The sequence below is a fragment of the Drosophila gunungcola genome, unplaced genomic scaffold (assembly GCF_025200985.1).
Source record: "Drosophila gunungcola strain Sukarami unplaced genomic scaffold, Dgunungcola_SK_2 000121F, whole genome shotgun sequence".
Taxonomy (NCBI): domain Eukaryota; kingdom Metazoa; phylum Arthropoda; class Insecta; order Diptera; family Drosophilidae; genus Drosophila; species Drosophila gunungcola.
Genome location: NW_026453282.1, coordinates 135,188 through 207,276, shown reverse-complemented (window position 1 = coordinate 207,276; position 72,089 = coordinate 135,188). Strand labels below are relative to the sequence as shown.

Genomic DNA, 72,089 nt, shown 5'->3' with positions numbered 1-72,089 from the left:
CAATTCCGTCATCCTACAGACCAATTAGTTTTTTTTTTATCGTGTCTGTCTAAATTGTTGGAAAAATGCACTCTGGGTGCACAAAATGTCATCCCGGCACATCATTTTGTCTTCCGTCGAAGCCATGGAACAATCGAAAAAGTAAACAGAATAACATCAGAAATTCGCACAACTTACGAGCATCGGGAATACTGCAGCGCAAAATTCCTCGATGTATCTCAAGCTTTCGATCGAATCTGGCTCGATGGCCTCATGTAAATATATATATATATATATATGTATAATACACTTGCCTACAAACACTCATAAGCTATTTGAGTCGCATGTCTGCAACAGAGTCTTCGCAGTAAGGTGCAATGAAGGCACTTGGACCTACTATCTTCGTTCTATATACAGCGGAATTTCCTATGAACGAACAGCTGACAAAATCTACGTTCGCTGACGACATTGCAATCCTAAGTCGTTCTAGGTGCCCAAACCGAGCAACAATCACCAATCACAGCATCGTAGTAGAGAGATCTATCTGAACAAAAATGTGATCACATTACGTTTGCTCTGAACATGCAAGAAAATAGATAGTGGGGGGCATGTCTTTGAATAGTACGCAGATTCACCAAGGCAACGAAGTAACGTATCTCGGCGTTCACCTAGACAGACGACTAACCTGGAGAAGCACATCGAATGCAAGGAACTACACCTAAATCTAAAAGCCTGCAGATGCCACTGGATCTCAAACGCAATTCCACTCTCAAGCCTATCTGGACATATGGTTTCCAGCTATGGGGGAACGCGAGCAGCCATGGTATTTTCCCAAACAAAACATCCACTGGGACCTCGGCATTGTTGCAGTAAAAGATTAATTAGAAAAACTAGAAAAAAGAGACCTAACATAAAAAAGTCTCTGTCCACCCAAATCATCTCGCAACATGCTTTTCGGGTTTCCAGCAGAACCCGCCTACAACGCAACGACCTCCCAACCTAACTAACTCAGTCATACGACTGTTAGTTAGGTTATTACCATAAGATTTGAAACACTTATTGTTAGTATCCGAAAAGAACAGATTCAATAAATAAATAGCAAAGCAATTAAAGAAAAATAATAATAATAATGATCCTGTTTGCGCACTTGGCGCTTGTATTTTAAATCACTAGTTGTAGGGCGAGAGCGGGAGCCAATAAAGCTTTCGTCCGTTCGCTCTTGCGAATTCGCCCCGTCTCTCGCCACCGTAGCATACGTTAGGTTTTAAGAGAATTTATTGAAATATTCAACTTTTGCATTCGTGTAAAAATCGGTAGATAGTGAGCATTCTAACCATGAAAAAAAATATGCATGTACTAACAACCAAAATTCTGCAATAAACATAATCTATTCGAATTATATGTGAATCGCTTTGGCCCATAAACAAGCAAATAAAATACTCGTCGTCGACCCAATTAGTGCGAACTTAATTCCCCCAATTTTCGTCGTAGTGAGCACCAATTTAGGGTATAAATAAAGTTGTGGAAAGTGTAGTTCTCAAAAATTAGCGTCAATAATTTTCGCCGCAGCTTGTCTAAACATTTCAGAAATCTCCCGCGCTTTTCAAATTTTCCCGCGGCATCAGGTTTATATATTCGTTGCCCTTAGTTATAGGTCAGTATTATCATTCTCCGGTAGCATTTGCCTAGGAAGAGCCGCTAGCCGCGTACACATACACACGTACATCGACACCGCTGCCGCTATTTTGAGTTATCTTTGGTCGTTTTCGTTCTCGATCGCTGCAGCAGTGCAGCGTTGTTTCGGTACGCTTCCATGGGCCACATGTCTTCCAACAATGTCAGAATTCCAGATACTCCGCACTATTTCATTCCGCACCAATGCGTTCTACGGCCACAAAGTACTTCAACCAAGCTGAGAGTAGTTTTCGATGCATCGTGACGTACATCGACGCAGGTAGCGTTGAATGACATATTGATGGTAGGCCCAACTATTCAAGAGGAGCTTCGGTTTAGAATGCATAAGTTTGCCCTGGCGACTGACGTAATCCGAAACTTTCAGCTCATAGTATGGAGACGAGATCCTTCTGAGTTTCTGAAAATCTTTAAATACCGTTACATTTGGAACTTCGCCAGCACCCTTTTTGGCGATTCTGTGTTTAATGCGTGTAGGAAAGATGGCGCCAGCAACCCATCCAAAAGCCGTAAAGGTTTTTCAGAATGATTTTATGTTGAAGATTTTTTGACTGGTGCTGGATGCGTTGAGGACCTGCAAGTCCTTCGAGACGAAGTTTCTCAGGTTTTGCAAGAGGCAGGTTTCGAATTGGCAAAGTGTTTCAAACTGCTCTGAATAATCCCCATCTGATAGCGCTGAGATGCCACTACGGCAGACTTAGACAAAACTAAAGCTCTTGGCGTGGTTGGTTACCGGGTAAAAATTATGACTCTTTCCTGAATCTTCGCGCAACAAAGCGAAATATTTTGTCGGTGACTGCTCGACTTTTCGACACACTTGGCCTCTTGTATTGTTGCAGGAACTGTGGCTTCGAAAATTAGATTGGGACGAGCCGCTATCGATGCAGCTCCTTACATGGTGGGAGACGTTTAAAGCGACGCTTTTGCAGTTGTCGGAAATTAAGGTATCGCGATTCGTCCACACAGATCCACAAGTCCCGATTCAATTACATGGTTTCGCTAAACTTCCATGCGAGCGTATGAAGAGTGCATCTACGATCGTACTCAAACTGCTGAACGTTTGAAGGTGTCTTTATTGACCGCCAAATCCAAAGTAGCTCCGCTCAAGACGAAAACTTTTCCACGCCTTTAGCTGTGTTCAGCTCACCTTTTAGCAGATACCTATAATCGTTTCAGGCCATTGCTAAATTGTGCCATTAAGAATGTTTTAATTTAGACAGACTCCGAGATCACATTACACTGGATCAAAACCCTTCCCCCGTCGTTGTCGGTTCTTGTTTCGAAACGGGTAGCAGAAATTCATGAGTGGTCGGAGAAAGCAATTTGGAGACAAGTTCCCACGAAAGTCAACCCAGCAGACGTAGTGTCCCGAGGATGTGACGTAGAGGAGCTTACAACGTACATTTGATTCGGTGGGCCTTCGTTCTTGCTCGACTCTGAAAATAGTTCAGGTACGATATAAGTAAAATTCGGAAAAATAAACCGTTAGCAACGAATATTCAAAAGCTAAACTTTTAATCAGGAGAATTAATTAGATTGGTGTTCCTCGACATTGCTACGAGTTGGGGGTCGGTTATTGAGTGCTTGTATCCCGTATGAAGCCAAATTCCCGTTGTTGCTGTCTAAAAGCTCACAGCTCGTCAGATCCTATGAGATCATGCTAAAAAGTGCAGCTGAAGAGAGCGTACGTGTTTTGCGTGAGCTCCTGTGAATGTTTTTAAGCCAAATGAAAAAAATATATGCATGTATATATACAAATATATAACATGCTAAAACAGTATAAATAGTTATTCAACTCAAAAAAATTTATGATTAATTAAAACAAGTGCATAATTATTGTATAATAGTGGCACGCTAAAAAAAAAGCTCAATGAGCGACAAACCAAATAAACAGCATCGGTCCGAAAGGCGGGTACTTCTCCTATATATCAACTCGATTGCGAAGTGCAAAAAACGTCTAACTCGGACCTACTGACGGTCGATAGCCAAAGAGCACGGTCTCGCTCCCCCTCTCTACTTACTTTTACACCTTCTTCTACGGCGTGGAGTTCTCAGTGTAAAACCCCCCACCATCAGACTCGACCACTGGCGCACCAACAATATGCAGTGGTAAAACTTCTGCAATTGCACCAAAAGAAATAGCAACAAATATAGCAACAGCAATTAACAGCAATTCGCGAAACCGACTGCAAATTCGTCAATTGCAGCGCCAAATTCAACGGCAACAACAACTTTGACAACTAAACAAAACCAAAACAACATTCAACAAGAGGCCCTGGGCATACAGACCGTCGTTGATCGCTACATCCACATTAAGCGAAAGTTTAGACCGCAGAACACCGGAGTTGGTAACAAACCAAAAATAAACCGTGTCCAAAGAGACAACGAATTACCCGGGAGATCTAACGACAACAGATTTGCCCTCCTAGCTAAAATTCAACCAGAACTGGGTCAAGAGGCCCAACCCAAAACCAGGCCCCCACCAATTTACATTAGGGAGAAAAGCTCGAACACACTGGTCAACAAATTTTTGCGCTGGTGAGGGACGGAAATTTTCATGTTTCGCTCGCCAAAGATAATATTCACGAAACCAAACTTTAGACCAAATCTAAAAAAGAATTGCGAGTTGCGTAAAATACCTTGAGGAAGTTAAGAAAAACTACTACACGTACCAACTTAAAATGCAGCAAGGGCTAACAGGTTGTAATAAAAGAATCGATCCCGATGTAACCCCTAATGAAGTTATCGATGCCTATCAAGAAAACGGGTTTTCTGCAAAGAACGTTAGTAACATCATAAACAGGAACAAAACCAACGAGATGTTTGCATGAAAAGTATTAACCGAACTTATCGCCATTTAAAAGAAGCTGAATTATCAGTAAATCCGGTCGAGCTTGAGTGTCGATTAGAGATTCTAAGTACGCACATTGAAAATGCTTCAATTTTGCAAAGCCAAATAGAAGTGAAAGATACAAAAGATGTATACCGCGAAGAGTTGGAAGAGAGGGCCGTAATGACAAAGTCATTGCTGATTTCGATTTTAAATAAGTGCAAACAAAATAATATCGAGAAATCTGCTCCGCCAGCAAATCGCCAGCCTCAATGCCGTCTACCGAGCGTTGCTCTCCCAACATTTAGCGGAAAACACTCCGAATTTAAACATTTTATAAGCCTTTTCGAAACTTTTGTTGACAAAGATGACACTTTACACGATATTGAAAAATTCAATCATTTAATTTTGTTTAGCTGGAGACGCTTTAGGATCAGTTAGGGCCTTTCAGGTCACTGCGGAAAATTATCCCAAAGCCCTTGCTAGCCTGCAAGGACACTTTTTAATTTGCAAAAAATTTGTAAGCCTTTAGCTACATCCATGAGACACGGTCACAGCCTTGTATGACTCCTTGCTGCCTATTGGGAATGATAGACGCATTACTAATGCTATTTTAATACATCTGGCAATGAGCAAGGTCGATGCAAAAACTAAAAGAAAATGGGAAGAACAGTTAGATTATACTTCGCTTCCACTTTGGAGCGAATGTGAGGCGGCCCTCAACAGGCGATACCAACACATGGCAGCGGAAGAGGCTTCCAAGCCCAAAACTCTTCAGCAGAACCAATCTAACCCTAAGAAGATGGAAATATGAGTTTTTCGTTTGTCGCTGCCAGGAACGACTCTGTTCAATGCGTGTATTGCAACTCAGCTAAACATCAGATTGGAAACTGCGCTTCCTTCGCAGTCCTTACAGTTAAGCAAAGATTCGATTTCGCTAAAAGAGCACCCTTATGCAATCGAACAGATGTAGAGTGTGCAATTCCTCACATCACACTTTGCTACACATATATTCACCAAACACAAATCTCGCGTTGCCACCCCCTTCTCAGCGCACGCTCATGCAGGAGTCTCCATCCACGTCGCATGTTTTGCATGCAAATGCATCGGAACGAGTCATTCTTGCAACTGCTGTTGTGAGCGTCCAAACCAAAAGCGGCGATTTTGTATTAGCTCGCGCGTTGCTCGACTCTGGTTCACAAATAAATTTTGTGACCGATGAGCTCACTCAGAAGCTCAAAATTACAAGAGAGGACGTGTGCATGGGCTTGCGAGGCATTGCCCAAGCCACAAAAAAAATACACACCATTGTGAAGTCGCGAGTAGGGAACAGCCAGTTGTCGTCCGATTTTTGGATTACGAAAAATATTTCTGGTTATCATCCGGATCAAGCGGTGAACACCAGCGGGTGGAGGGTGCCTGAAAATATTCAGTTGGCAGATCCATTCTTCTTCAAGGACCCTTCGCTGAAGAAGATGTATCTTGAATTCATGGAGGAATATGTTTCACTGGGCCACATGTCCTCCACCAATGACAAAATTCCGAATACTCCGCACTATTTCATTCCACACCAATGTGTTCTTCGGCCACAAAGTAATTCAACTAAGTTGAGAGTAGCCGTACTTCCACGCAGGTAGCGTTGAATGACATCTTGATGGTAGGCCCAACTATCCAAGAGGAGCTGTACCCGACTCTGCTTCGGTTTAGATTGCATAAGTTTGCCCTTGCGGCCGACGTCAAAAAGATGTATCGCCAAGTGATGGTGGACGAAGCTGACCGAAACTTTTAGCTCATAGTATGGAGACGAGATCCTTCCGAGTCCCTGAAAATCTTTATGTTAAACACAGTTACATATGGAACTTCACCAGCACCCTTTTTGGCTGTTCGGTGTTTAATGCGGCTAGGAGAGTAGCAACTCTCAAAAGCCGCAAAGGTTTTTCAGAATGATTTTTATGTTGACGATTTGTTGACTAGCGCCGGATGCGTTGAGGAGAGACGAAGTTTCTCAGGTCTTGCAAGAGGCAGGCTTTGAATTGGCAAAGTGGTTTTCAAACTGCCCAGAGTTATCCGCATCTGATAGCACTGTAATGCCACTTACGGCAGACTCAGACGTAACCAAGACCCTTGGCGTGGTTTGGTTACCGGTTAAAGATTACTTTCAATTTCGGTTGGATGACTCTTTCCTGGATCTTCGCGCGACAAAACGAAATATTTTGTCGGTGACTGCTGCCTAAAATTAAGGTATCGCGATTCGTCAACACAGATCCACAAGTCCCGATTCAAATACATGGTTTCGCTGACGCTTCCATGCGAGCGTATGGAGCGTACATCTACGTTCGTACTCAAACTGCTGAAGGTTTGAAAGTGTCTTTATTGACCGCCAAATCGAAAGTAGCTCCCCTCAAGACAAAAACTTTGCCTCGCCTTGAGCTGTGTGCAGCTCACCATTTATCAGATCTCTATAATCGTGTCAGGCCATTGCTAAATTCTCCCATTGAGAATGTTTTCCTGTGGACAGACTCCGAGATCACTTTACACTGGATTAAAACCCATCCCTCGTCGTTGTCGGTTTTTGTTTCGAACCGGGTTGCAGAAATTCAGGAGTGGTCGGAGAAAGCAATTTGGAGACACGTTCCCACGAAAGTCAACCCAGCAGATATAGTGTCCCGAGAATGTGACGTAGAGGAGCTTACAACGTCCATTTGGTTTGGTGGGCCTTCGTTCTTGCTAGACTCAGAAAATAATTGGCCTGTAAATAAACATTTCGAACTGCCGGCTGATGTAATGTCGATGGAGCTACGCAAATCGGCAATAGCTCTCGTAGTCAGCCCAGAGCCAAATTATGTGCTTCAGAAAATAGAGTCCTTTTCGTCGCACCTGAAGCTTCTGAGAGTTTTCGTGTGTGTTTTTCGTTTTATTCAAAGGTGCAGAAAGGTGTCGAAGCCCTTTGAAAAAAGTATTTCGCCAAGAGAACTGGATTTCGCTTTTGATAAAATTGTCCAATTTCACGAGTTCAGAGACGACATAAGTAAAATTCGGAAGAATAAACCGGTAGCAACGAATATTCAAAAGTTAAACCCTTTTCTTCAGGAAAATAAATTAGATTGGTGCTCCTCGACATTGCTACGAGTTGGGGGTCGGTTATTGAATGCTCCTATCCCGTACGAAGCCAAATTCCCGTTGCTGCTGTCTAAAAGCTCACAGTTCGTCAGATCCTATGTGTCATACCTGCACGTTACGAACTGTCCCGCTGGCCCACGAGCTCCGTAAGTCGTCTGCGCGAGAAAATCTGGCTAGTTAATGCTCAAGAAGTCTGCCGACGAACAGTTCGGTCGTGCATGCGCTGCTTTCGCTGTAAGCCGCAACTTTTGACGCAAATTATGGGAAACTTGCCAGCAGATAGACTTCGAGCTCTCCGCCCGTTCAATATTTGTGGCGTTGATTTTTGTGGTCCCTTCAGCACAACGTATCGTATCCGTGGTAAGCCACCGTACAAGTCGTACGTGGCCTTGTTCGTCTGTTTTGCGTCCAAAGCGGTCCACTTAGAATAAGTGTCTGACCTAACCACTAATGCTTTCTTGTTGGCATTTCAAAGGTTCGTGAGTCGTCGCGGGATTCCGGAGAAGGTGTGGTGCGACAACGCCACCAATTTCGTCGGCGCAGATCGCCACATGAGAGAGTTCCGAGCCCGTCTGGAGGAGCAGGGGGCCGGTATCGAAACATTCGCATCAAAAAAAGGATGCGAGTTTGCGTTCATACCGCCCAGAGCACCTCACTTCGGCGGACTATGGGAGGCAGGTGTGAAGTCTGCAAGGCACCTGTTCCTTCGGACGGTAGGCCAAGACCTCTTGACCGCGGAGGAGCTCGTAACTCTGCTCACCAGCGTGGAGGCCGTGCTCAACTCCAGGCCCCTCGGCGCTCTAAGCAGCGACCCGAACGACGGCGAGGCCCTGACCCCCGGGCATCTGCTCATCGGCGGCCCTCTTCTGGCCCCACCATCAGCGGCGCTCCCGGACCAGATCAGCCTGACCTGCTTGCGACGATGGCGAGGTGTCTCGTCTCTCAGGCACAGGTTTTGGCAGCGATGGTCCCGGGAGTACATCTCCAGCCTCCAGCAGCGGTCCAAGTGGCACCAGGGGGAGCCCAACCTCGTCGTGGGAGCTCTCGTTGTCGTCGCCGAAGACAACCTTCCGCCCCAGCAGTGGAGGATAGGCCGTGTGGTAGCGGTGCACGCTGGCGCCGATAACAAGGTTCGCGTGGCGGACTTCAGGACGTAGGAGGGGGAGTATCGGCGAGCAGTCCAACGACTGGCCCTCTTGCCCGTTATGGGCTGAAGGACGTCGTCCCTTTAGAGGGGGCGGTGTTTGCGCACTTGGCGCTTTTATTTGAAGTCACTAGTTGTAGGGCGAGAGCGGGAGCCAATAAAGTTTTCGTCCGTTCGCTCTTGCGAATTCGCCCCGTCTCTCGCCACCTTAGCATAAGTTGGGTTCTAAGAGAAATTATTGAAATATTAAAATTATTTGAACTTCATCGTAACCGTTCCCTTTCGTTGTCGCATTTTCACACAAGTTTTACACAAGTTATCGCAAATAAATTATCTCGAAGCCTACTGCAGTCACACAAGTTTCGCGTTTGTTAATACAAAATAGTATTCAATTTTCAGTTGAGATGGCTTTGGCCTGATCTTTTCCAAAAGAACTCTTTAGTTATAGTATGGCAAGAAGCTGTTGCTTCTGCCCTTGATTTTTTAATCTCAGTACAAATTCGCTGATTCGAGGATTTGTTGTTAGGAAAAGCTGCTCAAATTAAGCGCTTCTACTACTGCCTGCAGAATGTATATGAAGTCTCCTACACTCAACCGCCGACGATCTAAAGCTGAGACAAGTTTAGGGTGTTATGAGATTCTTTCTACCTATGGTTAAACTTTTTCAGGACATGCAACGACTCAGTTCAGAATTGATAAGCTTTTCTTCGTCCGGTTCTTCCGCATACACTAAGTTTCTTATCATAGAAGTCGATTCAACAGCTAATCACTCCTTTTGCTTAAATTCATTTTCACTTCATTCAATCATTTTTGCCTAGCTCTTTCTTCTTGCTCGGTAAATATTTGTGTACACCAGCTAAACATTTCGGACGACCTGGTCCTCTTTGTTTATTAATATTTTCTTGGTCATTGAAAGTGACTTGAGTTTTCTTACAATTTATTTTAGCAGCTCTCTCCAAACTTGACAGTAGCAGGCAGCAAAGCAGAGATAGCTAATATATATAAGCCAAGATTAAAGTTTAACAATTATTGATTGTAGCTACGCGTCGCTCCATCGCTGCCAACGTCTCTGCCGCTGCTGGTGTTTCTGCTGACGTTCTTTTATATTATTGGTTGCTGCTCTTGGTCGCTTTATTGTAATTGGCCGGTGCATTTTAATAATTGTTATTATTGTATGCACTTAGTTAAATTCGATCAACTTTAAAAATTGGCTGTTCTGCGTTCCCTTCGAACGGATACTAAAGGGTTTACCGAGATAGAATTTGGCCTGATTATTTCACTGGGCACAAGTCTTGTTTTTTTCAGGAGAGACAATGTGCGGCTTTTTAAAACGGTTTTTTTTGTACTTCCGGGTCTCGGGATTTTAGATTTTTTACTTCTCACTGATTAGGAGAAGATTCGAAACAAAAAGTCAGATTATTTTACTTTCCGAACTTCTCAAGTCGCGGAACTATCGCGGTTTTAGTCAGGTCCATGTTCAACCAGGATTTTCTTATAAAAAAAAAAATTAAACCTCTCTTTGTTGAGTTGAATTAAGAACTAATTTGCTTAAGTTAAACAATTATTGATTATAGCAAGCTCAGCGCACGTGGCTAAGTTCGTTTGATCTTTATTGAGGGCATTGAATAGCTGTTTGTTGTGGTTACTCTTTTCTTCTGTAGTATTTCGGATGTTAACCTGTATAATTTTAATAATAATTATATATATTTGCTTAACATTGCAGAGGCTATTATAAAGTTTAATCATAGTGAAAAATTCATTTCCGATCCAAAAAATCTAAACAAGTTTTTGATCAGCAATCACTAACCTACTATAGCTGCCATGTCCGTCTGTCTGTCCGTCCGTCCTCTCAGTTTTGAAGCTTTTTGGATGAAACTTTCCCAAAAGTTTTCTTTCAAAATTGTATTTTGTTTTGCGTTGATATTCATTTCATAGGCGGTAAAAATAATTATTTTTTCTTGTTAGGTTTGATCGTAGGCCGACTCCCTGCTTCTGCAACAGCTAGTGCTTGTGTAAATGGGTTCTTTTTAGTGGCTGTGTGCAGACTTTATAACAAACATTAAAATCGATATATATTGTGTTAAAGAATATAAACGTTGATTTTCGGAAGTTTATTTCTTTTCTTGTTTGCTTTGATCTTAGCTTTTATTTAAGTACAGCCCACAGCAACAGCATATCATAGATATGAGTGATTTTCCCACTCTGGTTCTAGTTTTCAAGGCCTTAAAACTGTATGAAGAATAGTCGCTAAACGCTACTTCCACTCAGTTTTTCAATTTGTAGAAGGTTTGAGTCAGGAAGTCGTACTGTACCAAAATTTTTACTCAACCGGTATATATATATATTGGATTGTGAAATATATATCGAAAGATTGTTAAGATTGTTGAAGCGAGATTGCGTTCATACCGGCTAGAGCACTGCACTTCGGGGGACTAGTACTAAGTTCACCCAATCTACAAGCTTCAATATTTACTTCACCGTAAAATCACTCCACAATCGCAACGGACCCCTCCAATGCACGAATTTCCAGGAATATGGACCTACGAGAATCTTTTGCACTCTGCGCGCAGTTTGCGTTGCCTGTGGGGATGCACATCCAACTGAGGCCTGCCCTGCAAATAAGGCAGACCATTCTGCCAAGAAATGAAGCAACTGTGGAGGAAACCACACTACCATCTAAAGAGGCTGCCCTGTCCTGTGCTGAAATTATAGCCCAAATGGATTAGAATCAATGCTGGTAGCTATAACAAACACAAACAAACAAAACAGTAGCAATACAGGAAATTCTGCAGGAGCATATGCGCACTCAAAATCTGCTCCTCGAGCTCTTAATCCAACTAAAATCTGTTTAGATGGTTTCTCTAAAACTATCTTTCTAGAATGCAAATGGCATTTCACAGCACAAACATTAGCTTTTGAAGTTCCTAAATCAACACGACATTGACGCCATGCTCATATCATAGACTCACCAACAGAACAAAAATTATTTTTACTTAAACACACACTTTTTAAGCGACAAACCATCCTGATGGTAAGGTCCATGAAGGTACTGGTATTCTGATCAAGAATCGAATAAGGCATTACCAATTGCTGTCGTTTGCTACCGCCTATATACAAGTGGTTAAATAAACATAGCCGCTGTATACTGTCCAAATGAAGACAGCTTAACAACGCTAAAATTACACCACGAAACAAGCTAGACTTTATCTTCCCAGACAGGTTTACATACTGGCCCACGATCCTAAAAGGAACCGTCACTTGATTTTGCTGTTACAAGAAGAGTGCCCAAGTCTCAAATCGCGCGGATCACTTATCAGATTTATCGTCGGATCTTAATTCACCTTAAAGACCATCCACAGCTGTCAGAACTCCCACACTTTTTAACTTCTAGTAAAACATATTGGATTAAAAACAGAAAAAAAATTAGTACCCATATTGATTCCTGCCAGATCGTTTCTTGTAAAGAAGAAATTGACAGCTCAGTAGATGCGGTAGTGCCTGTTATGTCACTGGCTGCACAACACTCCAACTATAATTGCTAATAAGCCTTCTGTCCCAACCATCGTTATATAGGCCAATCAGCCTTTTGCCGTGTCTCTCAAGTATATTTGAAAAGCTGCTCCATAATACCATCCCAATGCACCAATTTGGTTTTCTCGAAAAGCGCGGAACCATTGAACAAGCTATGTTATGTTGCATACATGTAAACAAGCAACATCAACAAGAAACTGAATTAACATACCTTGGAGTCCACCTGGATAGACGGCTTACTTGGCGTATGCATATTGAAGCTAAAGTAAAACCTTTTCTTCAGAAAAATAAATTATACTGGTGTTCCTCGACATTGCTACAAGTTGGGGATCGGTTATTGAGTGCTCCTATACCGTACGAAGCTAAATTCCCGTTGTTGCTGTCTAAAAGCTCACAGTTCGTCAGATCCTATGTGTCATACCAGCACGTTACGAACTGTCACGCTGGCCCACGAGCTCTCGTAAGTCGTCTGCGCGAGAAAATATGGTCAGTTAATGCTCAAGAAGTCTGCTGACGAACAGTTCGGTCGTGCATGCGCTACTTTCGCTGTAAGCCGCAACTCTTGACGCAAATTATGGGGAACTTGTCAGCAGATAGACTTCTAGCTCTCCGCCCGTTCAACACCTGTGGCGTTGATTTTTGTGGTCCCTTCAACGTATCGTATCCGTGGTAAGACACGGTACAAGTCGTACGTGGTCTTGTTCTTTTGTTTTGCGTCTAAAGCGGTCCACTTAGAATTAGTGTCTGACCAACCAATGATGCGTTCTTTTTGGCCTTTCGTGAGTCGTCGTGGGATTCCGGAGAAGGTGTGGTGAAACCAATTTCGTCGGCGCAGATCGACACATGAGGGAGTTCCGAGCCCGTCTGGAGGAGCAGGGGGGCGGTATCGAAATATTCGCCTCAAAAAAATGAAGAGAGATTGCGTTCATACCGGCTAGAGCACTGCACTTCGGGGGACTATGGGAAGTAGGCAGAGCGCAAGCTCTTAAAACATTTTTAAACAAGAAAGGAAGCAAACTTCGGCCAGCTAAATAAAATAAATATTTATGAAAACATTAAAATTATCATTTACTTGCGTATATGTTTAAAAACATTGAAGATATTACTATACGTCGAAGAAATAAAAAAAAATTTAAAAACACCAAAGTTATAATTTCCTTTTTTATTTTTCCAAATGTTCCTATTGGAGCTTTATACTATAGTCGTCCGATCCGGTACGTTCCGACTTATGTACTACCTGCAATAGAAAGACAACTTTTGGGAAGGTTTCTTGCCTTAAAACTGAGAGACTAGTTTGCATTGAAACGGACGGACAGACGGACATGGCTAGATCTATATAATTTGTAAGGTCGGAAATGCCTCATTCACTGCGTTGCAAACTTTTGACTGAAATTATAATACTCTCTGCGAGGGTATAAAAATGTGCAAAGCTCCTCAATTAGAAACAACGCTTATTTGTCTATACGAACAGAAGAGCTATCAATAGCCGTTAGCCGGAGAGAGCACGCTCTCTCTCCGCTGCATTACTATGCCCAAGCGACAAAGAAAAAAATTACAGTCCCCCGACAGGTACAACCTTACCAACGAATTAGCCCAAAAAAATAAAAGTAAATGACGAACAAGATTGTCGATCAGTGGCCAAGTATCTCGACACCGGAAAATTAAAATACTAAACCAACCAACTTAAAAGTAACAAGGAACTACAAGTGGTTATTAAAGGAATCGAGTCAAAAGTCCCTATCGACGAAAAAATGGATAGCCTAATGAAAAGGGCTGTTAAAATGGCTTTGAAGATAATAAATAGAAATAAAATTCCCCAACCAAAGTTCAAGGTAGAGTTGACGGCTTTAAGTACCCAGTACTAAGTTCACCCAATCTACAAGCTTCAATATTTACTTCACCGTAAAATCACTGCACAAACGCAACGGACCCCTCCAATGCACGAATTTCCAGGAATATGGACCTACGAGAATCTTTTGCACTCTGCGCGCAGTTTGCGTTGCCTGTGGGGATGCACATCCAACTGAGGCCTGCCCTGCAAATAAGGCAGACCATTCTGCCAAGAAATGAAGCAACTGTGGAGGAAACCACACTACCATCTAAAGAGGCTGCCCTGTCCTGTGCTGAAATTATAGCCCAAATGGATTAGAATCAATGCTGGTAGCTATAACAAACACAAACAAACAAAACAGTGGCAATACAGGAAATTCTGCAGGAGCATATGCGCACTCAAAATCTGCTCCTCGAGCTCTTAATCCAACTAAAATCTGTTTAGATGGTTTCTCTAAAACTATCTTTCTAGAATGCAAATGGCATTTCACAGCACAAACATTAGCTTTTGAAGTTCCTAAATCAACACGACATTGACGCCATGCTCATATCATAGACTCACCAACAGAACAAAAACTATTTTTACTTAAACACACACTTTTTAAGCGAAAAACCATCCATGAAGGTACTGGTATTCTGATCAAGAATCGAATAAGGCATTACCAATTGCTGTCGTTTGCTACCGCCTATATACAGTGGTTAAATAAACATAGCCGCTGTATACTGTCCACGGCGCTTCTCCACCTCCAAGGCAGAGCTTGTAAAATTCTTTGAGTTAATAGATGACCCCTTTATAGCAGCTGGTGACACGCACTGGGAAACTCGTCTCATCCACCCCAAATGAAGACAGACAACGCTAAAATTTCCCAGACAGGTTTACATACTGGCCCACGATCCTAAAAAGAACCGTCACTTGATTTTGCTGTTACAAGAAGAGTGCCCAAGTCTCAAAATCGCGCGGAACACTTATCAGATCTATCGTCGGATCGTACTTCACCTAAATGACCATCCACAGCTGTCAGAACTCCCACACTTTTTAACTTCTAGTAAAACATATTGGATTAAAAACAGAAAGTATATTAGTACCCATATTGATTCCTGCCAGATCGTTTCTTGTAAAGAAGAAATTGACAGCTCAGTAGATGCGGTAGTGCCTGTTATGTCACTGGCTGCACAACACTTCAACTATAATTGCTAATAAGCCTTCCAACAGCAGTCGTGATTCTAGGCATATTAAAAAACTGCCCCAACCATCGTTATATAGGCCAATCAGCCGTTTGCTCCATAATACCATCCCAATGCACCAATTTGGTTTTCTCGAAAAGCACGGAACCATTGAACAAATTATGTTATGTTGCAGACATGTAAACAAGCAACATCAACAAGCAACTGAATTAACATACCTTGGAGTCCACCTGGATAGACGGCTTACTTGGCGTATGCATATTGAAGCTAAAGTAAAACCTTTTCTTCAGGAAAATAAATTATACTAATGTTCCTCGACATTGCTACAAGTTGGGGATCGGTTATTGAGTACTCCTATCCCGTACGAAGCTAAATTCCCGTTGTTGCTGTCTAAAAGCTCACAGTTCGTCAGATCCTATGTGTCATACCAGCACGTTACGAACTGTCACGCTGGCCCACGAGCTCTCGTAAGTCGTCTGCGCGAGAAAATATGGATAGTTAATGCTCAAGAAGTCTGCCGACGAACAGTTCGGTCGTGCATGCGCTACTTTCGCTGTAAGCCGAAAGACTTCTAGATCTCTGCCCATTCAACACCTGTTGCGTTGATTTTTGTGGTCCCTTCAAAGTATCGTATCCGTGGTAAGACACGGTACAAGTCGTACGTGGTCTTGTTCTTTGTTTTGCGTCTAAAGCGGTTCACTTAGAATTAGTGTCTGACCAACCAATGATGCGTTCTTTTTGGCCTTTCGTTAGTCGTCGTGGGATTCCGGAGAAGGTGTGGTGAAACCAATTTCGTCGGCGCAGATCGACACATGAGGGAGTTCCGAGCCCGTCTGGAGGAGCAGGGGGGCGGTATCGAATTCGCATCAAAAAAATGAAGCGAGTTTGCGTTCATACCGGCTAGAGCACTGCACTTCGGGGGACTATGGGAGGTAGGCAGAGCGCAAGCTCCTAAAACATTTTTAAACAAGAAAGGAAGCAAACTTCGGCCAGCCGATGTTTATATACCCTTGCAGCTAAATAAAATAAATATTTATGAAAACATTAAAATTATCTTTTACTTGCGTCGTCCGATCCGGTTCGTTCCGACTTATGTACTACCTGCAATAGAAAGACAACTTTTGGGAAAGTTTCTTGCAGATAGCTTTAAAACTGAGAGACTAGTTTACATTGAAACGGACGGATAGACGGACATGGCTAGATCTATATACTTTGTGGGGTCGTAAATGCCTCCTTCACTGCGTTGCAAACTTTTGACTGAAAATATAATACCCTCTGCAAGGGTATAAAAATGTGCAAAGCTCCTCAATTAGAAACCACGCTTATTTGTCTATACGAACGGAAGAGCTATCAATAGCTCAAACGCTCTCTCTCCGCTGCATTACTATGCCCAAGCGACAAAGAAAAAAATTACCGTCCCCCGACACGTACAACCTTACCAACGAATTAGCCCAAAAAAATAAAAGTAAATGACGAACCAGATTGTCGATCAGTGGCCAAGTATCTCGACACCGGAAAATTAAAATACTACACCAACCAACTTAAAAGTAACAAGGAACTACAAGTGGTTATTAAAGGAATCGAGTCAAAAGTCCCTATCGACGAAAAAATGGATAGCCTAATGAAAAGGGCTGTTAAAATGGCTTTGAAGATAATAAATAGAAATAAAATTCCCCAACCAAAGTTCAAGGTAGAGTTGACGGCTTAAGTACCCAGTACTAAGTTCACCCAATCTACAAGCTTCAATATTTACTTCACCGTAAAATCACTCCACAATCGCAACGGACCCCTCCAATGCACGAATTTCCAGGAATATGGACTGTTCAGGCCACGAAGGAGCACCCGGTATTCCCGGCTTTCCGCTCTCCCCATCTGCTCTCCGCTCTCACCCAGCTTCCTTTTTCCCCACCACGAAGTCTCCATGAAGTCTCCACTGCGCTCTCAATAGCATTAGAATAAGTTAGAATAGTTAGTTCGATTTTCATAGTGAATAAAAGTGGTTGCGCCCACACCCCTACCAAACACCGAAACACCTACGACTCGTCATTCCACTACAGGACCTGTGCACCTTCTAGGACCCTCCAGAGGACTCGGCCATCCCCCTCTACATTCAATTTTGATCCTTCAGCCGGATATTTTTCTTTTGGACCCCGCTTCGGTGGCTCGATCCTCTTCAACATACAACAGCAAGATAAGTACGAAATAAATTATTAATTGCCGGTCTCCAGAAAGTGTTTCGAATATACAATTTCGTCTTACTTTCTGGATGATATTCATGTCAAATCAAATTCCGATTTCAATCCAACATTACGGCAATCAATAACTTCAAATTTTCACTTTTCCACTTGCAATTGTGTGCGGCCATCTTAATCGTTCCCCCCTTTGTGCATATTAATGTACAAAAATTCTAAGTCCAGTTGGCTGTGCATCATTCATACATCAACCTGCAATTTTCCAAAAAATTCCTACGAATAATTTTACAAACTCCTAAATTAAAAAAGTGTTAATTTTTTGCGCGTGCCATAGTGAAAAAATATAACAATTTTCAAATAAAGTGTTCCGGCAATATTGGCCCCCATTTGTTTTTGTTCTTTTTCACTGTGTAGAGCCTCCGCTCACAAAGTTACATTTTACATTCACATTTACATACATTCTACAGTCCACTTATCTCCAAAACAAAAAAAAAATCACAATTACAAACAATACACATACCCGCCGGCAAGAAATATTAACTATGTTTCACCTCTCCTGGTAAAAATTACATGCAACCATACATTTACATTTTTCCCGTCGGCGCTGCAAATAAAATACAAAATTGTCCAATCGCATTTTTTACTTACATATTACTCTCTGATCTACTTACATTTTATTCTCTGAGCGAAAATACATATTTGCAGAGGCTTCAGACTTACATATTTTTTCTCTGAGCGAGCACACATACTTACAGAAGCTTCATACTTACATATTTTCTCTGAGCGAGTGTACATATTTACAGAGGCTTCATACTTACATATTTTACTCTGAGCGAAAATACACATTTACAGTGCAGCCTCTTACATATGGTTATTTGACCAAAATACATATATGAACATTTGATTTCAGCTATTCTTGGGCGGAGGTGCAGAAAGAAACAGGAGGCTTATGCACAAAATCAATATTTGTTTTTTTTTCTCGTCTGGGTAATTGAAAAATTCCAATTCCAATTCCAACATTCCGGAAAAGCCCGAGTCCATAAAAAACTCCGAGATACTATATTCATGGGCGGAGGTGCAACAAGAAACAGGAGGCTTATGCACAAAAATCAATATTTGTTTTTTCTCGTCTGGGTAATTGAAAAATTCCAATTCCAGTTCCAACATTCCGGAAAAGTCAGAGTCCATAAAAACTCAAAAATACAATTTTTCAAGTAGCGTGTCCCACTCCAATCGTTCCACACACCTACAATTCCGCATATTTGTTTTTTTTCTCGTCTGGTTAATTGAAAATTTTTAATTCCAACATTCCGAAAAAGCCCTAATCCATAAAAACTCCGCAATACTATTTTTTCAACTCGTTCCACACACCTACAATTCTGTTTTTTTTACATCCAAACTGACACAGCTAAAATACCATTTTTCAAGTAGAGTGTCCTATTACAATCGTTCCACACACCTACAATTCCGCATACTTGTTTTTTTTCTCGCCTGGTTAATTGAAAAATTCAAATTCCAACATTCCGGAAAAGTTCGAGTCCATAAAAAACTCAAAAATACCATTTTCAAGTGTCGTGATCCATTCCAATCGTTCCACACACCTACAATTCCGCATTTTTTTTCATCCAAACTGACACAGCTATTCGCGAGCGTTTTTTTGGTCTTAGTATGCCCGGTGGAGACGGTAGAAAAAGGTATCTGCTTCCCCCTTGAGCAAAACCAAGTCCACGCTCTCGCCGCTGGCAACCAAAAGCTCCAAGAGCCCACCAAGCATCGTGGTGAAGCCGGCTACGCCAAAAAAACTTCCAGTTCAAGGGTGACTCGATCCATACAAAAAATGGCTTCAACTGCTTACGAGTTAGCTTTAAATAAGTTCATTGCGGTCTCAGATCGTCTAAGCGATCTCGAAAGCAGAACCAACACTCCTGGGAACGAAACTCCAAGCGTTTCCATGCTCCAATCCGTCGGGAGCAAGTCCGAGTGATATGGGACAAGGTGGAGAAAGAGTTCGACGTATGCTCAGAGTGCATTACGGCAGCAGGCGAGGATGCAGCGTCCACATTGCCCATTCTCAAGTCAAAGTATAACTACTGTTATACAGTGCACGAGAGATACGCCGCTCAGCTCACAGATATAATCCAACAGGGCACAGCTCCGCCAGCTCAAGCTCAAGCCCCTGCCCAGAACTATATCTCCTCTGGCTGTCGGCTGCCTCCGTGCGACACAGAGGTTTTCTCAGGCGATTACCTACGCTGGCCCACTTTCCGGGACCTTTTTACAGCGATATATATAAATAATCCAAGGCTCACGCCTGTGGAAAAGCTGTTCCACTTAAACGCTAAAACGAGCGGTGACGCGCATGCCATAATCGCAAATTCCCCTCTCACCAACGATGGCTTTCGCTCAGCTTGGGATAACCTAACTGAGCGGTTCGACAACAAGCGATTGCTAGTAAATAGCCAGCTTAAAATCCTCTTCAACCTCCAGTCGATTTCGCAAGAATCTGGGGCAGCTCTAAAGGAACTGCAAACTACGATTCAAGGCTGTCTGAACGCCTTGGAACTGTCCGGAATCCTGATTACAGATTGGGAGTGCATTCTTGTCTATATGTGTTCGTCAAAGCTCCCCAAGCTTACACTTTCCTTATGGGAGCAGTCCTTGCACGATAAAGCCGCAATTCCAAAATGGGTTGACCTGAACACCTTTCTCACTGAGCGTCATCGAACCTTCGAGGCCATAGATGACGTGCGACCTTCTGGGTCAAGTCATTCGCAGTCCAAAGCAACGAACGCTAGCGGGTCTTTAAGCAGAATAAATTCTTATGAGACTAAGATAGTTCCGAAACCGAGACGTTGCGATCTGTGCTCAAGGGAAAGCCACTCTATACGCACTTGTCCACGTTTCCTCCAAATGACAGTAGACGAGCGGGCCGCCTATATCCGAAACAAGCAACCTGGGCTCGAAATTCCAAGCTCGTGCCCTTATCGACTCAGGATCCGAAGCAACATTTGTGACAGAGCGTCTGTTCAATCTTTCAAATTACCCTTCCAAGTCCTCCAAGGCCAAGTCTCAGGCTTAAATCAGACAGTGTCCGCTCAGTCCAAGAAGCTCTGTCATTTTACAATCAGATCTCCAAGTAGGCCCGCTCTGCAGTTAGAGACGTCAGCCTATGTCCTTCCTCAACTGGCAGGGAATCTGCCTTCCTACCCAATTCCGCAAGACTTTCTTCGAAATCTTCCCGATTTACCATTGGCGGATCCGAAGTTTTATGAGAGCGCACAGATAGATGTTTTGATAGGAGCCGACATTCTGCCTTCGGTTCTCCTAAATGGGGCAAAAACCAACATCTGTGGCTCCCTCCTTGGACAAGAAACCATTTTCGGTTGGGTGCTCACTGGGCCAGTATCCGCTTCCACCCAGAGTCAGATTGCCACCTTCTCTACGCAAATTTCCCAAGCGTACGACAATGGCTTAGTTAAAATCCTCACCAAATTCTGGGAGGTGGAGGATCTACCAATAAAGTTGGAAAGGGAATCCGAGAGATGCGAACGCCAGATACGTCGTAACCCTACCTATTCGCGACCCGGAACATCCAGGGTCAGGGTTAGGGTACTCCAGGTCTTTTGCGTTATCTCAATTTTTGAGAAACGAGCAACGCTTAAAAAGAGACATTCCGCTAAAGATACGATACGACTCAGTGATTCAAGAATATCTGGATCTTAACCATATTAGAAAGGTCTTTCCTACCCACGATTTCGCCAGCTACTACCTTCCACATCATGCCGTACTTAAGCCTGAGAGCACTACTACAAAGCTGCGCGTAGTATTCAACGCATCCAGTCCTTCTGCGAATGGGGCCAGTTTAAATGATATCCTTCATGCTGGCCCAGTCTTACAGTCCGACCTTACCATTCAAATCCTAAAGTGGCGGTATTTTCAATACGTGTTTAGCGCCGATATTGAAAAGATGTATCGGCAGATCTGGGTAGATCCGAAGCACACGCCTTTCCAGCGGATATTGTTCCGTAATCCTGATGGGGACATCCGAGAGTTCGAGTTGAAAACGGTCACCTTTGGAGTCAATTGCGCTCCGTACCTGGCCATTCGCGTGCTTCAACAACTGGCAACTGGACGTACAACACAGCCATCCTAAGGCGAGTGATGTCATTCGTCATTTTATGTATGTAGATGATATCCTAGCTGGCGCCGACTCTAAAGAAGACGCTCGGCTCTCGATTCAAGAGCTGTAAAGTGCCCTCAACTCCGCTGGGTTTCCATTGAAAAATGGACGTCCAATCATAAGGATATTTTGGCTCACATTCCGAGTGACCATCTCCTGTGCTCTGATTTTCTGGAGATCGATGCCGAAAGCACGGCAAAAACGCTCGGTGTCCGTTGGAAAGCCACATCTGATGAATACTTCTTTGTTCCGCCCGAATTATCCGATGAATCGTCCCTTACAAAACGCCAGGTTCTGTCACAAATTGCCAAATTGTTTGACCCTGCAGGGTGGCTCGCGCCCTTCGTAGTGCGTGCGAAAATCTTCATGCAGGAGATTTGGCTGCAGGACCTGGGGTGGGACGACGAACTTCCAAGACTCCACCATTGTGCTCGCATGGTTAAACAAGCCAGCTTGCCAGTGGACTACTTTTGTTGCTAATAGGGTGACCAAGATTACCCAGTCTACAAAGGCCGAGAAGTGGTCGCATGTTCAATCCGAACACAATCCCGCAGACCTGGTGGCATGGTCCCGCATGGTTGCAAAAGCCACGCAGCCAATGGCCAAGTCAGGGCGACAATTCCCCAGCGACCGAGCTAGAGAAACGTCCCCTTAAGTCCCACGTCGCAACTATTCCGTCTGAAGATTTCCTTGACCGTTTTTTCCAAGTTCGACAAAGCACTGCGGGTTCTCGCTTATGTCAATCGCTTCATCCAGCGATGCAAAAAACAAGCAACACCCTCTGATAAGCACCTGCTAGCGGCGGAAATTTCCGCCGCGGAACGACTACTTATTCTGAATACTCAGCGCAGAAGTCTCCCATGATTATCACTGCTTAAGTGAAAAGCGCTCTGTGCCTTCTTCAAGTTCTATCCTGAGCATGAACCCGTTCATACATCAACATTGTCTGATAAGAGCGTGCGGTCGCGTGACGGCCTCCGACAGCCTTCAATATGATGAACGGCATCCGGCTTTCTCGCGACTTCCTTCAGGCTGTAAAAGAGTCTGTGACAGATGCCTATGGTCATCAGCAGCTCACCTGGCAATTTATACCTCCGGGAGCCCCTCACATGGGAGGCCTATGGGAAGGTGGTGTTAAAAGCTTTAAAACACTGTTCTATAAGTCCACAGCCACTCGAAAATATACTTTCGAAGAGCTTTCTGGCAAAAATTGAAGCTTGCCTAAATTCCAGGCCACTCTCCCCTATGTCCGAAGACCCTACCGAACTCTTGGCCCTGACACCAGGTCATTTTCTTGTTGGAGGACCTCTCCTGTCTACTGTGGAACCAGAAGTCAAAGGGGACACCAGGTCTATGATCAACCGCTGGCCGCATCTAAAGGCTCTCCATCAGCAGTTTCGTATGCGATGGAAGGAAGAATACCTTAAGACTTCACAAGCGCAATAAGTGGCAGGCCCCCGCGAAGAATCTTCACGTCGGCGACATGGTTGTCATAAAGGACGAGAATTGCCTTCCAACGAGTGGCGGCTCGGCAGAATTGACACCGTCTTCCCAGGAGCCGATGGCAATGTCCGTGTAGTGGACATCCGCTCGGCACGCAGGGTTGTCAAACGTCCAATAACCAAAGTCGTACTTCTTCCTGTGGAGCCTTCAAAACTTCCACAATAAATTGGCCCACATATTTTTAGTCCTAAGTTGTTATCCACAATTCCTAATATGATTTCCCTTTATTCACCTTCATTCATTCATTATCTAGATCAGAAAAATGGCTCCCTGAACACGCACCGAAGAACCCCTGGACGGCAGACGTACTCGAGGTATTAAATCCTACCGTTGCCGAGTCTGCAAGGGAGTCCATCCTCTACGGAAGTGTAGCAGGTTTCTGAAGCTGAGCGCTGAGAAGCGGCTTCGTGCAGTCTTGGTAAACAAGTATTGCTCGAACTGTCTTGCCCACGACCACTCGAAAGCTGACTGTCGCAGTGGAAAATGCAAGAAGTGCCAACGGAACCACCACACGGTGCTGCATATGCATGAGCGGTCTAATTCTGGGCAGCCTTCGCGCCGGCAAAATCCGCCAAATCGCCCGACGCCTACGTCAAGGCAGCGCTCAGCCTCCCCTACACCAGCTCCGTCGCTTTCATCGCTGCTACAACGTCACAGCGTCAACGTCCTTCCGACTGCTTCGGTGATGGTGAAGACCGGAAGCAAGACTTTCGAGACCGCAGCTTTAATCGACCCTTGCACCCCAGTGAGCTGCATCGACGCTTCTCGGGCCGCCGCATTTCGGTTGCCAACGACCAGTGTTGGTGACGACAAGGTGTGCAACGCGACGATACAGTCCAAATGCGGGACGACCAAGATGGAGGTGGAGTTCAAAGTCGAGCCCAAGGTGGGCATTCGCACACACACACGCCGTCCGTACCAAATTAAAGGGCATACAGCTCGCGGATGAGCGGTTCTATCTTCCCGCCACAATTTCTGTCATTCTTGGGGCGGACGTGTACCCCAAGGTGATCCAGTCGGGGTTCCTGATGGTCGACGAAGGACTGCCGGTCGCCCAGAAGACGGTTTGTGGGTGGATCATTTCCGGCGCCTGCCACCAACCTTAGAAGCCATCTTCTTTTGCAACGCTAACGATTGCAAGGGGGGCGGAATGTTCAGGCCACGAAGGAGCACCCGGAATTCCCGGCTTTCCGCTCTCCCCATCTGCTCTCCACTCTCACGCAGCTTCCCTTTTCCCCACCACGAAGTCTCCATGAAGTCTCCACTGCGCTTTCAATAGCATTAGAATAAGTTAGAATAGTTAGTTCGATTTTCATAGTGAATAAAAGTGGTTGCGCCCACACCCCTACCAAACACCGAAACACCTACGACTCGTCATTCAACTACAGGACCTGTGCACCTTCCAGGACCCTCCAGAGGACTCGGCCATCCCCCTCTACGTTCAAATTCTATGCTCATATATAAATGAGAGCGCGAGAGATGTTGTATTTGCATGTATATGTATTCATTGTAGTCGTCTGTATATTGTATATACAATTTAATGACAGCCCAAGCGATAATTTAGGATGAGAAACTCTTCATACACGCAGAAATACCGATGTACTGAGGTGTACTGAGACTGCGCAACGAATGTTCAGCCCGCAATGGACAACACATTTTAACAGCTGCGCACAAAAAAATCACAGAAGACAATATAAAGAAGCCGGAAGCACCACTGCTTACAGTAGTATTAAGAAAGAAAAAATAAAACCAATGGCATCAAGAATTCGGGCTACCAATGAATACATTAAGTTAAAATAAATTAAGGCATTAAGGCCCCCCGCAGAATGTTCACGTTTGAACATAGATAATTAGGTTGCTGGTGCAACACCACTTCAGATTACACTTGTGACCTAAGAAGCATGCTCCCCTTCCACATAAATAGGATGGGATGAGCCAAAGAATTGACATTTATGAGACACACTTGTCCCCGAAATAGAGTATACTACTTAAATTAACCGCTAGAATTGGTTATACAAAAAAAAAACTGTAACTAGTACAAAAGTGGAAAAGGGTATAAAAGACGCGATGAGCGCCAAATAAAGATCAGTTCCTAACTAAATACTGTTGCGTTTTAGTCAGGGATAAGTTGCTAGTTGAACGAAGCGGTTTTAGCTGCCCCCAAGACACGCGATATACGCTGCTAACAGAAAGAACTGACCTAAATCGAGAATTCCATTGGTGTACATATCTCTAATATCAATTCTTGCTATAACTTTTTATATATTATTTATTGAATCTGTTATTCGCAAGGTCACTACTTTTCATACCTCTTCATTGGCCATGACTTTGTATACGTTGGGCTAAGAAGCTTTTTTTAGAGTTTGCCTAAGCAAATCTATTTTTTCTTTTTCTGTTCCTGCGCGACTGACTTCAGAATTTTATTATTCGTTTAAATATTTTTAAGTCTTTTATAATTATTCTTAAAAGCGCGTCGGCTATAAGATTGTCTTTTCTCTTAAGATATTCCACAGTAAAATCGTATTCTTCTAAGTCTAATCTCAAGTTAATGGCCTATGGTCTGTTTTGACGGTGAAATGTCTTCCATAAAAATATGGTCGAAAAAAATGTATCACCCAGTGCATAGCTGCAAACTCTTGCTCAGTTGTATTTTTATTGCTTTCTCCTTTTGTAAACTATCTCGATGAATAGGCTACTGGTAGCTGAGTGTTATTGTAATCTTGAGTTAGAACAGCTTCTCTCGCTTATTTGCTTGCATCTGTTCTTATACGAAATTATTTATTAAAATCTGGATGTTGCAGTAGTGTGGGTTTCATCATTTGAATTTAAAGGTATTCGAATGCGTTTTGACATTCATCTGTCCATTCAAATTTAACATTCTTTTTACTTAATACAACGTGAGTTACTTAATTAACGTGAGTAATCGAAATTTTTGTTAATAAAACTGGGTATTTTTTCTATTACATCGTAGTTCTTACTGTCTGGCAAAATACCTTTGTCGGTTGTGTCCAAGGAAGGTCACTTTGTGTCTGAAAAATATGAACTGTTTAAGATTTCGTAAGATTTTTAATCATGTGTTTTTCTGAACAACCGGGGAAGATTCTTCGACACCTAAAAATTCAATTGTCATCAATCTTTGGAAAGAATCGCGTGAAACGATATGAAACGATTATGAAATCCGGACATCAGGTCTACACATGAAAAGTATTTAGCCCTACCTAATTGGTCAAGAATATTGTCTATTCTTGGTAGTAGAAATTTATCCCATACAAGTTTTTTAATAATTTCGCGATAATCAATTACAAATCCCATCTTTTAGAATCGCAACCTAATAATGAATTTTTTCGAGACGATATTAAGAAATTGAAGGTTCTACAAATTTGTATTTAATTAATTTTTATACCCTAGCAGAGGCTATTATAATTTCAGTCAGAAGTCTGCAACGCAGTGAAGGATACGTTTCCGACCCTATAAAGTATATATGTTCTTGATCAGCATCACTAGGAGAGTCGATCAAGCCATGTCCGTCTGTCCTTCTGTCCGTCTACGCAAACTATAGCATATAACTACCATTGGGGCTGTAATGCTTCGGGCTGAGCGAGCCAGGGTATCGAAGTGCAGCCGCACTTCGTTGTGCGTTTGGGAATTAATATTTAGATCTAAAGTCGTCGTGCATAAATTTGGGGTTTTAGGGAAAACATTTTATAGTTCTCAGTTTTTGCTTAATTATATTATATTGTTTTAATGTTTTAAGTTGGTTAATGAAAAAAATAATAATTTTAATGAAAAATTGGCATAAAAATACAGAAATGCTTTGAAGCAAAAAGAGCACATTTGTATACAATTATCACAAACTTGACTTTAAGGGAGAACTATAGCAAAAGAACCATCCAAGCAGAAAAAAATGTCCATCTGGGGAGAAAGTTTGGAGAACAAATGTTATGCAGCAACGAAATCAAATTTACTTGGCTCATACATAAATTAAATATTTAGATTTACATATAATATATAGATTTAAATCAATTATTTTTTTTTATTTGTGGTAATGTGTTCAGACTGTGCAAAAAACAACAGTGAAGGAGACATTTCCGACTTTATAAAGTAAATATATTCTTGATCAGTATCACTAGGTGAGTCGATCTAGCCATGTCCGTCTGTCCGTCCATCTGTCCGTCTGTCCGTTCGTTTCTACGCAAACTAGTCTCTCAGTTTTAAAGCTATCTGCATGAAACTTTCCCAAAAGTTGCCTTTCTATTGCAGGTAGTATATAAGTCGGAACGAGCCGGATCGGACGACTTTAGCATGTAGCTACCATAGAAACAATCGAAAAATGAATACAACAAAATTATAATTTTGCTGTTTTTAATTTTTAGTTCTTCGACATATAATAAAAGTTAAATATTTTAGAATTACGGTTTTAATTTCATCAAAATCGGAAGACTATAACATAAAGCTCCCATAGGAACAATTAAAACATTAAAATTTTTTTTTTTAATTTAACTTTTTTATCTTGTATTTTTTTTAGAATTTTTTTTGAACATTTAATTATTTGACAGTTCAGAATTACGCTTTTAATTTTATTAAAATCGGAAAACGATATCATATAGCTGCCATAGGAACTCAAATAATTAAACTGCAATTCAATATAGCTTCAATGCTTTTAAACATACACGTAAGTAAGTCATAATTTTAATGTTTTAAAAAATATTTAATTCTTGCAATAGCTGCAAGGGTATATGAACTTCGGCTTGCCGAAGTTTGCTTCCTTTCTTGTTCTTCTTGATTTTCTACTTCTTCTTTTTAAATGTTCATCATCAAGAATATCGTCTACTCTTGGTAGTGAAAATTTATATGATAAAATTTGTTTGTCGGTAATTTGGCGGTAATCCATTACTAAGCGCCATTTTTTAATAATGGAATGTTGTATTCAGAAACTGAAGGTTCTACTATTTTGTCATTATTAGACTTCATTATATCATAATCATCAACTGGGTCAACTTTCAGTGTATTTAGTTGAACGATTGCAGTTTTTTCTGTCGTATTCAAACAAACATGTTTTTAGAATCAGCAATGGTATTTCCAATAAATATCCCTTTTAGGATTTCTTGGTTTGGTATTAATATATACCTGGTTGCTGAATTTATAGAAATTTTTCGGATGACTTCGGATCTGGCTGGTAAAATTGTCAAATTAATTTCGAGTGTGTGATTTATTGGAATATTAATAGAATCATTTTCTGCTTTTAAGTCTATTTGACAATTGTGTTTATTTATAAAATCAATGCCTATAATCCATCACATGAAATAGGAAAATTTGATTCTACTTTATGAAAATTATGGGGTTCAGCATAGTTGCTTGAAAGAAGTTCTATTGATACTAATCCTTTTGAATTGGTTGTTTTTATAGTCAGTATTGTTGATTGAGTCTAAAGTTTCTTTCTTTAAGTATTTTTTTCATTTTTAAGTGGAACAAAAAGATTAAAGCTTAAGTTGATAGTGTAAACCTTTTTTTTTACTGGTCATTTTATCTTAAGGGTCTTTCATAATTTTCCGGCGTGGCTTGTACCTATCGGACATTATTATTGTTCTGTCTGTTTGTATTTGCGGTGTTATTGTTGTGAAAATGTAATACCTGTAAAACTTGTGCCTGAGAGACGAGACACCTCGCCACCGTCGCAAGCAGGTCAGGCTGATCTGGTCCGGGAGCGCCGCTGATGGTGGGGCCAGAAGAGGGCCGCCGATGAGCAGATGCCCGGGGGTCAGGGCCTCGCCGTCGTTCGGGTCGCTGCTTAGAGCGCCGAGGGGCCTGGAGTTGGGCACGGCCTCCACGCTGGTGAGCAGAGTTCCGAGCTCCTCCGCGGTCAACGGGTCTTGGCCTACCGTCCGAAGGAACAGGTGCTTTGCAGACTTCACACCTGCCTCCCATAGTCCGCCGAAGTGCGGTGCTCTGGGCGGTATGAACGCAAACTCGCATCCTTTTTTTGATGCGAATGTTTCGATACCGCCCCCCTGCTCCACCAGACGGGCTAAGAACTCTCTCATGTGGCGATCTGCGCCGACGAAGTTGGTGGCGTTGTCGCACCACACCTTCTCCGGAATCCCGCGACGACTCACGAACCTTTGAAATGCCAACAAGAACGCATCACGTCTGACCTGGTTAGGTCAGACACTAATTCTAAGTGGACCGCTTTGGACGCAAAACAGATGAACAAGGCCACGTACGACTTGTACGGTGGCTTACCACGGATACGATACGTTGTGCTGAAGGGACCACAAAAATCATTGCCACAAATATTGAACGGGCGGAGAGCTCGGAGTCTATCTGCTGGCAAGTTTCCCATAATTTACGTCAAGAGTTGCGGATCCCCAACTCGAGGAACACCAATCTAATTTATTTTCCTGAAGAAAGGGGTTTAACTTTTGACTATTCGTTGCTACCGGTTTATTTTTCAGAATTTTACTTATGTCGTCCCTGAATTCGTGAAATTGGATAACTTCGACAATTTTATCAAAAGCGAAATCCAGTTCTCTTGGCGAAATACTTTTTTCAAAAGGGCTTCGACACCTTTCTGCACCTTTGAATAAAACGAAAAACCCACACAAAAACTCTCAGAAGCTTCAGGTGCCACGAAAAGGACTCTATTTTCTGAGGCACATAATTTGGCTCTGGGCTGACTACGAGAGCTATTGCCGATTTGCGTAGCTCCATCGACATTACATCAGCCGGCAGTTCGAAATGTTTATTTACAGGCCAATTATTTTCTGAGTCTAGCAAGAACGAAGGCCCACCGAACCAAATGGACGTTGTAAGCTCCTCTACGTCATATCCTCGGGACACTACGTCTGTCGTGTTGACTTTCGTGGGAACGTGTTTCCAAATTGCTTTTTACGACCACTCCTGAATTTCTGCAACCCGGTTTGAAACAAAAATAGACAATTTAGCAATGGCCTGACACGATTATAGAGATCTGCTTAAAGGTGAGCTGCACACAGCTCAAGGCGGGGCAAAATTTTCGTTGTGAGGGGAGCTACTTTCGATATGGCGGTCAATAAAGACACTTTCAAACCTTCACTTTTCGAACGTAGATGCACGCTCCATACGCTCGCATGGAAGCGTCAGCGAAACCATGTATTTGAATCGGGACTTGTGGATCTGTGTTGACAAATCGCGATACCTTAATTTTAGGCAGCTGCAGAAGCGTCGCCTTAAACGTCTCCCACGATGTAAGCAACTGCATCGGTAGCGACTCGTCCTAATCTAATTTTCGAAGCCACAGATCCTGCAACAACATCTTTGCCTTTGTGACCAAAGGACACAAGAGGCCAAGTGGATCGAAAAGTCGAGCAGTCACCGACAAAATATTTCGCTTTGTCGCGCGAAGATCCAGGATAGAGTCATCCAATCGAATTTGAAAGTAATCTTAAACCGGTAACCAAACCACGCCAAAAGTCTTACTTATGTCTGAGTCTGCCATAAGTGGCATTACAGCGCTATCAGATGGGGATCATTTTGAGCAGTTTGAAAACTACTTTGCCAATTCAAAGCCTGCCTCTTGCAATACCTGAGAAACTTCGTCTCGAACACTTTGCAGGTCCTCAACGCATCCGGCGTCAGTCAAAAAATCGTCAACATAAAATCATTCTGCCGCTTTTGAATGAGTCTCTTTCGCCATCTCTCCTAGCCGCATTAAACACCGAATCGCCAAAAAAGTTGCTGGCGAAGTTGTAACGGTGTTTAACTTAAAGATTTTCAGGGACTCAGAAGAATCTCATCTCCATAATATGAGCTGGAAGTTTCGATCAGCTTCGTCCACCATCACTGGGCGATACATCTTTTTGACGTCGGCCGCAAGGCAAATTTATGCAATCTTAACCGAAGCAGAGTCGAGTACAGCTCCTCTTGGATAGTTGGGGCTATCATCAAGATGTCATTTAACGCTACCTGCGGGGAAGTACGGCTCGATGAATCGAAAACTACTCTCAACTTAGTTGAAGTACTTTGTGGCGGAGTAGTGCGGAGTATTCGGTATTTTGTCATTGGTGGAGGACATGTGGCCCATTGAAACATATTCCTCCATGAATTCAAGATACATCTTCGGCGAAGGGTCCTTTGACAATTTCCTTTCTAGCGACAAAAATCTACGTTTCGCAACCTCGTATGACGAACCAAGAGTATTGGGGTCAGATTTGAACCGAACGAACGGAAAATCTACCGTTCGACAATCTTCGAGTATATTTCTCAAAGTGTTGTTGACAGAGTTGTTGCTCAGGAGTATGGACTTTAGCCTTGGGCGGCAAGTCCTCCATAAACAAAATATTTTGCAGGGTTGTGTCGATTGACTCCAACGCTTCCTCCTGGAAGCTGAGATGTACCATTTTTTCAGCCTTTACATTATTTTCATAGGCACATTTTGTAAGATGGGGAATTCAGGCCCCTTCTTTATCTGGCCAACAGATAAAAGTTCAAATAACGTATCAGCGCCGATAAGCATATCTATTTTATGGGGCTTAAAAAAGAATAAATCTGCCAATTGTATATTTTTAGGCACCCTTAACCCGCGGGTGTTCACCGTTTGATCCGGATGATATTTTGTCATTGGTGGAGGACATGTGGCCCATTGAAACATATTCCTCCATGAATTCAAGATACATCTTCGGCGAAGGGTCCTTTGACAATTTCCTTTCTAGCGACAAAAATCTACGTTTCGCAACCTCGTATGACGAACCAAGAGTATTGGGGTCAGATTTGAACCGAACGAACCGAAAATCTACCGTTCGACAATCTTCGAGTATTTTTCTCAAAGCGTTGTTGACAGAGTTGTTGCTCAGGAGTATGGACTTTAGCATTGGGCGGCAAGTCCTCCACAGACCAAAATTTCTGCAGGGTTGTGTCAACTGACTCCAACGCTTCCAACTGTCTTTTGTAAGATGGGGAATTCAGGCCCCTGCTTTATCTTGCCAATAGTTAAAAGTTCAAAGAACGTATCAGCGCCGAAAAGCATATATATTTTTTGGGGCTTGAAGAAGAATGGATCTGCCAACTGAATATTTTCAGGCACCCTCCACCCGCTGGTGCTCACCGCTTGATCCGGATGATAACCACAAATATTTTTCAGAATCCAAAAATCGGACGACAACTGGCTGTTCCGTACTCGCGACTTCAGAATCGTGTGTATATTTTTTGTGGCTTGTAATTTTGAGCCTCTGAGCAAGGCAATGACCGTGTCGATGAGGGTTCTCAAGGCTGTAGCTGAAGGCTGGGAAATTTTTTGCAAATTAAAAAGTGTCGAAATGTTGTCAAAAAAAATTGTTTTACATGTTTTCGCTGAATAGATAACGCGAAAAATGTAGCGAGTTAAAAAAAGCGAAGAACAATAAACATGCAAAGCTGAATAACAGCCCTGCGAGTGCAGCGCACACCTATGACCATTTGACTAGGTGCTGGCGCTCTGCTCTTAACATTTCCCCCCGTTAGAAGAGGAACGGTTCCAACCAAATGGGATTCGATGGTCAGAGCGGTTAGTTTGGTGACGGCCCTTTTGCTAAGACCTGACGACGCCGTCCTTTCCGGGTATGACTTCATGGATGCACCCATTTCATCGGTAGAAGGTTGTCCTCCTGAAGCAATACAACACGGCCGATTTGGATGTTGAATGCTTTGATCCGCCATTTGCTTCGTTCTTGCAACAGGGACAAATACTCTCTGCTCCATCTTTTCCAGAAGTGCTGCTGCATTTGTGTTACTCTTTGCCAACTGCCTAACCGGCCTTCGCGAAGATGAGTGTCATCAGGCTCAGGAAACCTTGTGTAGCTGGAACCTTTTAGGAAATGCCTTGGCGTTAGCACCTCAAAATTTTCAGCGTTTTCTGAAATTGGACAAAGTGGACGGGAGTTAAGAATGACAGAAATATTATATGCAAGAGTTGTCAATTCATAAAGGGCTAAGATGGCTGTACCGAAACTCGGTAGAAGTGAAATTTTGCCGATTTTACAGCCGCCTCCCATAGACTACCGAAATGTGGGGCACGCGGGGGTATGAACTTCCAATCAATCCCATTCGCTAAACAGGAGGAAGTTATCGAAGCCGTGTGCGGTTCGCTTAAAAATAACTCCTTCAGATCCGCTAGCTCTCGTTTAGCGCCCACAAAGTTTGTCGCATTATCCCTCCAAATAGTACGTGGACTGCCTCTGAGGCTAATGAATCTTCTCAAAGCTGCAATGAAAGTATCCGTTATGACATCCTGGACGACTTCCAAGTGCGCAGCCTTCGTCGAAAAGCAGACAAAGACGGCGATGTAGCACTTGTGGGGTGACTTGTTTCTGGCTTGTGATAGAAAGGTCCACAATAGTCCTCTCCTGTGGTGTGAAATGCTGGATTAGGATGAACTCGATCTGCTGGCAGGCTACCCATCAAGTGTTCCCAAGCCACAGGCTTCATCCGAAAGCATCTGACGCATTTGTTGATGACGCCAGCCACAAACTTTCGGCCTCCAATTGGCCAATACCTTTGCTGTAAAGCAGCGAGCAACGAATGTGGTCCTCCGTGGAAATATTTCTCATGATAATAGACGATAATCGCCCTGGTGACCGGATGATCCTTGGGTAACAATATCGGATGCTTAGCCTCGTAGTCCAAGCTCGCATTTTGAAACCTTCCACCAACACGAAGTTAACCCTCAGAGCTAAGTATTGGCCTCAGAGAAATCAACTTGCTCTTTGGAGGACAAGGCTTGCCTTGGCTAAAAACCTCATACTCCACCGCTATGTGAACCTGTTGAATGCTCCTTAGAAGCAGAACGGTTCCGAAGCTGATCTCGGATGGATGGTTAAAGGTAATGATTTGGCTCTGCAATTTGAAATGAATCGATAAATGTACGCGGAAACACGCTGCAACTTGTCGAATGAGTTAAGAAACTTGCAGTTGATAGATATGTCAGTGCCAACGGTTCCAATTAGCGGCGCTGCATCTAATAGGGAGGGCCAGTTCGACGCTCCTTTCAGTAGAAATGGAGGTACATTTGCCCAAAGGGAGTGCTCCAGCAATTCTTTAGGGGGTATATCCGCGCGATACCACATCCGCCGGGTTCAAGTCTGTTAAAATATGATGCCAAGCCATATTTCCTGGATTTTCGCGTGGAACTCCCTCGGAGGTTGCCGAATCCAAGCCAACACAATAGACGAGTCCGACCAGCAGTGAAAGGGTGTTTCCTTAACGTTTACGATAAGCTCAGCCAATAAAAAAGCTGCTGAAAATTCTAATCTTGGTATTGTTAAAGCTTTTAAGGGAGCTACTCTAGACTTGGCGCAAAGTAGATGGGCTTCAGCGTTTCGATTGGCCTCCGACCGCAAGTATAAGCATGCGCCATAAGCTGCTGTGCTAGCATCACAGAATCCGTGCATCTCGACGGAAGCCTGCGATTGCATTACGAATCGTGAAAATTTTAGGTTCTGGACGATCGACAACTGAGAGGTCAACTCTCCCATGACGGGAGGGGCTCTGGCAGTGTGTCTTCCGAATCCATGTTAGTGTTCCATAGCGTTTGCAAAAAAATTTTGGATTTTGTAAAAATGGGTGCTATTAAGCCAAACGGCTCGTTGAATTGATAAAATTTAAAAGTTAAAGAGAAGATTATCCGAAGATGGATCCCAGACCAACCCCAAAGCTTTGGCGATAGCTGATCCGTTTAATCAGTTTCTCTTTATCGCGATCAGACTCTCCTTCGTGAGCGCTTGCTTATGACGAATTTGTTTCACCTCTTCATCTGAATCGCCACCAGAGACTAGATCATCCACACAGAAATCTCTACGAACGATTTTTGCTCCAACTTGAAATGATTCCTCTTCATCATAAGAGAGCTGATGCATGGCTCTTATAGCCAAGAAGGCAGCCGGCTTAGTTCCATAAGGTACGAAACACGAACGCTGCGGTACATCTTGCAGATGTCTCCACAAATAGCTACTTTAAAGAATCTAAACCGAAGCCAAATATTAAAGATTTTTTGCTGAATTGTTGGTCCTGCTAGAAGCAAGTTGCTTAGAGCTATCCCAGATGTAGTTTTTGCAGAACCATCAAAGACGACACGAAGTTTAGTGGTAGTGCTTTCAAGCTTCTGAACAGAATGGTGAGGCAAGAAAAATTGTGGCACCGCTGGATCCCTTAATGCGAGAGACATGTGGCCTAAGATGAGGTACTCCTTTAGAAATGCCGAATACTGCCCTTTCAGATTGGGGTTTTTATTTAGTCTTGATTCCAAACTTTTGAAACGACGACGGGCCAATTTAATGTAATTTTCTTTGAAATGTTGTTCGCATCGTAATTCCTCGGCCAGCATCGATGGTTTTTTGAACTGAAGTCTTCAATCTCCCAAAACTGCTTTACAATGGCAGCCAAGACAGATTTGCGATTTAGCATACTTGACATCCCTCCAGAAACTACCCAACCAAGCTAGATGTTTTGAAGTGTGGGCAAGGTGCTATCCAAATGAATTTTCCCTTAAGCGATTATTCCGAGGAACAGACCAGCGCCAATTAAAAGATAAATTCGATGTGATTAGATGAAATGAGGGTCAGCTAGCGAAATGTTTTGTGGCGTCCTCCATCCTGTAGTATTTATATTAAAATTTGGCTGGTAATCAGTGATACTATGGGTTACAACAGCTGCGAATGACGCACGATAGCTTGCATCCCTGGGCTTTAGCTTTAAAAAGATATGATTTTACAATTGAACATCGAAAGGGACAGCGATTTTTTCAACGGCTGTTCATAGTTATCCTTGGACCTTATCCCAGATCCAGAAGTGGAAATATCGGTATATTTATCGTGCTCGACCATTTTTCTTTCTCAAACCCGTGAAGAAAATAGGTACATGTGCAGTTATAAAATATCTAGAAGCGGAGTTGTTTATGGCATATGGGACTCCTGAAACAGTGGTGTCCGACAACGGCTCACAATTTCGCTCTCACGCTTTTGAGAAATTAGTGCAGCAATACGGCATTACGCATACGCTGACGGCCGTTCATTCACCTCAGGCTAGTGCGTGCGAGCGCGTTAACCGATCTGTAATTTCTGCTATTAGGGCTTATTTTCGACCTGACCAAAAGGACTGGGACGAGTATCTCAGATACTCAGTATATGATTACATCCGGTGGTACATATTCTTTGTTAAGGAAATTAAATTTACTATATGATCGTTCTTTGAAATTCAATCGTCAGGATTTATTTGAAATAGTCGAGATAAAGCTTGCAAGTTAATGCAGGAAAAGCACGATATAAACGAAAAGCGATATAGTCTTCGATCTAGAGTTGTGTCTTTTGAAGAAGGCCAGGAGATTTTCCGTCGAAATTTTAAACAAAGCTGTTTTCAAACTGGTTACAATGAAAAATTCGGTCCTTCCTTTGTGAAAGCGAGGGTTCAAAGAAAGTTAGGAAACTCTTATTGGAAGATTTACAGGGTCGAATTATAGGTACCTATCATCACTAACCATACAACATGTTGTATGGTTAGTGCTATCATGCAAAAGATATTCGACAATAACGTGTCTTCAGTCGGTATCTGTCTAGGGTAACCCTAGCCAGATTTTCCGGGGGGGCTTTGTAGCGGCGCCTGAAGAACGTTTGTTTGTTTTGGCTTGAAAACTGGCGATTATTTTAGTATTTAGCGACCTTCGGAGACTAGCCAGATGCATAGCCAAATGTAGTGTCGGAAATTTGTGTTCAGCAAAAAAAATACTAATTAGTATTTATGCGGGTGATGCCAGATAGTTCTACAATCAGCTGTTGCTGAGAAGCTTGTCCTAAGCCGAAATGGCGGATTTTTCAGCTGGCAGAAATTTCTGGAAAAGGCCGAAACCGACGCCGCTTGATTTTTTGAACTTCCTTCTTAATAAAACCGGCGTGGCAGTCAGACGTGTGAACTTTATTCGTTCCCATTCGGCAAAGTGGTGGAAAAAAATATACACGCGGTATTTCGAAGTTCTCGCAAAGTGATTTTTCCCGCGAATAATTCAAGCAAAGAAGTGAGTTGTGGGGGTTTTCTCACTAAATATTTTCAAGTGCTGAATTTTCGATTTCTTTTAAAAGGCAGAAATTTTACGGTTCCCGGTACGGCCGCCACGGCAACCAGCACGAGCGCATGTGCAAGGGGCCCAGTTAACTTTCGCCGACGTTCCGGAGAGCACCCACATCAGCCGGCAATTGGATCTGCCCTGTGGAGCACCCACGCTGCCCAGCGATTCGGATCCGCCCGGAGGAGCACCCCATGGACGGCGATCTGCAGTCGCCCTGAGGAGCACCCGCCTTTGCCAGCGAACCGCAGTGCCTTAGGGAGCACCCCAAATTTTTATTCAGTGATCAGCAGTTGAAACACTGAACTCTCTCGTTTAATTCAACGAGGAATTACCTCGGCCAAATAATCATTTAAGCCAGAAAAAAAAAAATGTTCAATTAGATCGGCCCTAACCCAAATTTAAAAAAATTTAAAATTTACGCTTGAGCTCGATCTTAACCTTATTTGTAACCAAAAAAAAAAATCAAGCTTGCAAGAAAATTTTCACGTGCATATCGGCGAACAGGCTACACTGGGAGAAATCCCTAACCATGTGTTAACGTAAATCAAAAAAAAAAATGTATTAAAAGATTATGTGATTAAATATTGGAGTGACGATAATTATGTTATGAAAAAAATTTAATTTAATTAAATAATTATAAGATCTAAATTAAGTTATGAGTCATCTAGTGCGCGGTTAATTTACGGTTTCTATCTCCCTGCCAAAAGTTTTCTTATATTCGTTTTGATTCGAAAAAAAACAAAATAATTATGAAACGTTTATAAGTGCACAAATAATATAATATAATATATATTATATTATATTATTATATAAAACACAACCCATGTCAAAGCAGAAATGCCTTGATTTCTTTTCCAGCCTGCCTGCGTCGGAAGATCGATCGTCCGCCGATGAACCAGCTGTGTGAGTTGTTTTACCTTATTTCAAATTACTAAAAAAAATAAAAAAAGAAAAAAATGAAAACATTTGTGCCTATTAAATTCTCAGAAAGAAAAAAAAAATATATATATATATATCAATGCCGAAAATTAAGAAAATCATTACTTATAAATTTAACCTTGCCACAAGTGAGTTAAACAAAAAAAAAAAAATGAATTATTTGAATTTACACTAAGAATATTTCCTCTGAAAAAAAAAATTATTTTAATAAAATTAAAAGTGATTAACTAGCGAACCACTGATAAATGATAAAATGAGAATGAATATTAATAATCATAAAAGAACAAATTATTGAATTTCCTTTGAACGTAAAACTAAAAAAATTTGAAAATTTATATTGTCTATTATACCCCATACTTATTTTTCTATATTTAAGCACTAGTTTATACTGTCAGCATACATATGTACTTTACATTAATGATTATATACACCGGTGAAGCCCAGTATTTACCCATGAGATTTAACACTTATTATAATTTATCTTTACTCGCCGAAATTCTTTCACCCTGTCGTAAATTATCTAAAAAGATTAAATATGTCACTTGCGATTGAAATAATTATTATAATATTATACCTCGCAATTAACATATCCAATATTTCTGTAATCTTTGTTGATGACATCACTGTGAAGTCAATTTATGATGACGATGCTGTTGACGATGTTATATGGATATTCAGCGTTCATTTTATCTGGCCATAACATCAACCCAAGAAATACCAGAGGACCATTAAAACTTGGAACTGGATGAAAATCCTATTGGTATGACCTCCCAGGAGTATTTGGCGTGTCAATTACGACGGGAAGTCCATACCGGAATTCCCTGACGATGACAGCGTATTTGATGGAATTTAGATTTGTTTAATGATAGTTGGAATCAGAAACTTTGTAAACAATAAAAATAAATAAAAAAAACACTAATAAATTAAATATTTAAAAATCTTTTTATTTATAGTAAATATCTTGGAATACTTTGAATTTAACAGGAACTTTGCAACCAATAAGAAAAATAAACAAAATATTAAAAAATCAATATTTAAAAATCTTTTTATTTATTTTGGATAGCTGGGAATACTTCGAATTTAACATTGCTTTGATGTTTTAATGTATTTATGTTCGGTTTCAGGAGAATGTTCGTACATAAATTTTGATGCTTTCTTTAAGATGGAAGTTATGCTTCAGTAGTGTATGCAAACCAGAGGTTTTTTTATCTCAGGACAGAAACCACATTGATAATAGCACGATTTCGATTTTGGATAGCTGAAGTTGTGTATTTTTAAGGTATGATAAACTCACAACTCACAAACGTTTACATTACGATTCCATAATGAACTGAGGAATATTAGAAGAACATAATCTTTTATTATGATTATGAATTGAAATTTTGAATACTTATGTTTATATAGTTTTGTCCATAATATATATTTGTATATAGTATATATTATATACTATTGTAAATAATATATATTTGTCTATTGTATATATTTGTATACAACTTTCGATGTAAATAAGGTCTTCGAAATATAAAGGGCTATGTATTACTATGAAAGTAAATTAGACCATACTCACATTAGTACATCAATCCCTACAATCGCACTTCAAAATGGTACGTTTATTTAAAAGTTTATATAATATCATATGATAATTAACTTGATTCTTTAGGACTTCATATCCACCATAAATGAGTTAAGACCTCTGATTGGTTATACAACAATTGAAAATTTATCTATTGGATTTGAGTGTAAAATCATTGGATGTAAACTAAAGAAAACACCATATGGAAATCAAATAACTCTTTATTTAGCAGACAAGGACAAGGAGCATATATGGGTTTTTCTACCAAAACATTATGTAAACAAGTTTTCCACTAAGATACCCTTTAAGAAATTAAATGAGAATGGTATTTATCATCTTGTATATTTGGGGAAAGATATGAACAGATACAGTCCTGCAAACATTGAATATTTATCTTTAAATAAATAAAGTAAATAGTGAGAATTTCCTCATATACGCTCAGAAGTTTCTCTTTTAACACCAGTCTGGTTTTAAATACAAAGGAGTGAAATCATATTAAAATCCAACAAAACAATAATGCTTGCTAAACAAATTCAGTTGTTTTTGATTCAGTTCGAGGATATGATTTTCGAGGAACACGTTGCTAGACTGGAGTATTTACGCCTTACACTGGAGGATTTGGCGATAATCTACAACCAATCTGTATTTTGTTTTGCCGGATGCGTCCAAATGGATTTACAGTAAGGAGAAATCTCCTTCAAATTACTTCCTGTTCAATCATTTACTTTACTTGTTTATTGACCTTCTCATCAAAAGTACCCTCAACTTGTGAAGTTTTCTATGAACTGGTGTTTATGGGGAAAACAAACAAAATGCCACTATTTTGTTTAGAAATAGATAATTGAAATCAATTGAAATTATTTCTTGATTTTATTCGCTGTGCTCGAAGCTGAAACTATTTTGTATTATTTTCTTGCCGAAAGCTTGACTTCAAATTTTTGTACATGTTTTCGCTGAATAGATAACGCGATAAATGTAGCGAAATGAACAAAGCTGCATAACAGCCCCGCGTTTGCAGCGCACACCTATGAGCATTTGAATAAGTGCTGGCGGTCTGCTCTAAACATACTCCCCCCGTTGAAAGAGGCACGGTTCCAACCAAATGGGACTCGATGGTCAGAGCGGATAGTTTGGCCCTTTTGGTAAGACCTGACGACGCCGTCCTTTCCGGGTATGACTTCATGGATGCACCCAAGCTGCCATTTCATCGGTGGAAGGTTGTCCTCCTGAAGCCGATTTGGATGTTGCATGTTTTGATTCGCCATTTGCCTCGTTCTTGCAACAGGGACAAATACTCTCTGGTCCATGTTTCCAGAAGTACTGCTGCATTTGTGTTACTCTTTGCCAACTGCCTAACCGGCCTTCGCGAAACTTTGTGTAGTTGGAACCTTTTAGCAAATGCGCTGGCTTTAGCACCTCAACATTTTCAGCGTTTTCTGAAATTGGACAAAGTGGACGGGAGTTAAGAATGACAGAAATTTTATATGCAAAAGAGTTGTCAATTCATAAAGGGCTAAGATGGCTGTACCGAAACTCGGTAGAAGTGAAATTTTTCCGATTTTACAGCCGCCTCAATAGACCACCGAAATGTGGGGCCCGCGGGGGTATGAATTTCCAATCAATCCCATTCGCTAAACAGGAGGAAGTTATCGAAGCCGTGTGCGGTTCGCTCAAAAATAACTCCTTCAGTTCCGCTAGCTCTCGTTTAGCGCCAACAAAGTTTGTCGCATTATCCCCCCAAATAGTACGTGGACTGCCTCTGAGGCTAATGAATCTTCTCAAAGTTGCAATGAAAGTATCCGTTATGAGATCCTGGACGACTTCCAAGTGCGCAGCCTTCGTCGAAAAGCAGACAAAGACGATGATGTAGCACTTGTGGGGTGCTTTGTTCCGGGTTTCTGACTTGGGATAGAACGGTCCACAATAGTCCACTCCTGTGGTGCGAAAAGCTGGGTTAGGCTGAACTCGATCTGCTGGCAGGCTACCCATCACGTGTTCCCAAGCCACAGGCTTCATCCGAAAGCATCTGACGCATTTGTTGATGACGCTAGCCACGAACTTCCGGCCTCCAAGTGGCCAATACCTTTGCCGTAAGGCAGGGAGCAACGCCTGTGCGCGGATATATTTCTCATGATAATAGACTAATCGCCCTGGTGACCGGATTAACCTTGGGTATCAACATCGGATGCTTGGCCTCGTAGTCCAAGCTCGCATTTTGAAGCCTTCCACCGACACGAAGTTAACCCTCGGAGCTAAGTATTGGTCTCAGAGAAATCAGCTTGCTCTTCGGAGGACAATGTTTGCCCTGGCTAAGAGCCTCATACTTCACCACTATGTGAACCTATCGAATGCTGTTTAGAAGCAGAACGGTTTCGAAACTGATCTCGGATGGATGGTTCAAGGTAATAATTTGGCTCTGCAATTTGAATTTTTATTTTTTTTTTACGTTTTATTTGTTTATTGAATCTTCTCTAGAAGAGACTAACAATAAGTAATCAATCTTAACCTATACTGTATTATAATTGTTAATTGGTTAATGGCCCAAGTTGGGCAGGAGTGGACGGTCGTTGCGCTGTAACCGAGAGTGGTTACTGAGCCGCCTTAGCTGCCTGGCTAGTTGGTTTGGGTTTCTAGTAGCTTCGTACTTCGAAACTTTACTATCAATTTCTTCTTTAACAACGGGTTTTATATCCAGGTCCCTATGGATGTTTGCGTTGCGAATATACCAGGGGCCCCAGTTATTGTTCGCAATATCTTCGACTTTATTCGTTAGATAATTTCCCCAGAATTCAGACCCGTACATCCAGTTTGGCTTTAAACAAGAGTTGTAAATAAGTTCTTTGAGTTCCAGTGACAGGGGTGAACGCGAATTGATTAGCCAGTGGAAACTGTTAGCCTTGAGTTTTGGGGAATCTTCTTCGCTTCAATGTGCTTTCTCCAGGTAAGCCGCCTGTCTAAGTAGATGCCCAGGTATGTGACTTCGTCGACTTGGGGGATTTGTTTGTTGTTTAGGGCCAGTGGTGGGCAGGTTGCCCGATTGATAATGTGTTTGCATTTTTGTTCGTTTACTTATATGCGCCAATCTGCTAGTCATTTTTTCTACGGCCCCCAGGTGGTTTTTTAAATACGCTGTTGCTGTTTTTGGACATTTTGAACGACTTGTTATAGCTGAGTCATCTGCAAAGGTGGATAGAGTTGTCTGACTGCTTGTGGGAATGTCAGCCGTGTATAGGACATACAAGATTGGTCCGAGCACACTTCCTTGGGGTACTCCAGCTTCGATTGTGTGGTTGGCGGAGAAGAAGTGTTTGCATCTGACAGAAAATACTCTGTCTTTAAGGTAAGATTCATGTAATTTGTGGGTGTTTGTGGTAGGACAGTCTTGATTTTATGAACCAGACCGTCAATCCAGACGCGGTCGAAGGCTTGAGATACGTCTAGGTATAAGGTACTGCAGTATTCCCTGCATTCAAACGCTGTGCGTATTTCAGCTGTTATGCGATTTACCTGTTCGATAGTTCCGTGCTTTTCCCTGAACCGAACTGATGTAGGTGGATCGCTCTGCCACTTTGGAGGTGTGTTCTGAGGTGGTTTTTTTCAAATAGCTTTGATAGGCACGGAAGGAGGATAATGGGCCTGTAGGACGAAGGTTGGGATTTGTTTTTGCCTGGTTTTGGTATCATTGTAATAACAGACTTTTTCCATTGTGTGGGAAAATAGTCCCATTTAAGAATTGAGTTGAATATGGTGTTTATGCTTTTGACTGTGCATAGAGGCAATTCAATTATCATTTTAGGCGAAATTAAATCATGGCCAGGGGCTTTTTTTGGATTCATCTGTTGTGATTGTGCTTGTTTCAAGAACTATTGAGGAGGATGGCTCCGCTGTTGAGATGTTTAGTAAAGTGAATTGGTTTGTCGGCGGATGGAAGACATTTTTTAAGTAAGAGGCGAATATGTTGGCCTTTTCCTCGTCACTACGGGCCCACCCACCTGTGGTGATCGAATTGGAAAGTCGGGTTCTATTGGTGGCTATATAGGCACGTTGCGCTATATAGGCACGTTGAGTCTGATTTTTTTCAGCTAGAAAAGCTTTAGACAACTTCCGACAAGCTTCTTTAAACCTTTGTTTAGTGGCTGGGGAGCGGTTTGCCTGCCAGTCTCGGCGAAGTCACCGCTTTTCTTGAAGGAGCGACTGGATCTGTGTAGTTGTACGAGTAGTTTTTGGAGGGGATGAGGCTGAAAGTTCGGGTGTAGAGTGCTTGGCAGCAGAAAACAATACATCCGTTATATGTTTGAGTGAGTCTTCAATATTAGCTTCACAGGAGATTTTAGGTTCGATTTCAAAGTATGAGCTTATATATTTTTTATACTTAATTTTTTATACTTTAGGCGGCACTCTCCTAGTTACAGCAAAATCGATACTGTCTGGTTTTTAGTTCGGATCTGCTGGCCAGTATGTGGGAGTACCTGGTGAAACAAAATCTAGCTTATTACCGGGTTTGATAATAGCGTTGTATAATTGGCGTCCTTTGGGGTTAATAAGACGAGAGCCCCAGTAGTTGTGTTTCGCATTATAGTCACCTGCAGCTATAAAACAGTTTCCCAATGAGTTGTAAAAGCCTAAAAATTCACTCTCTCAAATATTAAATCGTGGGGGACAATACACAGCCGATAGGATGACTGGACCGCTGGTTATGTTGATTCGTAGGGATGTGGCCTGTATGTGGTTGAAGGCAACGCCTCCAGAGGGTGATGCCTAATGCGCTGTTCGATAAGGATTCCGGTCCCTCCGCGAGCTTTGCCGTCTGGGTTGTTGCTCGCATATAAGATGTAGCCTGTCAGATAGAAATGGTTTTTTATTGGTTAGGTGCGTTTCTGAGAAGAGCATGATATCGATGTCCTGGGTGTTTAAGAACTGTAGAAGTTCAAGTCTGTGCTGCGAAGCACCGTTAGCGTTCCAAACGCATATTCTTAAGGGATCCATTTAAGTTGACTTCTGTTTGATCAGAAGTTCCATAAGGTTGTTCTGGTTTCGCACTAGTTCCTGGAGGGTACCTTGCATTGAAAGCATGATGTTTGTGAGTGTAGCTAAAGAAGCTTCGATGCTGTTTTGTATTTGTAGAGTGTAAGTCTGGTTTTGTTGGTTATAAGGTTGAGTTGGTCTTTGAGCGTTTTGCTCTGGAAGCGGAGTATATTTTGGTTTTGGTATAAGCGGAGGGGGGTGGGGCTGTAATGCTTCGGGCTGAGCGAGCCAGGGTATCGAAGTGCAGCCGCACTTCGTTGTGCGTTTGGGAATTAATATTTAGATCTAAAGTCGTCGTGCATAAATTTGGGGTTTAAGGGAAAACATTTTATAGTTCTCAGTTTTTGCTTAATTATATTATATTGTTTTAATGTTTTAAGTTGGTTAATGAAAAAAAAATAATTTTAATGAAAAATTGGCATAAAAGTACAGAAATGCTTTGAAGCAAAAAGAGCACATTTGTATACAATTATCACAAACTTGACTTTAAGGGAGAACTATAGCAAAAGAACCATCCAAGCAGAAAAAAATGTCCATCTGGGGAGAAAGTTTGGAGAACAAATGTTATGCCGCAACGAAATCAAATTTACTTGGCTCATACATAAATTAAAATATTTAGATTTACATATAATATATAGATTTAAATCAATTATTTTTTTTATTTGTGGTAATGCGTTCAGACTGTGCAAAAAACAATTAAATAATACCACTTATATTGGCTACAGAACTAAATGCCATACAGTAAATTCTCGTATTTTTAGGCCGGTTCGGAACCTGTAGATGAAACAGCGTAAGTTTGTTTGGGATTTTACTAATTAGCACCCAAATATTACATCATAAAAAAAGATCAAATGCTATATCCACATTTGAGTCTCTAGGTTTGGCAGCCCTCATATCTCATTTTAACCTTCGGCAGAAGAATTAAAAATCTTACAACAGTTTTCCAGCTACAACAATTCTTTATAAATAAATTTTCTTAATAACTTTACAAATAACTAAAACAATTCGCCAAGCCGATGTTCAAGTTCCTTGTAGCTATTGCAAAAATTAATTAATTATTGAAAACATTAAAATTATGATTTACCTGCCTATATGCTAAAAAACATTAAAGCTGAGCGGTCTTGCAGCTCAATTATCGATTATTTCTATGGCAGCTATATTTAATAAAATTAAAATCGTAATTATAAACTGTTAAATTATTAATAAGTCAAAAAGAATTTTTTAAAAAAATTACATAAAAGAAAAGTTAAATTTTTTTAAATTTAATTTTTTTTAAATATTTGTTTTGTTTCCATGGGAGCTTTATGTTATAGTCATCCGATTTGATGAAATTTAAACCTTCTGCAAGGGTATACAAAAACGAAAAATAATTATTCCTTTTTTGTTTTTATACCCTTGCAGAGGGTATTATAATTCAGTCAAAAGTTTGCTACGCAGTGAAGGAGACATTTCCGACTTTATAAAGTAAATATATTATTGATCAGTATCACTAGGTGAGTCGATCTAGCCATGTCCGTCTGTCCGTCCGTCTGTCCGTCTGTCCGTTCGTTTCTACGCAAACTAGTCTCTCAGTTTTAAAGCTATCTGCATGAAACTTTCCCAAAAGTTGCCTTTCTATTGCAGGTAGTATATAAGTCGGAACGAGCCGGATCGGACGACTTTAGCATGTAGCTACCATAGAAACAATCGAAAAATTAATACAACAAAAATTATAACTTTGCTGTTAATTTTTTTTAGTTCTTCGAAATATAGTAATGGTTAAATATTTTGGAATTACGGTTAAAATTTCATCAAAATCGGACGACTATAGCATATAGCTACCATAGGAACAATCGGAAAAAAATACAAAAAAAATATAACTTTGCTGTATTTAAATTTTGTTTTTAGTTCTTCGACATATAGAAATGGTTAAATATTTTAGAATTACAGTTAAAATTTCATCAAAATCGGACGACTATATCATATAGCTCCCATAGAAATAATAAAAATATATAAATAACTATCTAATAATTGAGCTGCAAACCATCATAGCTTCAATGTTTTTAAACATATACGCAAGTAAATAATAATTTTAACGTTTTAAAAAATATTTAATTCTTGCAATATCTGCAAGGGTATATGAACATCGGCTTGCCGAAGTTTGCTTTCTTTCTTGTTCTAATATGTTTTTAGTTCGAGATTTAGTCTTGGTTTAATATTTCAGAACTACGGTATTAATTTTGTTAAAATCGGAAAGCGATATCATATAGCTGCCATAGGAATTGTCGAATAACTGAGCTGTAAATCATTATAGCTTCAATGTTTTTGAGCATAAACGCAAGTAAATAATAATTGTAATGTTTTCAAGCATATATAATTTTTGCAATAGCAAAATATGAACTTCGGCTTGCCGAAGTTTGCTTATTTTCTTGTTTCTTTTAAATTAGAACAATATGAACTTGAAAACAAAAATTGCTCTAGGGAGCCATGCCGCTTTTAAATGTTGCTTTTGCATATTGTAGTTCCAAGGACTTGGTCAATAGTTCAAGTCGCGGGCTTTTTTATTTGTGGTAATGTGTTCAGACTGTGCAAAAATCAATTAAATAATTCCACCTATATTGGCATAACTAAATGCCAAACAACTAAAATGCCAAATTCTCGTATTTTTTTTTTGAAAATGTTTGGTTTGCCGACAGATATAGACTGAAGAAACAAATAATACCGTCCAGTAGCTGGGCTCTTCTGTATCTCTACGGAATTTTACAAATCAAGCAGATTTTTTCTTTTGCTCTTGCAGAGAGTATAATAATATCAGACATTTTCCACCCTATAAAGTAATGATATTCTTGATCAGCATCACTGGAGAGTCGATCTAGCCATGTCCGTCTGCCCGTCCTTCCGTCCGTCAGTACGTCCGTTTCTAAGCAAACAAGTCTCTCAGTTTTTAAGCTATCTGCATGAAACTGTGTCTTTTAATTGAAGGCTGGAAAGAATGATTGTACAAAATATTAATTGTTTCATATACATTTTTCATAGAATTTTATTTTTTAGTCGATTTGATTTTAATAAACTAAAGTATTTTATATTAAAATTTAAAACCCTTTTAAGTTTAAAAACATTTAATTATGAATAATTGATCCATTAATAATGATTAAAAAGTAATAACTGTTTCATATAAATTTTTTTAGCTTTTTTATTTTTAGTCGATTTGATTTTAATAAACTGAAATATTTTATTGGGGTGATATTAAAATTTAAAAAACTTTTAATTTTTAAAAACATTAATTTATGAATTATTGATCCATTAATAATGATTAAAAAATTAAGTTACTTTAGAATAACATCGTAATTTTTTGAGAGTTTATATCGATAAAAAAGATTGCGACCTCGATGTTGGATTAAGATATAATTTTGGGTGAAGCCGTTAAAGTTTTATGTCTGTTCGAATTTTGGTTCTTACATGATTTGAGTACAAACCGGTGTAAATTATATTTTAGTACGAAAGGACCAAATATTAAAATAATTATATTTTAAAATATGAATATTATTAATATAAATTATTTTGGCAGATTAGTGTAATAAATTTAGAATTTATTTATGTAAATTATATTACAAATAATACTTGTTTTATATAGAATTTTTTATCATTAATTGAAAGTTCATTATTAATTTTTTGTGTAATAGTAAGTGTTGCTTTATTAATTTTAATTAAACGTAAAGTTTTAGGATATAACCAAATTCGTAATGGTCCGAATAAAGTTGGTTTAATAGGAATTCCTCCTACTAAAGAATAAACTTAAATAAGTATTTAAGATATTATATTTCTCCTATTTTTCTTTATTTTTATCTTTATATGTTTGGATATGTATACCTTTTTTGTTAAGTTATATTTTTTTAATGTAGGCGGTTTATTTTTTTTGTGTTGTACTAGATTAAAAGTTTATACCGTTATAGTAGCAGGTTGATCATCTAATTCTTATTATGCTTTATTAGTGGACTTGCTAGCTGTATGAAGTTAGATTAGCTTTAATTTTATTATATTTGATGTTTTAATTGGAAGTTATTATATAATATATGTTTTTCATTATCAAATTTATATATGATTTTTAAATGATTTATTCTTTATAGCTTTAGTTTGATTAATAATTTTATTAGCTGGGATAGGCTTCAGTCCGGCCAGAGTCCTCTACAGTTAAATTTGTAGAAACACAGGAGACGAAAACGGGACTGGAAGTTGTCGCTGGGATTTTGTTATCGGGATCACGTGGCCGGCCTCGTCGTCCGTGTTGCGTAGAGAAAACAGACCACGGAAACGCCACACGAAAACGGGACCGGCGTAGATTTAACTTGCGGGGATTTCGACTGGGCCCTGCGCGGAGCGAAGGGAAGGGCGCGGGGAAATCGGCGGAGATTTGCCCGTCCGGCAAGTGTTCGGATTGCGCAGAGTAAACCTCGGAAAACGAAAATATGGCAGCTTGTCCGACGTGGATGGGCACGCGTGCAGCCTTGGTGTCCGTGTTGCGTAGAGAAAACAAACCTCGGAGAAGCAACTTAGAAGCCTCACTGGCCCGAAGAACCCCCTCGGTGAAATTCACTAAATTTTACTAGCCTGTCCCTAACCTGGTCGCGAGTAGAAAAGACCGGCGGTAGTTTCCCGCGCTTTTCCCCGGCCTGGTAAGAGTTCGTATTGCGTAGAGAAAACAGCACGCTCGCATGTTCACGGGTGATTGCGTTAATTTTAACAGCACGCTTGGCGCTTAACAGCACGCTCGCATGTTCAGGGGTGATTGCGATAATTTTAGCAGCACGCTTGGCTCTTAACAGCACGCTCGCATGTTCACGGGTGATTGCGATAACTTACCGATACTATCGACTTTCGACCCGACTGGCCATCTGACCGATCTTGCTGATCAACACTGGCAACCTCGCGCGCTTATGTTTGAAACTAGGATAACTTAGGTTTTAAGCTTAAATCTATATTTGGAAACTTAACATATAATGAGAACATAATTCTGCCTTCAATGGCTGAGATACTGGGTTTGTTTTAGTGGGAAAATGTGAGGCGCCTTGAGCGTCCTCGCACCCCCCTTTAATTCGGGGTGGTTAAAGAAGTGGGCGGAGGGCCACGATGACTTCTCCCCGTGCCGTGTCCAAATAGTTAGCCTAGTACTACGTTACCTAGCTTGCCTAGCCTGAGCGCGAAGATCAAACTATTTTTAACTAGCCTATTCGATACAATTTTCCCGCTTAAAGGTATCTTGTTGCTAGCTTCGTAGCTGGGTTGAGAGTCGCTCCTCCTGGGGTCTTCTGTAGAGTCGTCGTGTTGTTCTTCGCGTGGATGATATTCGTTCAGATCGCCTATGCCAGCTGTACGCCTCTTCCGGCCGTCTACCTGCTGTAGCCTCACGACATTTGATGATAGAAATTTTACCACCTTAAATGGACCCGCGTACTTCGGTGCAAGTTTTGCGTTAAAGCCCTCGCTGGCCTTGGACAGATGGTGAAGACGGACTAGCACCTGTGAACCTAATTGGGGTCGCCACTCACGTCGCCTCAGGTCGTGGTGTCGACTTTGTTCCTGAAAAGATATCTGATTGGTTTCCAGGGCGGTGCGGAATGCTTCCTGAAGCCTTTTGGCTCGTTTCGTTGGGTCCAATGGCGAGGCATGTAAGTCGGGTGCGACCGCATCGAAGAGGGCACCTGGCAACCTAGGCTCCCGACCTTGTACTAGATAAGCCGGACTAAACCCCGAGCTATCTGAGATGCTGGTGTTTTTGGCGAAGGAGAACCCGGGCAGTAGTTGGTCCCATGTCCGATGATCCTGATTCACATATTGTGATATCATTGTCTTAATAGTACGGTTGGCGCGCGTTGCACAGATTGCTCAGATTGCGCGCATGGTCCTCCCACGTTGCCCCGATGACGATGATGTCGTCCAAATAAGCGAAGGCGAGGGGCTCCATATCGGGGCCGATGACGCTGTCCAGGGCTCGTTGGAAAGTCGCAGGGGCGGAGTGAAGTCCAAACGGCATGACTTTCCAGTGGAAGAGTCCACGTCCGGGGACAGTGAATGCGGTGCATTCTCGACTGGCTTCTGCCATGGGAATCTGCCAGTACCCGTTTTGAGGTCCAACGTTAATATGTACCGGGCGTTCCGTAGACGTTCCAGGATATGGTTGACGCGTGGAAGTGGGTACGCGTCGGGTATGGAGTGTGCGTTGAGTTGACGATAGTCGCATGTCCCCTGTCTTCTTTCGGACCAGCACCAGCGGTGCGCTGTGCGGGCTCCGAGAGGGTTCGATTCGTCCGTCCTGCAGCAGTTCGTCCTCCTGCTCGTTGATGATACGCTGCATGGCCGGGTTCTTGGCTTATCTTTTCGAAGATTGATGGTGTGCTCGGCTGCATCCGTTGTTCCTTGCAGATGGTCGAAGTGCCTAAGCTCCTCTTGAAGGAACCGGAGGGTTTCCACGTCGAGAGATTCTTCAGACACTAGCGATTCCGGCGGGGATTCCGCGACTGTAGCCAGGTGTCCGTGAGGGCAATGCTTCCGTAAGGGATTGCGCCTCTGAGCGTTCTCTGTGTTCGGTTGGGATACTTCCCGATTCCCGGCGGGCTTCCCGGGGAAGATTGTGGCGTATCCGGGTCGTCCTGTCGTTGTGCTGGCTAAGCGTTCCTGACTGGCGAGATACTTCCAAAAAGGGTTCCTTTTCTTGGCCACGGCGGCATCCGGTAGCGGCTGAAGGTTGTACTGGTTTTCCTTGATGGTGACATCGGCCGTTGTTATTTCCGTGGTAGTGCCGGGGAGGATCGGTGGTGGCAAGTGCTCCGATGGAACTGGGGTTGGGTTCTGGCCTGCGGTCGACGTGATGTGATGCCTTGGGGCGGGTATGGGACCCGTTGTGACCCCCTTGTTGGTCCTTGTTGTCCGCTGGGTAGGAGCCGGTGGGTCCGAGAGATGTGCGATCGCCGCTGTGGGCGCCGCTCGGATGACTGGGCCGGGGTCGGCTCTTCGTGTGACAGGCGGGGCTAGCTGGAGGCACACTTGACCGCAGATTAGGGTGGCCCGGATGCTGCAGAGGAAGTCAATCCCGAGGATCACCTCGTCCAATATCGTTGGCAGGACCAGGAATGTCATGCGGACATGTTGTTGGCCTAGGCGCACTTGTGCGTGCAGGGTCTTGATGACTTCCTTCGGGGATCCGTCCGCCAGGGATATTTGGGTGCGAACCTCTTTGATGTTTCGACCCGAATCGAGTCGGTTGGCGAGAAGAGTTGTCCCTCGATGGAAACCGTGGCGATGATCCGGCCTCCCGTCAAACGGAGAGGTGGATCTAATGGTGGGGGAGCGCTGGGTGGGTCACCGTCTGCTCCCTGTGTGTGCGAAGACCCCGGCTGTTTCCCGACTAGCGGCAGCAGTCAATGATGCGGACACCACGTTTCCCGCAGTCCCAGCCGAATAGGACTGGTGGTTTCTGGCATTCCCGGACGAAGTTTCCCACCTCCGCGCAGCGATTGCAGGCTCCGGCCACGTCGACGGGTGTTTCCGCCTCCTGGGAGATCATCCGGTTTGATATCGCTGGACTCGGTGTGCCGAAATGCGTCGTCACTGGTCGTATGGGCTCTCGTCGGCGAGGGCCGGGCGGAGGGCTGCTCCTTGTAGTGTAGCTACCACTGGCGGATGGGACTAGTGCGGCTTGTCTTACTGGGTCTCGATCCCGAGCTATTTCGAAATTGCGAACCATAAGCAAATGTATGGGGCGCTTCGATTTATAGCGACCGATTGGCCCTGGACGATTGGTGGTCAGCAAATACTGGAAATATCGGCACAACGGAGAGAAGAACGAGTCTCTTTTTCGTTCCCGAAGTAAGGGGATGTTGAATAACTCCTCAAAAATTAAAAAGAAAGCAAAATAAACGCATGCAAGCAGTGGCCTACCAGTTACCCGTAGTATCGGTAGTGCGGCGAGAGAGAGTGGTGCCCTGAGCACCAGACAAGGACACGGAAAGTCAGAAAGAGACGTCATGTAAGGGAGCAGCGAAGGGTCGTGTTCAGAAGGAAGTAACGGGACGGCACCAGACTTCGGACCCTGATAGTAGTGCCGTGCCCAGAGGTCGAAAATTCTAACGGTGAAACCGAGGACTTTGGAACTGGATGCAAGGAAACACCGAGAACTAACGGTAAATAGAGGTCTATATAAGCAGGCCGGACGCTGGAAGCGGGATCAGTCTGTCATCAGTCTATATTCGAGCAGTTATCGTCAGTGAAAGTTAATACGAGCACCAACGCGAGTAAACAACACATCGGATCATCGGAGCCGTGCGGAGTCATCAAAAAGCAAGATCGCTACGTCGAGACGTTCGGGACTTAAAGCTGAAGTCTCACCATTGAGGCACAGGTAGCTAAGGTCCTTACGGCATCACACGGTTAAGTCCGGTTACAACTTCTGTCGCGATTTGAGCTTGGAATCCCACCCGGCGTGTCCGACAGAGTTGAGCAAATAGAGTTCATCGACAAGGAACCGTGGGCTCGGCAGGAAAGTTGTCTAGAACTAGCTGGCGAACTCCGGCGTATGCCTGATCGTCCTGCAGGGACTGTACAAGACTGTCTCGAAAAGCGTATGCGTTGAGAGCACAACAGTTCACCGCTAGAGTCCCAGAACGGCAGCTTACCAAATAGCGAGCGCTACGCCAACAAGGAGCGGAGCCAATCAAGGACAACGAGGACACCAAGGACGACGAACGACAAGCGCCGTGCAAGCAGCAGATACGTCGAATTCTAATGTCTGCGGCAGAGAGGGTATGGTGAAAGCGTTCGTCTAGAACCTTGCGTTTGACCCAGGGACTGCGTTGGCGGCTTCCGGCGTACGCTAAAACCGTCGGGTAGAAACTGAGCCGATGACCGGTGCGACCGGCCGGGACAGAGCAAGGGACAGGAGGCTGCGGCTGCGAAAGGCGTACGCCTTTAGTCCCTGTAAACCCACCGAGCCAAGGGTGGCAGAAGACATCGCGAGCAAAGCCGGCGAGGAAGACACCACTTCGCAGCCGGCACGATCCAGAGAGGCGTTCAACGTGGGAAGGAGACGACGGCAGGACGTAATTCTACATAACCATTACACCACCCCGGCCGAGGGTTAAGTCGGCGAATAAAAGATCACTGCATACTCCCAATCTTTCTGTGTGTTTTCACTGGTCAAAAGGGCGGTCACGTATATATAAATTTGGTGGGACGAACAATTACATCTTCTGAGCTAGCCGCACGACATTCGTAGCGAGCAGATAATAAAGAAAATCAGTTCGTTACAACGTTGCACCAGATTTCGACAGCAATATGCACAGCAATTAATGGGGCAGATTCCAAAACAAAATGTTACAACATCACATCTTTACGCATTCAGAAGTGGACTACGCCTGACCTATTAATATAAGAGTTTCTAAAGGAAGAGGAAAAAATTCGTACAAAGGATACAACGCCGTTTTTGTATGTATGAATACAAAGGCCGTTCACTTAGAAGCAGTAAGTGATCTTACTACCGAAGCTTTTATGGCAGGCCTTAAAAGATTTGTAGCAAGAAAAGGACGATGCAGACATATATATTCTGACAATGGTACTAACTTTGTTGGTGCAGAAAAAAAACTAAAGCTGGAGTAAAATCAGTAAAGTATCATTTAAAACGAGTCATAGGAAATAGCACACTTAGTTATGTAGAAATGAGCACATTATTAGCAGAAATTGAAGCTATTTTGAATTCCAGACCATTGTATCCGCTTGACAATGGAAACAATCTTAAAGAGATTTTGACACCAGCGCATTTTTTAATTGGCAGACCAACACTTGATATTCCGGAAGATACACCTCTTGATTGATGGAAGCTGTTAACGCTGTTCGGACAGAAATGGAAGAACGAATATCTCGTTACGCTTCAGAAACGACCAAAATGGGAAGGTGAAAAAATTAATTTGGAAGAAGGGCACGTGAAATCAGTAAAGTATCATTTAAAACGAGTCATAGGGGATAGCACACTTACTTATGAAGAAATGAGCACATTATTAGCAGAAATGTAAGCTATTTTAAATTCCAGACCATTGTATCCGGTTGACGATGGAAACAATCTTGAAGAGATTTTGACACCAGCGCATTTTTTATATATCACCTCTTGATAGATGGAAGCTATTAACAAAAATGAAGACTCATTTCTGGCAGAAATGGAAGGACGAATATCTCGTTACGCTTCAGAAACGACCAAAATGGGAAGGTGAAAAAATTAATTTGGAAGAAGGGCAAGTGATACTTATAAAAAATGAAAGTACTAGTCCAACTAAATGGCCGCTTGGAAGGATAGGAGAAATTCATCCTGGAGCCGATGGAAATGTCAGAGTCGTTTCTGTTAAGACTCAAAGTGGAGTTATTAAAAGACCCATTGAAAACTATGTCCACTGGAAACGGATCAAAAGGTATTTAGGAGGAGGCCTGACAACAAATCATCAGCTTTAATAAATTGTCTTTTAATGTTATCTCTTTTTACCGGGATAAAAGCACTACCAAATTCAGATAGCGGAATAACAAATATGCAACCATTGGAAAATAATACGGTCATAAACCTGGACTGATGGACATCGCAGCGTCGAAATGGAATTAAATTATATATTATATCTAGGAGCCATAAAATACCAAGTTAAGACAGATAGATAAATATATCTGGGAGCTAGCAGGCATTAATTTTATATGAAGGAGAAGAAGAAACTAATGCAACTCTTATATCAAAAACGGGAAAAACAAACTTGTTGGCCACAGCGCAGATCGAGGTCCAAGATGCGAGTGGAGCATGGAAAACCCTTCGAGCATTAGTGGACCAAGGATCTCAAATTACTGTCGTTTCTGAAGAAGCAGTTCAAATGTTTAGAGTACCCAAAAAGTCAGTCATTTGAGTATGATATGCGAAAATGGGAAGATACAACTTGCAAAAATTTTTTAAGTTTTAAACATTGACCTGATAATAAAATTTAAACGGTAAGTGACCGTTATCTTAATAAAATGCCTGCTGGACGACCACCTGCAGTCGGCAGCAACTTTATAGTGAATTGTGAGGAGTTGAATAACTCCCCACAAGTTAAGAAGCAAGCAGAGTGAGCGCATGCAAGCAGTGGCCTACCAGTTACCAGTTACGCGGCGAATTCGCCCGTAGTAACGGTAGTGCGGAGAGAGAGAGTGGTGAACTGAGCACCAGACAAGTCCAAGGAGAGTCCGAGAGGGACAGCAATACAAGAGAGCGGCGAAGGGCCGTGGGTAGAAGGAAGTAACGGGACGGCACCGGACTTTGGACCCTGATATTAGTGCCGGGCACAGAGGACGAAAGGTCGAACGGTAAAACCGTGGACTTTGGACCAGGAGGCAAGGAGACGCCGATAACTAGCGGTAAATGGAGGCCTATATAAACCGGCCGAGCGCAGGAAGCTGGATCAGTCGATTTCTATCAAGTCAACAAGTAACAGTCATCAAGTGAACAAGTAACCAGTGAAACATCGTGAAGGAGCAAGTGAAGCCGTGCGGAGTCATCAAGGAAACAAGATCGCTACGTCGAGACGTTCGGGACTTAGAGCTAAAGTCTCCGAATTGAGACACAGGTAGCTGAGGTCCTTACGGCATCACACGGCTAAGTCCAGGCGCTTTGTTACAACTTCTGTCGCGATTTGAGCTTGGCATCCCACCCGGCGTGTCCGACAAAGTGAACAAATAGAGTCCTTCGACGAAGAACCGTGGGCTCAGAAGCAAAGTGTCCAGAACTAGCTACCTGCCTACAAGGACTGCATTGGCGAACTCCGGCGTATTCCTGATCGTCCTGCAGGAACTGTACAAGGTCCTGGTGCGACTAGCCCGGAAGGACGCGCGTTTGTTCAGCTGGTGTCTCGAAAGGCGTATGCGTTGAGAGCACAGCGGTCCACCGCTAGAGTCCCAGAACGGCAGCTTACCGAGTCGCCAACAAGGAGCGGAGCTGGTCGAGATAGCTGGTGGCGGACAAGGACAACGAGGACCCCAGGACGACGAAGACGAGCGTCGAGCGAGCAGCCCACACTTCGAATTCTTAAGCCTGCGGCAGAGAGGTTAGGGTGGAAGCGTTCGTCTAGAACCTGGCGTTTGACCCAGGGACTGCGTTGGCGGCTTCCGGCGTACGCCTGAACCGTCAGGTAGAAACTGAGCCGACGTCCGGTGCGACGGGCCGGAATAGTGCAAGGGACAGGAGGCTGCGGCTGCGAAAGGCGTACGCCTTGAGAGCACAGTGCCTGTTCACCCTAGTCGGGGAACGGTGACGCATCCCTAAGCCCTGTTATCCCGCCGAGCCAAAGGCGGCAGAAGGCATCAGAAGGTATCACGAGCATAGCAGGCGACAGAGACGTTACTCCGCATCAGTCATAACCCAGCGAGCCGATTAACGTGGGAAGGAACCGACGGCGGATCATATTTCTAAATATATTTCTTAATTGCACAAATTTAAACTGTTGTATATTTATTATACTATTTAAATAATCCTTTCCTTTAGTTAGAAATTGATGAGATAATTTACTAAATTAGTTAGTTGATGAGCTTGAATAAGCGTATGTTTTAATTTTAAAAAAAATTAATTATAATAAAGAAAATATTAAAATTTTATAACCAATAAAAAAACAGGTAATTTAAAGAAAAAGATAAGAAACATTTTCTAGCTAAATATATATATATAGCTAGACAATTATATATATATATATAAATATCATAACGAAGTCAAGGCAAAGTATCACGAGCTCAAATAAATACAAACGAAATAAAAGTAATTTTACATAAAATAATAAATTAAAAATATTAAAAATTAACGCAAAATAATAATCTTCTAAATAAAATTCTTGGGTACTCAGCCATAAAAATTAAAGCTAATCATCCTCTTCTATATTTTACATTAAGCCCCGAAACTAATTCTGACTCTACTTCAGCAAAACCAAAAGGTGTACGATTGCGCAATCTGAGCAATCTGTGCAATCGGAGCGCGCCAACCGTACTATTAAGACAATGATATCACAATATGTGAATCAGGATCATCGGACATGGGACCAACTACTGCCCGAAATCTCCCTCGCCAAAAACACCAGGATCTCAGATAGCTCGGGGTTTAGTCCGGCTTATCTAGTACAAGGTCGGGAGCCTAGGTTGCCAGATGCCCTCTTCGATGCGGTCGCACCCGACTTACATGCCTCGCCATTGGACCCAACGAAACGAGCCAAAAGGCTTCAGGAAGCATTCCGCACCGCCCTGGAAACCAATCAGATATCTTCTCAGGAACAAAGGCGACACTACGACCTGAGGCGACGTGAGTGGCGATTCCAATTAGGTTCACAGGTGCTAGTCGGTCTTCACCATCTGTCCAAGGCCAGCGAGGGCTTTAACGCAAAACTTGCACCGAAGTACGCGGGTCCATTTAAGGTGGTAAAATTTCTATCATCAAATGTCGTGCGGCTACAGCAGGTACATCTTCGCGCTCAGGCTAGGCAAGTTAGGTAACGTAGTACTAGGCTAACTATTTGGACACGGCACGGGGAGAAGTCATCGTGGCCCTCCGCCCACTTCTTTAACCACCCCGAAGTAAAGGGGGGTGCGAGGACGCTCAAGGCGCCTCACATTTTCCCACTAAAACAAACCCAGTATCTCAGCCATTGAAGGCAGAATTATGTTCTCATTATATGTTAAGTTTCCAAATATAGATTTAAGCTTAAAACCTAAGTTATCCCAGTTTCAAACATAAGCGCGCGAGGTTGCCAGTGTTGATCAGCAAGATCGGTCAGATGGCCAGTCGGGTCGAAAGTCGATAGTATCGGTAAGTTATAGCAATCACCCGTGAACATGCGAGCGTGCTGTTAAGAGCCAAGCGTGCTGCTAAAATTATCGCAATCACCCGTGAACATGCGAGCGTGCTGTTAAGCACCAAGCGTGCTGTTAAAATTAACGCAATCACCCGTGAACATGCGAGCGTGCTGTTTTCTCTACGCAATACGAACTCTTACCAGGCCGGGGAAAAGCGCGGGAAACTACCGCCGGTCTTTTCTACTCGCGACCAGGTTAGGGACAGGCTAATAAAATTTAGTGAATTTCACCGAGGGGGTTCTTCGGGCCAGTGAGGCTTCTAAGTTGCTTCTCCGAGGTTTCTCTACGCAACACGGACACCAAGGCTGCACGCGTGCCCATCCACGTCGGACAAGCTGCCATATTTTCGTTTTACGAGGTTTACTCTGCGCAATCCGAACACTTGCCGGACGGGCAAATCTCCGCCGATTTCCCCGCGCCCTCCCCTTCGCTCCGCGCAGGGCCCAGTCGAAATCCCCGCAAGTTAAATCTACGCCGGTCCCGTTTTCGTGTGGCGTTTCCAAGGTCTGTTTTCTCTACGCAACACGGACGAAGAGGCCGGCCACGTGATCCCGATAACAAAATCCCAGCGACAACTTCCAGTCCCGTTTTCGTCTCCTGTGTCTCTACAAATTTAACTGTAGAGGACTCTGGCCGGACTGAAGCCTATCCCAGCCTATGAAAAAGTCCTTTCATGTTTCAGCTAATAAAATTATTAATCAAACTAAAGCTAAGGGGAATAAAATATTTAAAAATCGTATTTAAATTTGATAATGAAAAACATATATTATAATATAACTTCCAAGTTACCCAATGATATGGTGACTGTACCGCTGGTTATGTTGATTCGTAGGGATGTGGCTGTAAGCAAACGCCACCAGAGGGTGATGCCTAATGCGCTGTTTGATAAATATTCCGGTCCCGTCTGTGTGGTTGCTCGCATAGAAGATGTAGCCAGTGAGATAGAAATGGTTTTTATTGGTTAGGTGCGTTTCTGAGAGGAGTATGATATCGATGTCCTGGGTGTTTAAGAACTGTAGAAGTTCATGTCTGTGCTGCGAAGCACCGTTGGCGTTTTAAAAGCATGCTCTTAAGGGATCCATTTAAGTTGACTTTTGTTGGATTAAAAGTTCCATGAGGTTGTTCTGGTTTCGCACTAGTTCCTGGAGGGTACCTTGCATTGAAAGCTTGATGTTCGTGAGTGTAGCTAAAGTAGCTTCGATGCTGTTTTGTATTTGTGGAGTTTAAGTCTGGTTTTGTTGTTTATAAGGTTGAGTTGGTCTTTGAGCGTTTTGCTCTGGAAGCGGAGTATATTTCGGTTTTGGTATAGGCGGGTGGGGCTGTAATGCTTCGGGCTGAGCGGTTCTGGTAGGCGATAATCCAGGGTATCGAAGTGCAGCCGCAAACGTAACTCCAGGAGTGGTTGAAACTTGAAATGAATCGATAAACGGAAACACGCTGCAACTTGTCGAATGAGTTAAGAAACTTGCAGTTGATAGATATGTCATCTAATAGGGAGGCCGGATTCAAGTCTGTTAAAACATGATGCCAAGCCATACCTTCCGTCTTTTCCTGGATTTTCGCGTTGAACTCCCTCGGAGGTTGCCGAATCCAAGCCAACACAATAGACGAGTCCGACCAGCAGTGAAAGTTGCAATTAAAACCTATGGTTCCCTTAACGTTTACGATAAGCTCAGCCAATAAACAAGCTGCTGAAAATTCTAATCTTGGTATTGCTTAAGCTTTTAAGGGTGCTATATTAGATTTGGCGCAGAGTAGATGGGCTTCAGCGTTTCCATTGGCCTCCGACCGCAAATATAAGCATGCGCCATAAGCTGCATCTCGACGGAAGCCTGCGATTGCATTACGAATCGTGAAAATTTTAGGTTCTGGACGATCGACAACTGAGAGGTTAACTCCCCCATGACGAAAGAAGGGGCTCTGGCAGTGTGTCATCCCAATCAATGTTAGTGTTCCATAGCGTTTGCCAAAAAATTTGGGATTTTGTAACAATGGGTGCTATTAAACCAAACGGATCATAAAATTTCGCAATTGTTGACAACACAATCCGTTTTGTTGCTCGTTGACTTGATAAAATTTGTGAAAATTTAAAGCGAAGATTATCCGAAGATGGATCCCAGACCAACCGCTTGATCCGGATGATAACCACAAATATTTTTCAGAATCCAAAAATCGGACGACAACTGGCTGTTCCCTACTCGCGGCATTTAGGGGATGTGTGTAACTTTTGCAGTTGTGCAGGGAAAAGACCATATGGAAAAACCCGGTCACACTTATTCGACGGACTTATCGATCGCCGATAATCATCGCCCATAACCCGAAAGCGGGATTATCGTCATCGTCCGACCTGGTCGCACTAACCGGCGCCTATATAAGCAGAGGCACGGCCTGAGGCCAGTCACTTGCATTCCGACGAGGTTCGAGGAAACATCACCAAGGACGAATATCCGGGTAAGTGTAAGGATCACCGACGCCCGGTGTGGTTTGCAAATAGGCACCCAAGCCTATAATACCCTCTGAAAGGTTTTAAAAATTTTTAATTTATATAAAAAGTATTGGTTTTTGTTATGAGATTTTCAATAACAAAGCCTTAAAGACAAGTTTAAGTTGTTTCCAGGACATATGCTTTTGTACTTTTGGTTTAAGTCTATATATTTATCTCAGTGAGTTACTCCCAGAAGACACGTTTCCGACCCGGAAACGATACGGAATAAACGGAAGGGCAAAACTAACGATGCCCGGCAAGTCGAAACACACCGTGCCCTACGCTCCCACATCCCACTAGAAAAACCAAGTAGATCACGCACAAAGCAGTGCAACACTTGCAAGCAGTACCTGGTTCGGGCCTCCAGCAGCGCGATACCAGCGTCAGTATCACTCAGTAGGCAGTCCTGGACTCGGACCCTCAGCAGCGCCGACGTCAACCCAGCAAGCAGATTCAAACTCGACACTCCCATAGCGCCGAGACAGTTTTAATTAGAAACGTAGCCCTAAACAAGCGTATTATCAATATAACCATACTCTGTAGCGTTCGATTGTTGTTATTCTTTGGAGAGTGGGAGGTAAATCGATCTAAGGAGGAAACAAATTTGTCTCGATTCATGGCCACGGCGAGCTATACCGCCTCTCGAAACAGGGTCGTTACAAAAGGCATCGGTATGTACCTCGGTGTCATACTTCGGGTACTATATAGCCAAAATAGGGGTGGAAGTCAAGCACTTAATCAAGAATTCGGTTGCATTCTCTTTAATAACGAAATAAAGCAGAGTTGTAAATAAACTTTCTAAAGTGTCCGGTGGAGAAAGGTTTTATTTTATATGATTTGATCTAAAAACTAAAAAAGGGTCTACAGATAATTAAATTTCTTTAGGTTGAGTGCTAGCCCATATTGGCTGCAAGTTCCTTTAACTTCTTTGAGGTTCGATACGGCTTCATATTCGTCCTTTGCTGGTGTCGTCTACGTAAGGAATGAAAAGGCCATTCCTTAAGTCAATCGTGTTGAACATCAGAGATCCTTGCAAGCGATCAAGCTGGTCATTAATCAGAGGAAACACGTCTGAAATCCACGCAAAGTTGTTGGGAACCGTCCATTTTCTTTGCAAGCACTACAAAGCAGTGCAACAATTGCAAGCAGTACCAGGTTCGGGCCTCCAGCAGCGTCGATACCAGCGTCAGTATCACTCAGTAGGCAGTCCTGGACTCGGACCCTCAGCAGCGCCGACGTCAACCCAGCAAGCAGATTCAAACCCATAGCGCCGAGACAGTTTTAACTAGAAACGTAGCCCTAAACAAGCGTATTATCAAATATAACCATACTCTGTAGCGTTCGATTGTTGTTATTCTTTGGAGAGTGGGAGGTAAATCGATCTAAGGTGGAAACAAATTTGTCTCGATTCATGGCCACGTCGATCTATACCGCCTCTCGAAACAGGGTCGTTACAAAAGGCATCGGTATGTACCTCGAAATCTAGTTCGCTTCGTTTTGATTGTTTTACTTTCGCACACGGAAACCACTTTGACTGATAAAAACTTCTGCTTGCAAGCACAGTTCTTCGCCTAAGTTGAATAGAGTGTCCATACATTCGCAGGGAACTATGAAGAAGGCTTAATCTTATTGTCTTTGCCAACTTTTCCTAACCCAATTAGATAAACACTGCACACTTTTAACTGGATATCGTCAACTACTGTGTCTTCCTGTAGACTCTGTGGCTGTAATTATACTGTTAATGGAAAAGTTACAGGCTTTGGTTTAATTTATTACACCTAAATGTTAATGAAAATGATAAATTCAATTTTCCATAAATTTCTTGTTTTTCTTTAAATAACAATTAGTTTTTTTCGCTATATCTGGAAAATAAAAAAACACAGGGAAAAACGTTGTTTGACCCACATCACTTTCTAAATCATAGCATAGAAAAATCAAGGTTTGATCTCTTAATAATTTTGTCGATTTAAACTTGAAAACCAGTTTAATAACAAAATAAGCAAAACTCTTTGCCTTCTGAATAATTTTTTTTTTTTTGCTTTCAGGCCAACAATTTATTGTAAAGATTTTCAAAATGATTAAGTACTTGCATGACCGCTTGGTAGCCGCTCAAGAAAATCTTGAAGCCATCAAGGAGAGCATTCGCTCTTGGGGCAAGGTACCCCTGTTCCAACGCAAGGACTTGAGTCCCCAACTTTTACTCCATACAGATCCACGTGAGCCCATATTGAGCGCCAGAGCTTCAAGGGCGGCAGTTACTCAACGTCTTATTGACCTTCTTATGTACGTAAATTTAAAGCTGTTTTTCGACATTCCACGTCGTTATAGCCTCCCCCCTGGTGAGCATGGGGAAGAAGATGAGGAAGGAGACGGTATTTGGCCACCAATTATAAGCCTGTCTGTCATGACAAGTGTTAAATTTAAGAAAAAGCGAGAGGCTGGTGATGAGGAAGACGACCTAGAGGAGTTTGAAGAAGAGCAATCGGAGAGCGAGGAGGAGATCATCACACCATTCCACCGATATGAACTGCTTAACGGCTTAAATCAGGAAGAGCGCAATCTTTTTCGTGAATACGAGAAATATGTAGACGCCAACATTGCAGAAAATCTAGTGGATGCCGTAATAACAAGCAGCACATACTTACGAATGGAGGTAGATAACCGGTATGAGAACAACACGCCCATCTTTGAAATATTTATGGAACTGCAGGAGCCCAACGTTGTTTACTTCCTCAACCTGGATACCTCCTCCAAGGCGGGGTTTGCATTCTTTATTGAAACATTACTTGAAGACATGAATAATATTATGAGCCTTCTGAACCGGGTCGCACAAGATCCCACTGAAATCACTGGTCAAGCTCCTTTAGGATTCTTTGGTAAGCAAACAACTTTTTTTTGACTTTTTTAGAAAGAATTCAAAAATTAAAATATTTTACACACATAGATGAACTGCAAGATAAAACCGAGCTGGACAAGCAGCGCTTGGAAATAATTAACAAAATTAAACTCGCACTTCAGGCTATCCGTGTTCATGGCAAAGGCTTTATGGAGTTCTCAAGCCTATGGATTTTGGACAAAATTACATATTTATCTGAAGTAAAAAAATTTGGTCGAAATTTAACTCTGGACGAACGTGATGCTGAGTTAGACCAGGAGGGAAGCTCAGGAGTTAAGCTACTGGGAATGGAGCACCCACCAGTTTCGGTCTATAAAGAACAGTTAGACAAGTTCATAGAGTTGCAGGATCAAATACGTACCTGGGATATCCATGAAGATTTTTTTGTATTTTTACGTCTGAATATGACTGGTTTTAAAGCTGCCGTTCTCAATCAAGTTGGACAATGGATCAGCCTCTTTAAAATGGATTTAATTAATCGTGTTAAGAGCTCACTCAAGGTAAGGAGTAAAATTTGAAGCGTATTTTCTTATAATATTTTTTTTAGGAGCTTCAAGACTTTCTGGATGAGGCCAATATAGTGCTAAAAGTAGAATTGCAAAAAGATGATTTCGAAGGCTTGGTAAAAATTTTATCTGTACTAAATCAAATTAACGAAAAACAGTTTATTTATGATTCAATGTTTGATCCCCTTAAGGAAATTATTGACTTACTCAGGCTTTATAATTACGAGTTTAGAGACACCGAGCTGGCTCAGATCAACGAGCTGCCAGATTCCTGGATGAAAGTCAAGCGTCTTGCAGCCACAACAAAGCAAATGATTGCCCCTATCCAAAGCTATCAAGTGGATTTAATCGAAAAGCGCATAATTCTTTGCGACAATATGGCCAACACTTATCGAAAAAAGTTTGTGTCAAAGAATTTCTTTTTCGTACCCTGTATAAACTGCTACGACCTAATCGACGAGTCAGATATGGAAATTGTTGCTCTTGAAGAACGTCAAAAAAGCCTTTCTGAGTCGGCTGTTCTGTTCGAACTGCAAGGTCCTGATGCTTTAAAAATCGAACTATGCCGATTCGACCTGAAGCTGGTGAAGACAATGTGGGACTTTGCACTAACTATACAGTCTACTATCAACGACTGGAAAAAGACACCTTGGAAGAAAATAGATATTGAAAATATGGACCAAGAGTGTAAAAAATTTGGACGAGAGCTGCGAGTCCTGGATAAAGCCATGCGAGCTTGGGAACCATTTATTTTTATGGAGGCGTCACTAAAGAATTTAATGACATCATTGAGGGCCGTAACTGAGCTACAAAACCCTGCAATTCGTGATCGTCACTGGATCGAGCTTATGCAAACCACCAATGTAAAGTTCAGCATGGATGACTCTACCACTCTTAAAGACTTGATTGATCTTAATCTGCACGAGTATGAGGAAGAGGTAAAAAATATTGTCGATAAATCAGTTAAAGAGATGGCCATGGAGAAACAGCTTCGAGACATAGCAACTGCTTGGGCAACGATGGAGTTTGGTAATGACTTACATGATCGAACAGGTATTAAGCTGTTAAAGGCATCCGAAGAGTTAATCGAGACCTTAGAGGACCACCAAGGTCAATTGCAAAATATGGCATCCTCTAAATTTATTTCATTTTCGAGCATGAAGTGCGGCTTTGGCAAAACAGGCTTTCCAACGCAGATCAGATAATTGGCTCTTGGTTTGAAGTGCAGCGTAAATGGCAATACCTGGAGAGCATCTTCATCGGCTCAGAGGACATCCGGTCACAGCTGCCAGAAGACTCAAAGCGCTTCGATTACATTGATAAAGAGTTCAAGGCTCTTCTTGCTCAGATGAACGCTGACCGCAACGTCGTTAGTTCCACAAACCGCTCTGGCAGTAAACTTTATGAGCATTTAGAATTGCTACTTAAAATGCTTTTACTATGCGAAAAAGCACTAAATGATTATTTGGAAACAAAGCGCTTATCATATCCGCGATTCTATTTTGTATCCTCTGCAGACCTGCTGGATATTTTGTCAAATGGGAACAACCCCTCTCTTGTTGCCCGACACCTTACCAAGCTTTACGATTCATTGGGCAAACTCAATCTAATTTCCGGCTCTAAGAATGCTGCCGGAATGGTAGCAAAGGAATTAGAGGAGTATGTTCCTTTTTTAGAGAACTGTGATTGCAGTGGTAAAGTTGAGGTATGGCTCAACCGAATAACAGACAAAATGCGCGATACTTTGCGTGACCAACTCAAGCGCGCTTTGACTTTTTACGACCATAAGCCGCGTCACGTGTGGATATTTGAATGGCCTGCGCAGCCCGCTCTCGTCGGCACTCAGATCATGTGGACTACAGAAACGAACGATGCATTTGCAAAGGTTCAGCAGCGCTATGAAAATGCATTAAAGGACTACAACAAGAAGCAGGTGACTCAGTTAAACAACTTGATAATTTTACTTTTGGGTGACCTAACCGCCGCCGAAAGGCAGAAAATTATGACTGTATGCACAATTGATGTTCATAGTCGTGATGTCGTTGCCACAATTATAGCCAAAAAGGTTGAAGTCCAGACTGCCTTTCAGTGGCAAAGCCAATTGCGCCATCGCTGGGATTCGAAGATCGACGATTGCTTCGCTAATATATGTGATGCCCAGTTCCGTTATGACTACGAGTATCTCGGAAACACACCTCGTCTTGTAATAACCCCACTGACCGATCGTTGCTATATTACTTTAACGCAATCACTGCACCTGGTAATGGGTGGAGCACCTGCGGGCCCAGCAGGTACTGGTAAAACGGAAACCACTAAAGACCTGGGACGAGCTTTGGGAATGATGGTTTATGTATTTAACTGTTCAGAGCAAATGGATTATAAGTCCATTGGAGATATCCACAAAGGTCTGGCCCAAACCGGAGCTTGGGGTTGCTTTGACGAGTTCAACCGTATATCAGTGGAGGTGTTATCGGTTGTTGCCGTACAAGTCAAGTGCATACAGGATGCTATTAAGGGCAAAAAGCAGACCTTCAGTTTTTTGGGGGAGCATATTGCTCTGCGAACAACAGTTGGAGTATTTATAACAATGAATCCCGGCTATGCAGGACGAGCGGAACTGCCCGAAAACCTTAAGGCTTTATATCGGCCATGTGCAATGGTCGTTCCCGATTTTGCTTTGATAAGCGAAATCATGTTGGTGGCTGAGGGATTCCAAGAAGCTCGTTTGCTTGCACGCAAATTTATTACACTGTACACACTGTGTAAGGAACTTCTATCTAAACAAGATCATTACGACTGGGGTCTTCGCGCTATTAAGTCAGTACTGGTCGTGGCTGGTGCACTTAGGGTAAGCTTACTATATTTTTAAAATATCAGTCGGAACTGACGACAACCTATTTCTTGATTGGAAATATTTATAGGCTCAGACAGCACTTACACTTAACGATACGAGTTCGAGATTTCGACTTTATTTCAAAATGATAAATCTAAGATTAATAATTTTTAAACCACACTCTTTTTTAAATGTGTATACTCCTTAGGTGATGCAATTTAAATCAAAACTAGTCGAATGCATTGACTTTGCATGGGCAAACAGTGCTTATTTGTGTTTCCAAAATACACAACATTAAAAAAAATTTCAATTTGGTCAAAGTTGTTTTCTAAAAGAAAACAAAATTCAAGAAATTTTAAATTCGGTCAATGTTGGTTTGGCGTAAGTGTTATAAAAAGGTAACAAATAAGTGTCCTTACATTTCCAAGGTTTTGAACACGAATTCAAACCACGATTTTTTTTTAATTGCGATTTGTTTTTATGTACGTCTTCCAAATGAGACGTCTAGGTGTACTTCGAAGTATGTCAATATGTTATCAATACGTTATTAAGTGATATTTATGCCTGACTATTTTTTGATAAGGGTAAACCACATGTTTGAAATTTTGCTCATTCACTTTTATGCTTCAATCAGATAACAATTTTTCCATTTAAGGTCATTTGTCATAATTCAGTTGCTTAAAAGCTTAGGATGAGGACGTAGACCAACCCGCGGTAGACCGAGGAGAAGTCATCGCTATATCGTCTGACAAGGGCGAGCCGGAGGACGCGGTCAAGGATGCGGACAAGGAGGGAAACGGGACGGAGACCGTTAGTCCCGAGGTGTACTCGGATGAGAACTACATGGCGCGGCGAAGGCCCGGATGGCTTTCCGCCGACTAAGAAGGGCGCCGGCAGGTCTCGGGCGAATCAGCCTAGGCCAGGTTACCCGTCGGGCAAGCCGAAGGAGTGGGTCTGCGGTGGGAGGACCGGCGGTAGGAGGACCGGCATAAGTCGGCCACAGAGTGGCAGCAGTGGATGACGCGCAGCAGCAGTCGCAGGAGCAGCAGCCGTCGCCACGGGGAACTGTCTGGGGAACGAGGTGCAGTTTTGGGAAATTTCAAACCTTTTGGGGAACTGTCTGGGGAACAGGCTAACGGAGCACGGCCATGGGAAAGGGGATCAAAAGGAGTACGAGTTTGCTGGGGGACTTGAATGAACGAACAACAGGGGCGAGGAAAGCACTACTTTCATCACGTTTCCGAAGAAAGGGTGAAATGTGAGATGTCTTTAAACTCCCTACAAATTTCGGTTCAGGAGAGCGGAACAGCGAAGAGGGCGAGAATGCCAGAGGAGGCAGGGCAGCAAGGTCAAATTGTAAGCAACGGACCTTGGACCCGGGCAAAGCGGAGACACCGTGAACTAACCATGCCGCGCTGGACAAAGGGCAACAAGGTCGAACGGTAAAATGGCGGATTTCAGACCTGTACAATGAAAACACACCGGTAATTAACTGTGCTCCAGTGGTCATTGGTCCCGATCACCCGATTAATCAAGTGCCGGACCAAGATCGATTCTTTAAGGCTGAAACTACAACACTGAGATCCAACGGGCGTTAGGTCGTGGTTAAATCGAGCTCAGGGAGTCCTTGCGTGGCGTCTGCGATTAAGGTAGCTGGGCGAAGAGGCGGAACCTAGTTCAACCTGCTAGACGAATCACCTTGCCGATCCGATCTTTGTGAGCCTTTGATAAAGGTGGCTGAACGAAGAGTCAGATCCTAGTTCTACTTGCTAGGCGACAGTGAGGTTTGCATTACACCCAGAGTCGAGGTGAAGCCGTCACGAGTCAGACACCAGCAAACAGTCGACGACAAGGAGCGACGCCGCAGGAAACAGCGACGAGTAGCGACTCCGCAAAAGACAGACGAGGAGCAGCAGTAGCAGACGTGGAGGAGACGAATAAAACCTTTACGATCCCAATACAACCCTTACGTTATCTTTTGGTCAATGGCAATAACCCAATATAAATTTGATATAACGATCCCCAACCACTCTGAGCTAGCCGTTTACGTAGCGAGCTAGATATTTAAGAAATCAGATCGTTACAAAAGGTTTGTTGGTGTTTTTTTTTATGTAATCCCAATAACGAATCACTTGAGTTGAACGATGATAAACAAACAAAAAGAAAGGCAGAGGTAGGAAAAAAACTAATCCCTGCGGAACTCCTAAAGAAAGCTTCCATAAATATATAGGGCTGGAGTCACCATTATTCTTAGAAACTGAAGTATTGTTTTGTCCCTTCACCTCTCAGGAGGACTATATTAATGCAATTAATTACATTACAAAACAGTTCTAGTATTTCACATTCACTGACTACTGACTGAATAATGTCCATATGATCTACATTCAGGAACTGTGTTATTTCAAGTTTGTGCCGTGAAACGCTATTGGCCATCAATTCTTTGGACTGCTTAGCTGCAAGCAACTGAAACACCATGTTCCGGTATTGAATCAGTGTTTACATGGTCGTTTTCATGAAGGACATAAATTCCATCATACGTTGTTGCATGGTAACCATCATTGACACCTCAGATCCCCGGTTACAAGGGGCAGGTCAGGCAACACCGCGGAAACAACACCGCGGTCCACAAAGCTCATGATGACTATAGACCTAAATCTATATTGCCAATTCTCTCTTAGGACTTTGAATAATTATTAACAAAATTCATAGATGTGCAATAACCAATCTGCTTTTAGAAAATTTAGAGCCCGTACAACTATGATATTAGATGTCTATGAGCACTAAAAAGCATGCGCAAGGGATTACTATATATATTCGTACTCAGTCAGTACTCAAGTAATCCTTGTGTATTCAATTTCTCTGCTTTCTACGAGTGAGCATCGCTGTGTCTTTGGCCCTCATATGCATGATTTTCTCCGAGTTAAACCAATTAAAGTGTTGGTTTAGCGTCCTACTGTCACTAGATTAGGTTCTAGGGGCAACCACATATATAAATAATAAAAACTCAATAAACCTACAAACATTTTGGTGACCCCGACCGTTGCATGAAATTCTAGTCAACTTGGCGACTAATTTCTGCACATATTTTTCTAGACAGATTCCCGATCAACTTGGCGATCGAATCATCTAGATTTAAAGTTGTGAAAATCTTGCTTAATAAACCTGTTATTGAGCAGAATTCATAACTAAGGGTAATTTGCCTCGAATAATTTCCGAGCATATTCCCGAACAACTTGAAATTTTTTTTCAAGTAGTAAATGATCAACTTGGCGATCTTTTACTACAATATTGGAAGTCAACTTGGCGACTCCAATAACACAAATATTTAAAAGTAGAAGAAGTCAACCCGGCGACTCTTCCAACTTACATCAAAAATTTAATCCGATTTACTGAAGTCAACTTGGCGACTTTCAGGATAACCGTCGATTAATTTTCGAAATTGAAGTAGTCAACAAGGCGGCTCTTCAACTGGAATACAACAATTTCAAGTAGTCAACACGGAGACTCATGCACATTTTGGGAAGCGATTGTATCCTAACAATTAACAAACAAATTAAATAAAAATTTAAAATAAAAAGATTTGAAATTATTGAATTGGCTCTTTTTCTAATCCTTAAAACCTTACTTGTCTTTGACCATAAAATCGGTTGCGAGTAGGAGCGTATCCAGCTTATATTAAGCAAATAAATTATCTTCCAACGGGTCAGGCATTATATAAGGCAAAATGGAGGTTGAAAATTTGATTGCCATTCAAAGCCAAATTGGCGAAGAAATCCAAATTTTGCTGAGAAACATCAAAAAGGATTCCAGCAAAAGAAAGGAAAAGGCGTCTTATTTTGAAGACAGAAAACGCCAAACTGAGGAGTATTGGAAAAATTTCGACAAAGGAAATAATATTATCCTGGAAATGTCGCATGAATATTTTGAAAAGCAATACTACAATCAAATGAAAACGATTGTGTATCAAGCTATAGAAGAATTCAATACTAAAATTCTTCAATCGATGGAAACTGAAACATCGTCAGAAGTTGTGGAACAAATACAAAAATTAATAAGACACCAAGCGGCGGTTCTGGAATCTATGTCAAGAACTATGAAACATATAGCTCCAGAAAACAAATTTACCTATAAATCAGTAATTGATAATTTATGGAAACAAATTGAAAGTCTTCAATTTGAAATTCACAAATTGTGCATCGAACCTGAAGAATTAGGTTATAGTATGGAGCGATATATCTCCGCTGAAGAAGCAATGTTACAATTTTGTCAGCCATCAACTGAAGCAGTGTCAGTAGCTACCAATTCATCGGTGGCTACAATCTCTTCAATACGTTGCCAAAAGTTTCCATTCCAAAATTTGATGGAAGCTATCTAAAATGGCTACAATTTCATGACATTTTTAATAAAATGGTTCATGAATCTGCTATCCCAAAGATACAAAATATGTGGTATCCTAAAGCTAATCTCTCTGGAGAAGCAGAAAGATTTGTTAGGCATTTAGAATTAACAGAAGTTAATTATGACACCGTCTGGACCATGCTTAAAGAACGTTTCAATAATAAGCGAGTCCTTTCTACTGTCCTTTCTAAAACAGTATTAAATAATCAACGAGCAGGTGGATAAACTACTACAAGGCGACCGAATCGTACCCTGCGGTAGCCCGCAAAGTGCCCCGATGGTTCTCGTATGCACGTAGATAATGGATATGCGGATGT

General features: G+C 42.3%; 2 protein-coding genes and 2 pseudogenes across 2 annotated transcripts; 2 read left to right on the top strand and 2 right to left on the bottom strand.

The window, feature by feature from the left end:
• The first annotated feature begins 23,871 nt into the window (after positions 1–23,871).
• Positions 23,872–48,905, top strand: LOC128265402 (NADH-ubiquinone oxidoreductase chain 1-like; annotated as a pseudogene).
• Positions 48,906–49,924: 1,019 nt separating this feature from the next.
• Positions 49,925–50,611, bottom strand: LOC128265401 (uncharacterized). Its single transcript, XM_053001380.1, has one exon. It carries the CDS (start codon positions 50,609–50,611, stop codon positions 49,925–49,927), a length of 687 nt encoding a protein of 228 aa, XP_052857340.1.
• Positions 50,612–57,673: 7,062 nt separating this feature from the next.
• Positions 57,674–59,400, bottom strand: LOC128265400 (NADH-ubiquinone oxidoreductase chain 1-like; annotated as a pseudogene).
• Positions 59,401–63,190: 3,790 nt separating this feature from the next.
• Positions 63,191–68,256, top strand: LOC128265399 (dynein beta chain, ciliary-like). The gene is given in 5 exon segments (XM_053001379.1): positions 63,191–64,015; positions 64,084–64,535; positions 64,583–65,687; positions 65,690–67,389; positions 68,065–68,256. Coding segments are annotated over 5 exon segments (4,251 nt in total). The 5' UTR covers positions 63,191–63,213.
• The last annotated feature ends 3,833 nt before the right edge of the window (positions 68,257–72,089 follow it).

What these genes read in the sequence shown, in the direction of transcription:
- LOC128265401 (XM_053001380.1), bottom strand. Translation starts at nt 50,611, where the DNA reads ATGATATCACAATATGTGAATCAGGATCATCGGACATGGGACCAACTA.